Consider the following 64878-nt stretch of genomic DNA (forward strand, 5'->3'; position numbering starts at 1 on the left):
CTAGCACGTGAAAGTTATTAGTTGTTTTATCCTAATCAATCTCCCACATATGCAATCAATCTAAAATATGTAGTTAAAACAAGAATAGAACACAATAGTGACAAAAAAATTTATATTGAATAGTAAAATTCAAAAGGAGTTAAGAATACATTACACTCAAGCCCCCGTAAATAAGGAAGTTAGCTACTTCTTAACATTCTGAATACTATAATAAAAATAAAGATGAATCCAACTTTATAAATATCTCTTCTTGCTTTTGATAATCAAATTTTGTTGATATTTTTCTTAATTTCTTTGATATTTTCACTTATCTGCAAAATATTAAATAAGTAAACTAAATACTTATCTTTTCCAATTTTATTAAATAAAACCTAAAATATCTAAAAAGATAATATAAAATAACAATATAATATAAAAATAAACAAAGAATAAAACATGGTAGTGTCAATTATCAGGATATTGCTCAAGTGATGGTTTGTACCTTAAGCAAGAAAGAGACTAAGAGGTTTCTATTTCTCTGGAAGCACATCATTCAAGCGTTGGGCAAACACTTAAGTGATATGATTTGTGACTCAAGCATTGTTTTGAATGTTTAAATGCGGTGTAAATGCAATGCATATATGTATAACAAGTGACACTATGTGACGCATGTTATGAAAACTCAAGAACTAAATGACGTTAAAGTGTCCTGAGATGGTGAAGGAGTTCATTGGAACTTGTTGAATTTATCCAAACAAAGTGGTGTTGCTCAAGTGTTAGTTGTAATACTCAACTAATGGATGCTTAAGCGATAAGGTAGTCATTGGAGCGAGGGGAACTATAAAGGATGTTGGTCTCAGGTAGCATTTTGCTCACATAACAAGTGTGTCGCTAAAGCACAATGAGTATTACCTTGTTTTTGTTTAAGAAGTTGCTTAAGAGATAAAAGCTCGTTTAAGTGCTTGTGTTGGAAGTGTGATGATGCTTTATTATATTATATACTTTTATACATGATTAGTGTTATATTTATGATGTATAAAAGGCATGATTAATGTTAAGATTCATGACATGATGTATGCATGGTATATGTCCTTTTTGGATGGTCGTTCATGGGTGATGGATCCTAGTTGGGTCAGTTATATATATGTGTTGGTATATGTGTATACAAGGCTTGACCCTAGATGAGTGACTTTAACCGGATGGTTAGCATGATCCTTAAGTGATATAGGGATACTTAAGTAGTATTGCACCTTGAGTGGTGATAATATATTCAATTAAATTTTCATGAATTCTCAATATTTCTAATATATATATATATATATATATATATATATATATATATAATATAATATAATTTAAAAAAATTTAAAATAAAATACATAGTTTATTTTATTTTTAAATAAAATACATAACTAAAAAAATTTCATAAAAAATTAGGGGCCATGCCCCGCATACTCCTATTAAAATCTACCGTTGTTATTAAGTATAAGCACAATAAAAAAAATACTATGAATTTATTAGTATTCATATATGTAATCTTGATATGAGCACAATAATATATGTTTGTGATGGATACTTATATATTAATATGCTTTATTTTATATTGATTCACCTTTACATTCTTGTATGTGTATTCCTCCAATGGTCATATTTAATACAGAAACAAAATTTATTATAAGTGAGAGTGAAAACACACATACTTCAAAATGATAATTCATTATTATTGTTCTTATGTTGTATATTCTTACAAGAACCTTTAAATGTAGAAGATGTTTATAATTCTGATAACTAATATAATAATTTTATTTCATAAAAGCGTTACACTAGTTTAAAAAAACATATATGAAAAAGGTTTGAAAAAAAATCCAACTACAAGATTATATATATATATATATATATATATATATATATATATATATATATATATATATATATATATATATTATTGTAGGTGACATCAATTGTTTCATAGGAGAGACCAAATGGTCTAAGTCACAATTGAATCATGGTAATTGGACGGTTACGCTCATAAATAAAAAAAGTTATGTCCTGACTAATAGCTACAGTTTTTTGCTTAGTGTTAAACGTTCCATCAAACAATTGGTACTCTTAAAGTAAAAAGAGATGTTGCCTGACTAATAATTATAGTTTTTTGTCTGGTGATAAATGTTCAATCCAATCTATATTAATTACCGTGTTTCTTTTACCAAAGATTAGACGAACTCTAAACACTGATACCAATAAATAAGAGTAAGAATGATGAAAATGAAAAATTTATGTACCTAAATATTTTCTATACATAGTAATGTATATTTTTTTCTTAGAAAAAAAAAAGAGAAGAGTTAATTTAAGTAAATTCTTATAGAAATAAGAAGAAAAATTAAAATGTTTTTTTTTATAAGCTAAGGGTGGTTGATATACAAATTAAAAACATAAATTTTGAAAGATTATATAAAAAACTAATTGAAATTCTTTTTTTTTTCTCTCTACCTTATTGAACACTTTGTTAAAACAATATTTTTAAAGTAGGAAGAAGAATACATAAATTCATAACAACAATAATGCTTTTTAGTGATTTTAGTCTCCAAAAATTTAATTACACATTTAATATTTTAGTTATCAAAAGGATAAATAGATCAAAATCTAAATTTTATTGTGGTTTATATTGTTAAAGGAAAAATTACTTAAGTGTTAATCCACTCTTCTAGTAATGTTCCTTTTATATAAGCCATTTCATGAAATTGGTTTAGGGATTCGGTCTACTTGTGTTATTAATAGAGGTGTTGGGGGTTGGAATAGTTGGTTAGATTGTTTGGGACATTACACCTTCTTAGCATTGATATTATTACGGACAAATATCATATAAATCTGAAATTTTTAAAAAATTATACTTTGCCACTAATATTTTCTCTTACTTCCTTTTATTAATAAAGTATTATATTTAACAAAATAAAGACAAATGTAAACAAATTTTCCCATTAAAATAATCATATTTGTCAAAGAGTAGAAATAAATGATAGTGTGTCAAACTATCATGCTCCTTTAATAATATCCAAACCTACCTAACTCAAGTTGCATATAACACAATAATGCTAATGTAAACTTGCTTTTAATAACAATATTTATTAGAGCATCAAAATAAATTTATGTTGATAGACGAGCTTGATAAACTAACCTAATTAATTCGATGAACAAGTTGAGTTGTTAAAGTGTGAATATTTTTATCAAAACTTATTTTGGTTACACTTAATTGGACGCAATTTTATTAGTTTGGAGGGGATTGGTCATGGAAGGTATATTTTATTATTTGTATTTTATATAATTGACAAATCATAAAAAATAAGTTTAATATATATACTGTTAATTTCAATTTTAAGGTTAATATTTTATGGATATTGGTTTCTTTATGAACTTAGCTATTGTTATAACTTATACAAATTATTTTATTTCTATAATTGACACACTTCGTTATATTTACTTTATAACTATCAAAAACATTTTATTAATATGTTATACTATACTAAATTATTTTGTCATTTTTTAATTTTTTAAATATTTAAAAATTGCAGACGACCACTCATAGCTCGATAAAGACGGGCTGGACTAGAAAATTTTGAATTTAGATTGTTTCTTTTTACACCCGCAATTTTCTTAGGATACCTCTCATATTTAAATTCAAGAGAGTCTTATTCAAAGTGTCTGGAGGTGTTAAAAAATCATGGGGTGTAGGAAGTTAGAATCTTGAATAGGTATCAAATTGGCTCGGCACAAAAAGTATTGGCCCATTATAGATTAAATTGAGGCAGCTTCGTTTTGCACCACCACACATTACAACGTGCATCCCATCCGGTAGTGAAATAACGTATTTATCCTCATCTTTTTCATTTCATCTTCATTTTGCTACTTCTGTCGCCCACCCTTCTCTCGTGCTCTTCTTCTTTTATGCTTTTTTGTTTCAGACCCATTGTAATGAATTGTATTTGTTTCCATTCTCACTATTCTGATTACAAATTTTGTATTCTAGATAAGGAATACATCCAGAATCCCAATTCGAAATATAAAATATATTTTAAATTATGCATTTTGGAATATAAAAATTGTACGATTAAGAATGTATTTTTATTTTGTATTTTGGAATGTACTATCCGAAATACAAAAATACAAACATGTGGATTATAAATTGAAATTTTCAAGTGTGTGGGGGTGTAGGTTAAAATTATGTAGGTGCAAGAAGAAGATGCCCTAACCCGAATTCACATGTAAAATGTTTGAAATGAAAAGCAACTAATAATAGAATGAGCCACAGGAATAGGATTGTATGCAGTTTATTAGTTCAAACCAGTATCATTTTCATTTATTTTTCACTTCTTTCTTACAAGTATATATATAAAATGGCGAAACAGTATTCTTTTTGTTGAGATTTTGTGAAGTTGTGAAATCCACAACAATAAACCAACAACATTCTTCATCCAACCCAAGGATATAAAAAAGACACCAACATCATAGTATGCTTATAAATCAACGGATACCACCAGTGGCGTGTCACCTTTGTCAAGAACAAATGTCTTAGAAATTTTCTTTGATGGGGTCACAACTTGCACATTGTACGTTCCATGAAAGCCTCTGAAGTTGTATTGGCCTTGTTCATCAACATGGCCACGGCTGTGAGAGAGCCACTCTTGTTTCAGAGCCAGGAACCTTTTCCCTGCCTCATTGATGTCACCTTCTGCATTTACCAAGTGTGCATTGTCCCTACTCATAAACAGCTCCCAAAAACCCCACAGCATTATGCCTTCTACTGCAGGATGAGCCATGGCTTCACGCAGCATAACTTCAAGATCATCTGCTCTCACATATTCATTGATGGAAGACACATCAAGCTCAGTGAACCATATAGGGAGACCAAGAATACCCAACTTGTCAAGGGAAGAACTCACAATAGGCCCTATTGGACTATCTATGTGACCTTGAATTCCAATTCCTCCAACTGGGGCACCTTGCTCTTGCAAATCAAGAATGTGATGGATGTACTTATCAGGACATGATCTTGTGTCACATCCATCCTCCACATGGTAATCATTCACAAAGAGTGTAGCAGAAGGGTCTAGTTGGTTTGCAGTTTTGAACATGTTAGCCCTTATATCCTTGCCTAGCCTATCTTGAAAGAATGAACCATGCAGCATTTCATTGTTGACATCATAGTGACTGAACTTGCCCTTGTAACGAGTTAGAAGCCCGTTTAGGCGGTTCTGGATCGCCGTCATCAAATCGTTTTGGTTCAGTGATTTGATCCACTGCTGAACCACTCCATCCACTTCCCAGAAGATACAATGGCCACGAGTTTGTATATTGTGCTTCTGACACAGGCTTAACAGATCATCAGCATCCTTGTAATTGAAGTTCCCTTGTTGTGGCTCTGTCCAATACCACTTTAACTCGTTTCCAAACACAGCCCAGTTAAAATGCTTCACCATGAAGTCAACAAAGTCCTCATTGTCAATGTTTGATCTACTGATGCATGTTCCAATTGGGAAATCATTCTGTGTTTGTCTAACTTGCACTGAGGTGTTAGCGTAGCTGCCAGAGTCCAGCCCAGAGAATTTCAGTACAACATCACGTTTGCGTATCTGCAGTGCACCAAGTCAGTATAAATTAAAATGCATACAAAAATAATGCAGAGCATCACTTGTCTTATCAATGAAGAAAGGATAATTGAGGTGATGATAAAGTATTACAGTCTGAAATACATATAACATTTATTTCTAGAATTGAAAATTTTGTTTTGTTTATAATGAAAAATATTAGATATGTTTTTAGTTCCTAAACTTGGATATGAAATTGAAATTTGTCGCTGCCTATAACTTACATACATTTTGGTCTCCAGACTTTAAAAATAAATGAATATAGTACTTTTAACCTAATAATGTTAATCTTTTTGGGCTTGTTAAACGGCGTTTCAGGCCGATATTGGAGCGAGAACATGTAAAACGATGTAAACAACTCAAATGTTAGCTTGAAACGCATTTAACACGTCAAAAAAATTTAACTAAATTGGGTTAAAAATACTATTCCATATGTTTATGAAGTTATTCTCTACGAGACAAATAATGTGAGATGTGGAAGGAAACTTGATCTCACCTTATCTGTTTGGATCTTTAAATATCTAAATCTTGCATGTCTATCCACAGGAAAAATTTGAAGTCCAGCCACCATCAAGTCCACACCAGCAGCAGGACCTTGGACATAAACCATAACCTTTGATGGCTGTTTTTCAATTCTAAAGGACCCTCCAATTTCATGCCACGTGTCATCAGAAACCTCAGTTTGTCCTCCATTGACCCACTGGTTGTCAACACCAAGAGCAACATTCACATTCTGTGGCCCTGATGATCCTGAGCCAATCCGGACCCAAGCAGACACTTGATAAGTCGAAAAGAGTTTCACTTTATCAGTGATGATCTGGGCAGGACCCATCCATGTTTGTGTTCGATTAGTTACTAGGATGTACCTCCCACTCAGGAGTTCATGAGGACCAAGAGAATCTCTTGCCATTGGTGGAATTATATGTGGTGAACCACTTTTAACACTTAAAGTGCAATTGCCAAGGGGAAACCATCCATTGGTGCCATCAGCTAGATTGCTGTTTTGAATTATATTAACCCCAAAAGTAACATTCTGCAAAGCAAAATCAACTTTTAGGTGCTTGGAACATAGAATTGAAAGCACAACCAAATTATATAAGTTGATATCAAAGCAATGCTTGTGCAGAATGTTCAGAAAACACTAGCATTAATGTTATCAAAGTAATTTACAAAATAAGAATGCTGCAAATGTACAACCTTTACATCTGGTGGGGTTGAAGGAGGTGTTTTAGCTGCATGCTTTAAGACCAAATTATTGAGAAGAATGTCAGTGCCTGGAGGGGGTCCCTCTAAATAAAGGACCACTTTTGATGGAGAACCATTTAGAAGGAATTTTCCCTGCAGAGTAACCCAATCTTTATCTGTTGCCTGCAAACTTCAGAACAAACCAAATTTCTTTAGAAAACTTCAGAACAAACCCAATGCTAATGTTATTATATCACTAAAACATACTATAGCAAGTTTCTTTCTGTTTTGTTTATAATTCAAGAATAATAAACAGCCATGTTATGCATCAGATTCTATGTGAAATACAGTGACAGAAAAATAAGACAGATACTAACTTTGCAATGCCTATATACTGTTCTTTAAGATCTGGTGCTTGGACCCACAAAGTTGCACGTACATCAGCAGTAGAGACATTGTTTCCAAAAATTCTTACTAAAGCAGTGACCTCATAGGCCAGCTTGCGCTGCACGCGTCCAGTGATATCTTGCTGAATTCCATTCCAGTTCTGTGTGCGTTCTGTTGCAGATGCAAAGAATTTCCCAGATTTTGGAACAATTTTCCCATCATTCATGGAATCATGCAACACAATCTTGCAGCCTCTTCCAGACCAGTTATTCAGACCATCATCAAATTGCGGGTTGATGATGATGTTGTCATCTCCCGCTGAAACACATGCTGTGGTTGTGATCTATTAAAATAAGAAGAAAAAGGTACACTTAGTAAGTTAAAAACACGCAGATTCCACAAGACTTATTACACTGACATATATTTAGTGCAATTTCAATCTGATCATAGAAGAAGTAATAACCAATGCACAAGCATGAGCTTGATATTTATCAGAGTATTAGACTATGTCAATATGCAGAATTGCACAGAGAAATAACATTTCCATGAATTCATAACTTCATAACCTACATTATTATTCGGAGTGGAACAGTTTATTTCTACTGATCGAATGAGCAGATCAACTCCAGGAGCAGGTCCTTCCAAGTAAAATACAACCCGATCAGGCATAGTTGATAATGAGAATTTCCCTTCCAACTTCTCCCAACTATCCTTATTAACAGAAGTTCTGCAGAAAATCATGGTAACGTAAGGGAGTTTTCCAGAATTTCTTTAATACAAGGAAGAACATACAATGAAATCACAAAAATTCATACCTTCCAATGAACAAGTAACTAGTAGCCGAATCATGATATTCGAGTTTCAAAGTAGCTAGAACATCACTAGGTCCCTGAGAAAGATTGGATACTCCCACACAAGCCAAAACTGTGTAAGTGTAACCAGTGGAAATTCTTTCTGTGATGTCTTGCTCAAGGCCTTGCCAGCATTCCTTTCTGTCAGTGATAACAGCATAATTAGCACCCAACTCCCTCGGAATTCCTCCTTGAGCACCCGATTCAGCTGAAATTACATAGCCAGTGCAGGAATTGAGATGCCAAGAGTTCAGCCCTCTGGAAAAGTCATGATTAAGTAAAATATTTGCACCCTTGCTCCCACTTGGATCAGACATGTTTCCTGCCATGATCTGTCAAAGAAAACAATATCAGAGAAAACAGCCAAGAAAGAACTCTGTGCATGATTTATACAGGTTTTATATGTTTAGCATATTGGAAAGAACTCTCCTAAGTCTCAAATGTGACCTTCCATAACTTTTGAACTGTGTGTATTGTTTTATCTGCTGGCTAATTATGTTTTGTTTTATTTTGCCATAACAAAACTTAAGAATGTTTCATATACTTCCACTTTCTTATACTAGGTTGTATTTAATTGGTTGCAACAATAGTCCTTGTAAGCCTGCAACTTACATGTATCTAACAATTATAGTTTGTATAGTTTTACACATTGATTGAATCCAACACGAGAAGAAGCTAAATTCGGCAATGAAGCTTGTAATGGACATCTGAGAGGCATGATCTCAGACTCCATCCCTTGTGAAGCTACCAAATTAGGCAATGTGGTTAATGCAGGATAACCTTCGTTAATAAAAGGAATAAGCTAACTAATCAATGGGTGCTGAAGCAGAAATACCACAGGCATAAACAATTCATAATTAAAGAAACAAGAATCATTAAGCAAAGACAATGTGAAAGATTTTAAGTTTTGACACAGAAAAAAACTACCCTCAGTTGTAGGATACCTGAGATTGAGATTGGTTATGCTTCCTGTGAGAGTGAAACTTAGAGATTCTGCTTGTGAAGCAGCAGGCAGAGAACCTCTTCATTATATACCCACTTGCTCAGCAAATTTGTGAGTGAAGGCTACGGATAACACTGGACCCAACCAGAAAACTTGATCCTTCATTTGGATATATTATTATCCAACCAAACCCTTTGGGATCAAATGAATTTAACAATCAATCAACATTAACAAACCCTTTCAAATAAATCAAATACCAAAAAGATTAAAAAAATTAAAAGTAGCTTTCTTGAATTTCCTTTTATTCTGCCTCTTCTCTTGCCTCACTAGTGCTTTTTGCTTTATCGTGCAGATTAGTGATGCTTGAATTGGAATGGAAGCCTAAGTAAGGATGAAGGGTAGGAAGTTAAGGATGAGTTCTTTGTTTCCTTAATGGAATATTAAAAATCCGATCCAATTGGATGAGTCTTAGATTACAAGATTTTGCATTGTTAGGTGGAAATGACTTTTCTATCCGTACTTATAGCACAATGGATCCAAATCCAATTTACTACGTATATATATGAACATACAAACTTGAATGGAATTGCAGATATCCAACAACACTACTGCTACTGTAATACAATCTCTATAGCACCTTGCAACATTCAAATTCCAACAAAACCAAAATCCTAAACCCTATGTTTATGTCCTCGTACTAAACCTTTAAGTCACGTTGCTCTTATTCTTACAAGTAAAACCATGTTTACAAGGCTTATTATTTGTATTATAAGTTTACAGTAACAGCTCGCAAGTTTGTGAATATTTGAAATCATGCAATTGAAATAAAATAATAAATGATGGAATATGAATTTTTTTAATAGGAAAATTATGGAATATGATATGACGCAGTGAGTGGGTGTTACCTAAATCAAAATGAAGTAGTTGTTGTTTGTGTCTCCGGTTCGGTCCAACAAGAAAAGGAGCGGTTCGTGCGATTAAGAGGTGGTGCTGCTGTGAGAAACGCTGCGTTTCATGGTTTCGGGAGATTCTGATTTTGGAGGACCAGACAGCCAGAGTGGACCGAAGACAAGTTAACTTACGTGAGAAGTATGTGCCGTCTAACAGTGTTTTTCAAATTTTAAACGAAGACATAATGTTTAAGATTTAAGATTCAAAGTCTTGATTCTTCAATAAGACCGTTAAGTATAAAAAAATCAATTAGCTACTTTTTCTTAAGCAGTTTAGAGACATTGTCATTATATATTTTAATAATGTTTTGTCGAGATATAAAAGTAAAAATGCATTTCTTCATTTGTCATAAATGCATTTTCATTGTTCAATTCCACAAAGTTTATAGGAATATAGAACGAAAGCTTTTAGACGATCTGGTGACCAATAATAAAAATACATTTTCATGAGATAACAGACATTTTTTGTAGTTATTTTGATTGATATTTTTTAAAATGTTGTGAATGTATTTTCGTTCCATATTTTGACATACACAGCATAAACGTATTATCAAAGAGTACTTTTGTCAAAAACAATTACAAAGTTGAGAGCTGATTAGAAATCAAGGGTGTAAGAATAGCAAGGCCAAGGATACTCAAACGCCCAAAACTTTTATAAAAGAACCTCACTATAGGTAATGATTACACGACAATGATTTGAATATTTCTTTCAATACTCTAAGTCTTCTTCATCTACCCCCTTTCATTCTGAAATGGATCGTCTCAAATCAGAAAAAGAAAAAAAAAAACTTTGAAAGAGTATATATGTATGTAACTCTTCTTATTTAATACGAAGTATATAACTCGGCATTCGTTATAAAAGTCTCCAGAATATGAACAAATTAAAACATGAGTACACTGAAGCAGATATATTCAACTCATCAAAAAGAGAACATCGACAAATCAGAGAAGTTTCAGTATGTTACTTCAATGTACTTGGACTCCAACCTATGCCTAAACTATTAAATACTAGTGAACACTATTTATTTTCCCTTAAGTTAATTAACAAAATGCATCATGCAATTAAGTTCAGACTAAATACGAGGACATAAGATTCCAACTAATTCTCATATGGGATGGCATTGTTGCCACAAATCGAAGAACATCAGGCTGCTGGCTAAGTGAACCGTGTAGTTCTTCTGAACTATTGTTCAAAACTTGTAGAAACTTGGCGATGTTGGGGAGCACAAGTTCTCTGCAGTGAAGATGCAATAGAGGAACCTTCGATAAAACACTTCCCTTCTGAACATCAAGGCCTTCTGGCCTACGCAACTTGTATGGTTTTCCAGTTGTTGGCTCGATATCGATTCGCGGCATTTGTTTCCATCGGCTGTGCACAAACCAGCCATACTTGTAGTCACCCACTATTGGTGTGCCAAGTGCTTCAGCGCAATGGACACGCAACTGGAAAATGGGAACAGAAATCACATGAACTCTCTAGCTAAAACGTTACTTGGCAAGACAGAAATATATTAAAACAGGGAATTATTTCAAAAATTAACTGATACCTTAAACGTACCACATTTTTACAATACAGAATCCATCATGCAGTAAACACAGAGACAGAGAGAGAGAGAGTAGAAATTGATACCAATATACCTGATGCTTCCTGTAAGTAAGAGGACGTAGCTCCACCCACGAGCATCCATTTATCTTAGGACCAAGCACCCGATACTCAGTTACAGCCTCTTGGCGTGGTTCTACACTTGAATGGTGAGCTAGTATTATCCTCTCAGTCTTCCCATCATTTAGAAGCACCTGGAATAAGAAGGCATACAATCAACACATTAGAAGGTAGCAGCCACCTAAAACATGTTATCACTGAATGCATTATAGAGAAGAGAATAAAAATGAAAGAGATCATAAACCTTAGAAAGAGGAGCATGGATGACGCCTTCCTTCTCCTTGGGAGTCCCTATGACCAATGCCCAATACCTCTGATACGTAGCTTCACATGCATCATTCCAAGCCTAAAATAGCCAATTAATGTTAAAATTCAAATGAAAATATCAATCAGTTGTTCAAAGTGTTTTCAAAGATTCACCAACTAAACAAGACGTACAGAAAATAGGATTCATTATTTCTTGTATGTAAGGCACCTTACAAGAAGATTTGGCATTGTTGATGTTAGTGAACAACCATTGGAGATGAGATGCACTATCTTTAGTTCTACCCAGTAAAAGGATGCCACTGGTCTCTCTGTCAAGACGGTGAACCTGAAAAGGCCAACAAAATAATTATATTATCTTGTATTTTTAATATGAATCAACCATTTGTAATGAACAACTTCACAATCCAAAACAGATTAATAGAGTAGAAGAGCTGAAAATTGACTACACCATTTGACATATTATGAAGAAAACAATCAGGAATTCAGGTTAGTTAAGAAACATTAAGCAAAAATCTTCAAATTTTAAAAGCTTTACATTGGTGAATGAATAAATGAATAAATATCCATTTGTTAGATGATGAAGTATATGCCAAATCGTTCCACTGTAATGATGAACAAGAGTTAAAGTAGTTTACTAGTTTAGGGCCCTCATCATAATCATAGGACAGTGCAGCAGCTGCCAATGCGTCCATGCTATTATGAACTGGTAAACTCCCCTAACAAAGTATAAGCAGGAAATTAAAATCACATAATAAACTCAAAGTGAATTACTGTAAATGTGAAAGAATAGAAATTTGAACCTTAACCGGCAACTTTGGAGGTTTATTAAGCACAATAATAGCCGAGTCCTGAAAGTAAAACATTTGATTACGCAATAAATAAAATTTATTTTAATGGAATTGAATAATAAGAATAGCAACAAAAAACTGTAAGAAATAAAATAAATTTGATATTGAACGAAAGGGTATACCTTGTAAATCACAAGCCTTTGCAGATACTTAATTTCGTCAGCATTTGGATATAGTGTTCCACAAGGAATAGCATCATATCTTTTGGAAATCCTAGTCTCAGCAATTGAAACAGGAACGTGAACTCTGGCACCATGTTCCATCACTTCATTAGGTCTAATCTGCATTTAAGCTGTACAGTTGTAGTATTATTAAACCTAAAACAAATCTAAAGCAATTGACTAAAATCTGTTGTTGAAAAACTGATACAGAGACAAAGAGGAAATTACCCAGTGGTTTTTTCATAGAAAATAGTGAATTAACAGGATAGATATAGACATGAATACCTTTCGCATGGGTTTCATCAGAGTTTCTTTCTGAGTGTAAGAGTCAGCACCAACTACGCCCTCCATTTGCACCTAGAATATGAAATTAGCAACAAGGCCCGTAAGTACACTTATCTATTATTTTATATCTGACCATTAAACATAAACTAAATAATATTTAATACAGAAATGTAGATGCTAATATCTTGTTAGTTGTTTAAATTTGCAAAGTAAATAGAGTTTTGCAAGAATATCCCTTCAAGTGTAATAGTTGATGTCATCATAAATAGGAAGGAATTACTTTCAAACTATGGATGAAGATTAAAAGAGGGAGGCAAGAGTAAAAGTTCTACTAAGTTAGGAAACTTTTAAAGAAAATAGGCAATAGTTATCATGAAATAAAACCTTTGTTTGGGTATGAAGTTTGCAAGGAAACAAGATAAGACTTCTTAGTAACCTTGCATTTGGTTACATGTATAAGAGAAGGAGTATTTGGCCTCCTTCTCTTCCCTCGTGCCTCCTATGCAAGGAATTCCTTAGACTATTTTGTAAAGACTTGTACTTTGGAAAGAAAAGTCATTTATATGCAAAAGCCTTATGTGCTTGTGAGAAGTGGAGAACTTCTCTCTTTTAGATTCTTATCTTCAGAACTGTCTCAAGTAGACCAACTTGCTTATCTCACCGAGTTTGACTGGCACAAGATTTTTCTAATTTTTAGCTTGTAAGTCATAATCTTGGTTAGCTTATAGAGCACTGGTTATATTATTTATTCCTACTTTTTTGTTTCTTTTATTGAAGGTGAAAGCACCAAGTTCTGTTTGTGGAAGACGGGTGGGTAGGTATCTGCGTAAAGAATTGAACCTACAATGTTATCACATGCTAACCCTTACAGATTTGGCTCTTAATGGTAATTCTTACCGTATGATGTAACTTCAATGTTCCCTCAAGGATATGGAGACTCAACCTCTCACCAATTCTTCCAGAAAAAGGTCCCAACAAAGATTGTACAACCAATTTAAGGCAATGACGACAAGTATATAATAGATTAGGCATCTCATTAATGTTATCAATTTTGGGTTGCAGAAAATAGAGGAAGTCCAATAATAAGCTATATCATATAGCGGAAGTCACATGACAGTTGAAATATATGATATATCAATTCTGTGTGTATATAAAAATAAGCCGTCCGCAAATAAAAATTGGGATTGCATTAACTCAAAAGTTCAATTGGCAGAAGAATTATCAGACATGACAAGACGAAGCAAACCGCATGCTGCAACTATAACAATGATAATCAACGCAAAAGGAGTTGCAATTTGGAGTCAAGAAATTTCACTATGCGATAGCATTATAGCACCTATTTAACAACATTGCAGCAGCTAAAATAAAGTGTAAATACAATAAAGTAGTAGACACTTACAAGACCCTCTCTGAAATGGGATTCAATGACAGAACCCCATGTACCCTTGAAGTAATACTTAATCCAATTGACAGCAGTAACATAATCACGCTGTCCAGGACCACTATTTGAGCTCTTGGCAGGCAAAGGGTGGCCAGGAAAAGGAGGCAATGATAACAACTGTCTGGGTTTTGGACCTTCTTTAGGAGCATCCAGGCGAGCAATATTGTTAGATACCCTGATTACCGGTTCAACAGAAACAGGCCTTGGGGGTTGAATTCTAGAGTAGTGCCTCACTACGAACAACAGCCATGTGCAGCTATTGTTATTATTACTCACATGATTCAACATCTGTAGCCAACAAAGCAAAACACCAGTTCAAGAGTAATCACATTCACAGGTACAAACAGTAAAAAGGTAAAAGTTTAACTAGAAAAATTGCAAAAAAGGCAGGACAAATGTTGTTTAAGGATCGTGTTCCCACTCTCTTTTCATTTATTAGTAGTTACTAAAAATTGGGTTTTCATCGTGCATGTCATGTGACTTTTTTGTCAAGGTACTAAAGATAACTACTAAACAGATTATCCAAACAATCAAAGTTGTGAAGCGTTAGATTGCCTTAACATACTAAAATTTACACGATGCCTGGATAAACCTTCATCCAACACCAACATGAAACCTTAGCTTTGAAAAAAAAAACATGCTTGGTAGTTGGTTAAACTCAGAGGAAATCACTAAATTTGTCCTTCACAGTGTGAGGCATTGATAAGTTAATCTTGAGAGAAAAAATAATTGTAAAGAGATTTCTGAAAACGCATTCTTCGGACAAATTCATTCTTCCATTAGCTTGTTTTGAAGAAAAAAAAATTGTACAAGTCATCTCTATCCTCTGCCTCCTCCTCCTCGTCCCTTCTCTTCTTTAAGTTTGTCCAACTGCCATCATTCGCCAAAAGAAGAGTAATCTGCTTCATCAGAAAACTCACTTATCTCATGTTACTCAGCCTCGATAAACAGCTTATGGCCAAACTGATTCAGATACAGCTGGCCATGAAGAATCCAACCCCTTCTTCCAAACAAAACCACCCCTCCCTCCCAATCACTAGCTCAACTTCAATGGCCCCAAATCCACATTCCAAATCAACTTCAATTTGAGACATTATGTGGTTTGTACAACAATGAAGAAGCATTATTTAGTGGTTAGGAATGGGTTACCTGAATTGAAAGCTTCAGAGCGGCCTTACAATAGTGTTTCATTGGGAGCTTTGTCTGAGCCTTTGTTGGGGACGACAATAGGGCTTCGTCGGCCACAATAGGGTTTCGCCGGCGCCAGGAGATTGGTTTCAATGACAGCGACAAGGGTATCGCCGCCGGCGACGAGAGCTCTGCCGGAAAAAGGGAATTCACGACGGTGTGAGAGAAGGGAACTCGCAGTGTTTTGAGTGAGAGATGAGAGTGTGAGAAGGGAACTCCCTGGCTTCTTTTTTCTGACCGATTTTGAAAGGAAAATAAAGACCTGTTATTCAAATCTTAAAATTTTTTATTTGGTAAAATATGTATTCTTCTACAGTATGTTTAATATGGGATACATTTTTTTATTTCTAGTAATTTGAAGTTGAGAAAATTCTTTAATTTTTTATTAATTTTCTGAAAATGTTGTTTATCGGAAATATTTTTTAATTATATTTCTTACATTTTTTTAGAGTGTGTTGGAAAGGTGTGTAACACTTATTAAATCTTTAATATAGTATACTAAATATTAAAGTCTGTAGAAAAATTCTATTAAAATTAAATTTAAAATTTGATCATGGTCATAGTACATATATATAAAAAATCATGGTTATCACAACTTGAAAAATGAAAACTATTATACATTTATATAAAAAAATTTGCAAATTTTCAAATGAAAATTATATTAAAACATATTTTCCAATGTTGGTTGTCACTATTATACATGTATTTGGTTACTAAAGAAGTTGTAATGACTCTTTAAAGTTCGGCGATTTACTTATAAGATATTTTTATTTATGGAGTGATTATTCATCATTACATTTTAGATACCTCACACCATAATCCTACTGTGTAAGCTCTTTTGAAAGAGTTCGACTAAGAAATATAACTCAGCTAAACTTTTCTCATCATTTCTCTTACACTAAAAAAAATCCCTAACTTTCATACTTATTTACGCATTAAAGAGTTTTTTGCAGGTAAATATTCCCCATTTCAGACTAATCTGCCTCATAAATATACTCCTAAGATCTTATCATGTGTCTTACAGATACCTAGTCTCCAACCTGACAATAACATTTGACTTCCACCATGGGATCCTGGTAAAGTTATCCTCAGCCTCAATCATTCATGCCTACAACTAAATTGAAAAATCTCAGACAACACAAAAGAATGGATCCCAACCCTATGAACACCATCCAAAACCAAATTCAAATGCTACTACCAAAACGAGCAACTTAGGAGGAAACACCAGACATACCTACAAGCTATGTGAGAATAGACTGAGGCTCTGCTAAAAACTCAGACTAAAACTCAAACTCAATAGTTGCGTCAACAACATCATGTTGATCTTCAAGCATTGCACTCCAAATTGGACAATTTGGAAAGGGAAAATTTGTTACGACCAATCCATTCCCGTGAACAAACACCCATAGTTGAGATGTACCACTCCTCGACAAGTGAAAGCAACCCGCTAAGGACAATTAGAGATCAACAGCCAACCCCAAGAAGCAGAAGTCAGCCATCAAGACGACCTAGTAAACATCAAAGTGAATTCGTGGTTTTACTTGTAACATGTCTTTATATGATATAGTTGTTGAGGTCTATCATTTATGGGATTATTATTCGTCATTACACCTCAAAAACATCACACAATGTCTCTATTATGCAAGCCCTTTATAAAGAGCTCAATCAAGAAGTACAACTCACTTAAGCTTTTCTCATACTTTCTTTACATTCAAAAAAAATCCTTATCTCTCATACCTACTTAAGCATCAGAGAGTCTTTTGTAGTTGTATCTTCCTCTATCCAAACCGACCTGTCTCACAATGATACTCCTAGGATCTTACTAAGTGTTTTACAGATACATAGTATCCAACCCAGTAAGAACAATTATTAATTTGAATTTTTGTTTTCATGCATATGTCAACTTAGGATATGGGATTTCTAATTCATCTCATTATGCTGAAACTAGATATTTAATATTAGTACAATAGCAAGTGGTATAATATGTCCAACACACTTTGCTAGAATATTACATTTGGATAAGTGAATTTAAGTTTGAGTCATCCTCTTAAATGTTTGCACAAACCTGACTCGTAAAATAAACATTACTTTAACTTATATACTATTTAGTTATAGGCTTAATTAGTAATTTAGTTAGATTAAGGGTTTATGATTCACTTTGGTTTCTATATTTTTTTTACTCAATTGAGTCATAATATTTTTAAAATAGAGTTAATATGATATTTTTCATTAAATTAATAGTAACTCTTTTTGAAAAGTGGCACGTGCCAAAATATGAAATGTGTTGGAAATTTTTTATTATAATTTAAAAAATAAATAATTAAAATAAAAAAACTTACTGTTACCCATGTTTTTATAGACCTTTAATTTACGGGTTAATGGTTTTTATAGCTAACGGTTATATTTTTATTACTATTTACTCCTTTGTCTCCTTTTGCTACCTATAAATACCACCTAGGTGCATGGGGAAGAATACAACAACAGAGTTCTCTAAAAAGTTTTCTTCTTTTCTTTTTTATATTATCTTTAAGACAGTGGTGTTCATAAGGTTTGGAGATCTTTCACTGCATTGGATCAATCTGACGGCTTGTTGTATCTTGGGAGAGAAACATATATGATTTGAAACACATATGATTGTGTATTTGTTTAGCCCAGGAGAGGCGTGCCTCAACCTAAGATATTTCTACTCCGTACCTTTTATTTTTTATTTGTTATTATTATTATAATTGTTGATTTCTGATTAATATTCATTATTTATATATATGTTTCAATATTATTATCGCTCTAATTATTATTATTATATTATTTTCATATTTTTATTATTAATAGTATTATTTGAGTAATCATTTTCTAACAAAATGTCTCACATGTCAAATAAGAGAAATCCCAAAATAAAGAAAGTTCAAATTTTGATAATAACATCTTTCAAATGACGTTAAAATCAATTATAACAAATATTTTATTTAAAAAACTATATATATATATATATATAAATCAAAAACCTAAATATAAAAACTAAATTACTAATTAAACTTTAATTTCATATACGATGAGACAGTGAACATTTTGCTCTCTTTGTTTATATTTTTGAATTATAAATTATATAACAAAATACAAATTTTAAAAACATCTTAACAGTTATATATTGCTAAGAGAGTAACAGTTAGAACAAGAAAAAGAAAAAAACGTATAAAGAAGAATAGTGGAGAAACACCCATTTTTGAAGCAACACCAAACAGGCCTAGAATTTGAACCCAGATTGGGTTTGTACAAACTTGTAACAGTCTCAAAATATGGTCTCATCTTATCGTATTAATTATTACAACTTAATACAATGTTTTGTCTAGTAGCTGGCTGGGTCCCCCCTGCCTCAGATGACACCAACTTTATAACACCTTCACCAGAAAACAAAGACTCTCAAAGTCTCACAGTTTTGTTCTTTCTGTGATCATTGGAGTTTCTGTGAGACAGTGTTGTGGCCATGGGAAGAGCCCCTTGCTGTGACAAAGCCAATGTCAAAAGAGGACCATGGTCCCCTGAAGAAGATGCAACACTCAAAGCCTATGTGGAGTCTCATGGAACTGGTGGAAATTGGATTGCATTGCCCAAAAAAGCTGGTTTTTCTCTCTTCTCTCCCAACACCATTTTCACATTTTTTTCAAACACTTTCTTGTTCATCCTTTTTGCTCCTTGCTTTTTCTCTCCAATTCAAGAACAAATCAAACTTTTCTCGAGATCTTTTCTGATTATCCATTCACTTTGTTTTGTTTCGACATGGAGTTTTGTGTTATGATGCATTTTTTTAACTTGAATTCCAGTTTCGTTTTGTTTATCAAAAGTTTGTTTTTTTCTTAAGCATCGAATTCGCAAACTGCATGTTTAAAGAACCATAATTGTATAGAAACTCATCTCACTATATGAATTTTGAGTTACAAATACATTGACAAATGCAACTGTTTTCTCAGTTTTCTCAGTGTTTGTTCAATTTCCAAGTCCACTAGTAGACACAGTTTTTCCCCATATAACATTATTTCTTTTGAATCCTTTTGGTCAAAATCATAAATAGCTTCTGCAGTTTACAAGGCATGAAACAAGGAATGGGAGTTTCTACTGTTATATTATACTCTTAATAATTAATCTCTCCATTTGTAACTTTTTTTTTAATTATTTTAATTCATTTTCATTATATTTATAAACTTTATTTTTTCTTTATTATTATAATTATTATTATTTAATATGCAGGCCTTAGACGGTGTGGGAAGAGTTGCCGTCTACGGTGGCTGAATTATCTGAGACCAGACATCAAACATGGAGGCTTCACTGAAGAAGAAGACAACATCATTTGCAATCTCTATGGCCAGATGGGAAGCAGGCAAGTTTTATTATTTTCAAATTATTTCAATTTCACACTATAATATTCACCATCCATTAAAAAAATAATCAACAACAGATATATAATTAAATACATCCATAAGAGATTATTCTAATTGTAATTTAGCCAATGCTTATATGATTATGTTTCTATTCACTATTATTAACTTACAATTATAATAAAATTTTCATTTTACAAAAATATATTAGCTTGGACCACATCATGTGGTACGGACCAATTTTTATATAACATGACATTTTTTTTTATTAATTAATGATGAAAAGTTTCAAGACAGTGTTGTAGATTTAAGCTTTATATTATAACCAAACAAAATTATAAACCGTGAGTTTATTATAATTATGTGTTGGAAAAATTCATGTCACGCGGTTTCGTTTAATTTACATATAACACATACATACACGTTATAGTTTTTTTTTTTTAATAGTTTGAATAATATTTTATATTTAAATTTTAATGACGATAATTAGTATGATATAATTACGAATAAGAAAAATCTTTTTCAGCACAAATTATTGTATAATTTGCGATCCCATCACACGGTTTCGACCAAATTCCATATAATTGTTTCATTTTTATTTAGTGATAAAAAGTTTTGAAACAACATTTTAAATTTAAATTTCATAACTTTTTAGTATCGGAGAAACCCATTTTAGAATAATTTTTTCTATAGACAGGGACCACACAGTTTCGATCAATTTTTATACAATATGTTTGCTTTGTAAAGATGAAATATTAAAAAAAAAAAAGATTTAAATTCAAATGTTATTAGTCATTGTATACATTCATAATTTTTCTAATGAAATCTTTAACAAATCAAAACAATATATTTTAAAGTCAATAGTGGCCTAATTAATTGTTAGACCTATATGAAAAGGAAACACATGTTTACACCACACATAATATATATATATATATATATATATATATATATATATATATATATATATATATATATATATATATATATATATATATATATATATACTGATAAAACTTGTATTCTTGCTTGTTCAGATGGTCTGCCATAGCCTCTAAGCTTCCTGGCAGAACCGACAATGATGTGAAAAACTACTGGAACACGAAACTGAAGAAGAAGATAATGGTGGCAGGAAAAGTTAGTCTCAAAACATTGACTGAAAATGACACTCTTCTTTCAACTTCAACCCCATTACCAACCAACCAAAAAAATTCACCTTTCAATGCTTCACTAAATCAGCTACCCTTGGTGCTACCGATCTTAGAAACAAATGATAGCAATGCATTCACCATTAATCAAAAAAACATCATTAGTTTTGACCAAACAAAGCATCATGGGTTGATGCATGGTATCTCACAAATTGGTGCAAGTTCAAGGTTCAAAAACAACACCAATGAAAGTAACAGTAACAGTCACATGGTTTCACTGTCTCAAGAAGGTTCAAGCAGCATTTCGGATTCATCTTCAATTGCAGTGAATTACAACAAGTGTGTTGTGTCACAGCCTCAACAACAAGAACAACATCAACAACAACATGTTATTGATGAATCTATGGAAATGTTGATGGATTTTGGCTTTGGATTTCCCTATGATTTTTCTAACTGCCATTATGAGAGAGTTGGTGAAACTTTTGCTCCAGAGTGGGTTGATTTTAGCTATGCTGACATTAAGCCACATTGACCAAATCAAAGTGTGTGTTAGCTAACTAGTTATTTTATTCATACAATGTATAACCAATGGGATATTTGTGTAAGAAAAAAAAAATGCAACAACTTATGTGAAGTGTGAAGTGAAGACTTAATTAGGTGACATTTAGTTTTCTAGTTTGTTGATGATAAAGTTTAGTATATTAATGTGTAGTTCATAGATAAGAACTATACATAGTTTAATTAGGTCAAAGTTTGAATTAAGCAAATAAAAATGCTAAAGATTATTGACTAGATGCTCTTTGTGTTATATTTGTTATTAAATTATGAGGTTCATGCATTGCATTGGGTGTGGGGCCAATGAATATGGTTATTTATTTGCTTTTTGTTTGATATAAGGATTTCTTTTTTTATGTACATGTGTGTTGATGACACAAGCATGTTGGTCACGAAAGTTGCATGGAGGGGTGACTAGTTCAAACCCTAGAATTGAATAATTTGTCTTTCTTCTTGCATTGTTCATCAACCATAAAAGATTCTCTGTCTTTTTCTCTCTCTCTCTGCTCGCACCTCTCGTGATGCACTTTCATCAACAGTCATATTGTAAATAAATGATCATTCTGAACCCTGAAATATTAATTGGAAAAAGTTAAACCTACTTGTCAATTTTGAGATGCATGAGATGGGATAAAAGATGTGAGAGAGAAAAATTAATAGATGTGATAAATGATGCAATAAATATTTCATTATGAAAAAATGAAATGAAAATTGAATAAAGAACAGTAAATGGAAATGGATGTAAAAAATATAAAAATTATATTAGTATATGGCAGAAATTTTCAAATGCTTACTTATTATAAATTTTATTTTAGTTTAGTTACTAACTTGTTAGGTTCTTGATTTTCTTTGTCTTTATATGTGTTTTTTTTACTCAATATTGTAATTTTAATATTTTGAAAAAGACTCAATTGAGTTCTCGATTTTTGAAAAAATATTTAATGTGATCTCTTTTATTAAATTGATAGTAATGCAGTTTGAAAGTATTACCCGTCAAAAGTTTGGATTATCTTTTATTTTTAAGATGTCATGTGTCAAAATAAATAAAAAAAGAAAACAAGATTTCTAAGAAAAAAAAATGTGTTAGATTTTGACACATAACAAACATAAATTTTAACACTTTTAAATGATTTTAAATGATGTTAATAGAATAAGTCATATTGATATTTTAGAAAATAGAAACTTGATTGAGTAAAAAACAAATATAACGATTAAAACGAATCAAAGACCTAAATATAAAAACTTAGTTATACTAATTAAAATTTTAATTTTATTTCAATAAATTGAAATTTAATGTTTATAATATAAGTATATTATTTATTTTATTTTAAATGAATTTATTTATTTTATTTATAACAATAATTTACATAAATATTATATGAATATCTTTCCTTTATATTATTAATTATATAATAAGTAAAGTGTGAGCGTATATATCTTAAGTTGTTTTTTTTTAAAGATGTGTTATAAAATAAAGGTAATAAGAGAGACAAAGGAGAGGAAGAATAGAGAATTAGAGAGTAGGGAGCAACTTCTGTTTTTATGTGTGTATCATTACTGATAGGACGAGTCCTATTTATAGGTACAATATGGTAACCCAGAAAGGATATAAAATCAAATAGTAAATACAAAATATTACATCATAAAGAGTAATGAATAATATGATTATCAATCATATGAGTAATTGTATAAATCAATGGACGACCATTAATTCATAACACTCCCCCTTGGGTGTCCATTGATAAAAGAATGTGCCTCGTTAAAACCTTACTAGGAAAAACCCTTTGGGATAAAAACCTAGTGAAGGAAAAAGAGTACATCATTCTATATAATATTGTTCTTTGCATCTTCTAATTTCTCCCCCTCATGTAAACTTACATCATTAAGATGGCGGAGTCCAATCCTATGAACCAATTGCTCAAAAGTTCTCCTTGGCAAAGACTTTGTAAATAAATCTGCTAGATTTTCACATGAGCGAATCTTTTGGATCTCTACATCACCATTTCTTTGAAGATCATGAGTGAAAAAGAATTTTGGAAGAATATGTTTTGTTCTGTCTCCTTTAATATATCCTTCTTTCAATTGAGCAATGCATGCACTATTGTCTTCATATATCGTTGTTGGTTTCATTTTTCCCAAGGATAAACCACAAGTTTGTCGCACATGTTGAATTATAGACCTTAACCAAACACATTCACGACTTGCCTCATGTAATGCTAAAATTTCTGCATGATTTGACGATGTTGCTGTTATTGTTTGTTTCACAGATCGCCATGAAATCGCTGTGCCACCACATGTGAACAAATATCCTGTTTGTGATCGACCATTATGAGGATCTGATAAATAACCTGCATCTGCATAACCCATTAGATCTAATTTTGAATCATTTGGGTAAAACAAGCCCATATTCATAGTGCCTTTAAGGTAACGGAGTATTTGTTTTACTCCATTCCAATGTCTTCTTGTAGGTGAAGAACTATATCTTGCTAACAAATTTACAGCAAATGCTATATCGGGTCGAGTATAATTAGCAAGATACATTAGTGCTCCTATAGCACTAAGATATGGTACTTCAGGACCAAGTAGTTCTTCATCTTTTTCTTGAGGTCTAAAAGGGTCTTTATCAACATCTAATGACCTCACCACCATTGGAGTGCATAGTGAATGTGATTTGTCCATATAGAACTTTTTAAGCACTTTCGTTATATAAGCTTCTTGATGTACAAGAACACCTTTGTTTAAATACTCAATTTGTAATCCCAAACAAAACTTTGTCCTTCCAAGATCCTTCATCTCAAATTCTTTCTTTAAACAATCAATTGCCTTTGTGAGCTCATTAGGAGTTCCAACTATGTTTATGTCATCTACATAAACAGCAATTATGGCAAATTCATTCTCGGATCTTTTCATATAAATACAAGGACAAATAGGGTCATTTTTATACCCTTCCTTTAATAAGTACTCACTTAGACGGTTATACCACATACGTCCTGATTGTTTCAATCCATAAAGGGACTTATTCAATTTTATTGAATAATCCTTTTTAGAATTTGCTTTGTTGGGCACATTAAATCCTTCAGGGAGTTTCATATAAATATCATTTTCCAAAGAGCCATACAAATAGGCTGTAACAACATCCATGAGGTGCAAATTCAAACCTTCTTGTGCAACAAGGCTAATTAAATATCTAAATGTTGTTGCATCCAATACTGGAGAATATGTCTCCTCAAAATCAATACCAGGTCTTTGTGAAAAACCTTGAGCAACTAACCGTGCTTTGTATCTAACAATTTCACCATTCTCATTTCGTTTTTGTACAAAAACCCATCTGTACCCAATAGGTTTTACACCCTCAGGTGTGCGAACTACAGGTCCAAAAACCTTTCGTTTAGCAAGCGAATCTAATTCTGCTTGGATTGCATCTTTCCATTTTGGCCAATCATTTCTTTGCCGACAATCTTCAATTGTCATTGGTTCTTGATCATCATTGTCACTTATGACATCCTTTGCTACATTATATGCAAAAACCTCGTCAATATTGACTTTATTTCGATTCCATATTTTATGATTCATGACATAATTTATTGAGATCTCATCATTTTCAACAATTTCAGGTACCTGAGGTTCTTCTGGAACCGAATCATTGATTATGTCAAAAGAATCTTTTGGGACTTTTACCCCCTCGATTAGGCCATCTTGCCTTTTTTCCCTTTTTCTCACACGAGGATTTTTATCTTTGGAACCCAAAGGCCTACCACGCTTTAGGCGTGTTTGAGATTCATTTGCTATATTAGATTGTCCAACAGGAATATCAATTCTGATTGGAGTATTAGCAGCGGGTATATGCGACTTAGTTACCCTTTTTGTGTCAGTAAAAGCATCTGGTAATTGGTTGGCCAATTTTTGTAAATGAATTATCCGTTGAACTTCTAGTTCACACTCTTTTGTACGAGGATCAAGATGAGATAATGATAATTCATTCCAACCAATATCTTTTTCCAGTTTCTTTCTTTCTCCCCCTAACGTTGGAAAAATTGATTCATCAAAATGACTATCAGCAAATCGAGCTGTAAATAAGTCACCTGTTGATGGTTCAAGATATTTTATTATCGATGGAGAATCATATCCAACATATATTCCCAAACGTCTTTGAGGACCCATCATAGTCCTTTTTGGTGGGGAAATTGGGACATATACAGCACACCCAAAAATTCTTAAATGAGAAATATTTGGTTGTTGACCAAAAACCAACTGTAAAGGAGAGTATTTGTGATAACTTGTTGGTCTGATGCGAATCAATACTGCAGCATGCAGAATTGCATATCCCCAAGTAGTCATTGGAAGATTAGCTTTCATAAGTAAAGGTCGTGCAATCAATTTTAGACGTTTTATCAATGATTCTGCAAGTCCATTTTGAGTATGAACATGTGCTACTGGATGTTCAACTTCAATTCCAATTGACATACAATACTCATTAAAAGCATGAGATGTAAATTCACCAGCATTATCAAGACGAATTTTCTTAATTGGATAATCTGGGAAGTGGGCTCTTAACTTGATCAATTGTGCTAATAACTTAGCAAATGCTTGATTTCGAGTTGATAGTAAACAAATATGTGACCATCTAGTGGACGCATCAATTAATACCATGAAATATCTAAATGATCCACATGGTGGGTGTATTGGACCACAAATATCACCTTGTATTCGTTCTAAAAATGAGATTGACTCATTTCTAATTTTTTCTGGTGATGGTCTTATTATCAATTTTCCCTGCGAACATGCAGTACATGAGAAATCATTGGACTGAAGAAGCTTTTGACTTTTAAGTGGATGTCCACATGAGTTTTCAGCTATTTTTCGCATCATGATATATCCAGGATGACCCAACCGATCATGCCAAACAAGAAATTCATTCTTATTTGTAAGCTTCTGGCTTACAATAACATGCGTCTCAATCGCATTAATATATGTGTAGTACAAGCCATAAGAGAAGGCTGATAATTTCTCCAATACACATTTTTTATTTGACTCAATTTGAGTGATATAAAGATATTCAACATCTCCTTCATTATTTGTCTCAATATGATATCCATTTAGACGAATATCCTTGAAACTTAATAAGTTTCTATTGGACTTAGGAGAATAAAATGCATTTTTAATATGCAATCTTGTACCTCTTGGCAGAAGTACTGTAGCTCTTCCAGAGCCTTCAATTATATTTGTAGTACCAGAAATAGTACTAACATTGACTTCTCGCATTACCAAAGTAGAGAAAAATTTATTACTCTTGAGAATTGTATGAGTTGTTGCACTATCAGCAAGGCACAGATCCTCATCATTGGTGTTAATGCCAATATTCATTCTTCATATAAACATAAATATCAATATTAGAGATTACTTTGTAAGAGGAGAGAAAGAAAAAAAAAATAAAATAGAGGATTTTATTCATAAAAACATAAAAACTTGTACATATAAAAGCAACATGAATTAAATATAAAACATTGTCTTAAAAATTAATCATAAAATAAAACTATTTTCTAACACTCCCATCACCAATAAGGTGATCAATGCTTCCATCGGGTTTAGAAAAGAAATCACCAATATCAAGATGAGTAGTATCCATATGACCATAATCAGAATCACCATCTTCATAAGCAAAGTGTGTTTCTACATTCTTCTTTTTAAGTGATTCTTGGTAGAGTTCAACAAGATGCTTTGGTGTATAACAGGCACGGGTCCAATGACCTTTACTACCACAACGGTAACATATATTTTCAGCCTTTTTGCCATTATTTTCACCCCTTTCTTTTTCCTTTTTCGCATTCTTGTTCCACTTCTGTTGATGAAGTTTCTCTTTGAAAATTTCCTTTATAACCATGTCCACGACCATGATTAATAGCATGACCACGACCACGACCATGGCTACGACCACGGCCAAAATTACGACCACGATTATTATTATGGTCTTGACCTCGTCCATGATTATATGGATCAGATGTTGCTGCATTCACTTCTGGGAATGGAGCAGAACCAGTTGGTCGGGCCTCATGATTTTTCATCAAGAGCTCATTATTTTGTTCAGCCACAAGAAGGCATGAAATCAATTCATAATATTGATTGCTCCATTCACTTCTGGGAATGGAGCAGATTAGGCGGATCTCATGATTTTTCATCAAAAGCTTTATTGCTTTGTCCAGCCAGCCATGCATAGGCATGAAATAAATTCACAATATTTGTGAAGTCTCTTTTCACAATATTTTTGTTATGAGCAAATTAGTTGCTTTATTTCTTTATTTAATGGTATCCCAATATCCATTGCATCTAAATATATTTCAACATTTAAAATCCAATATAAGGAATTCTTCCTTACAATATCAAGGGTCACAAATCCAAATTTTGCAACGTTTCGCGTGTTTAAAACTAACACATAAAATAATAATATTAATAATAATCATCATCATCAAAATAATAATATTAATAATAATCATCGTCATAATAAAAATATTATGACAGAGAATTTTGCAACGTTTCGCGTGTTTAAAACTAGCACATAAAATATTAATATAATCAAATTTCATGTATGAAATTATTAAAATCAAATAATAATAATAATAATAATATGACAGAGAAAAATAAATCAAACAATTATCATTACACAAAAAAAAAGAAAATGAGATAAAGTTTGTGAATGAGAAAAAGATTAGAAAGAACCTCGGTTAAGGAATATAGAGCGTTGTTCTTAGGGAGAAAAAAAAAAATATGCCTTCACGCTCAGTTGGATAACCCTCGTGCTGATAACGTGTTATAAAATAAAGGTAATAAGAGAGACAAAGGAGAGGAAGAATAGAGAATTAGAGAGTAGGGAGCAACTTCTGTTTTTATGTGTGTATCATTACTGATAGGACGAGTCCTATTTATAGGTACAATATGGTAACCCAGAAAGGATATAAAATCAAATAGTAAATACAAAATATTACATCATAAAGAGTAATGAATAATATGATTATCAATCATATGAGTAATTGTATAAATCAATGGACGACCATTAATTCATAACAAGATGATATTTTTTTTTTGTTTTTCAATTATTGTTACCTTTATCATTATTTTCTATATTTATATACAAAGGAATTTTCTCCTTTTTCTTTTTTTAATGTTCATATTTATTTTTCAATTTTATCTTTTTATTAAAAGTTTTTAAAATAAAAATAGTTATTTTATTAATTTTACTCTTTAAGTAACTATATTATTTTTATATTATTTTTAAAATTTAACTGTTTTTTTTATTTGACTTTTTTTTTTAAATTTAACCATTCTTTTTAATTATAAAACTACCTACAAAATAAATAAAAATTATTTACAATAAAATTATAAAATTATTTATATTTAATTTTATAATTATAATAATAACAATTTTTTTATTTTTTTATTATCATAAAAAAATAAAGTACATTTCCCATTTATTTTGATAGTAAGTTTTGTAAATTATTAAAACAAAATAGGAAAATGAACTGTATTATATAATTATAAACAATAATGTGATTGTAACCTGATGCATGATTTTCTTACACTATACAGGTTTAATAGAGAATGTCAAATAAAAATATTATACTATAATATTAAATATTTAAAATGTGATTTTTTTAACTAATTATATTCAATTAGATAATATTATCAAGAAATTATAAACCCATATTAAATTTGGGGCAAATTTCATGTTTGTAAGGACTAAAAAAATTATGAAACATGTTAATTAATTTTTTTAAATTTTATGAGAATTTACTGGCTTGATTATCTAACTATAATTAGTCATATTCCAATAGGACTTTAAAATTTTTCGAAGACATAAAAAGTTATATATGTCTCAATCTCTTTCCCTTAAAATAATTTCCATAGCTAATGATTATAATTCATGTAGATTGCAAACAACATTTGAATAATTAGGTCAATGTCTGCAATATTGCCTCACACTGGAGTTGTTACTTGTTTTCTGAGTCAAAACCAGAGTTTTTGTGACTTTGATTACTACTTTAAAAACTACAAAGTTCAGGAATCTTATCCTTAAAAATAGAATAAGACTACTAATGTCATTGTTCATGTGCCAACCATAAAGCTTACGAGACTATTATGTTTGCTCATTGCTTTTAATATTTTTTGCAGAACATCAATGCACTCTATTTAAATAAGTTGTTTATTTTAAAAATTTAAGTTCTATAATAATGATTATAGATTTACAATTTTGAAAGGGAAATTAATATTTTGAAATAAATTTTAGAAGACTGTTAATTTTCTTAACCAATAATATGAAATTCATATTTCCAAATTTCAATTTTTTTTATGCCACTTTTAAATTAAAATTTCAACACGTAAAGAAAATTGATAACACATTCCAAAACTAAAATTTTGAGATTAAAATAAAGAGTGGCACCTTTTGGAAAAAACATGCAAAAAGTAATTCCCATACAAATTTGGAATGCCTTGAAAAAGCTGGCCAAAACAACTTGTTTATTCTCATGTTTGCATATATATCAGTTTTAACACATGTTTGTATGATGTTCTACATCTGCTTCTTCATGGCATTACATATAAGGATGAATATTCCTTGACAAATAGCTTTAGTATAAAAAAAAGACAAACACTAGGATAAACACTAAACACCAAAACTTTATATTCTTTTTTTCTAAACATGATTTAACTTTTCCATTTGGAGTAGAATGAAACATGCTTGTATTTTCATATAAAAAAAGGATACACCACCTTTGAAATTGTTCTTCATTTGTACCCTTTCATCGTTCACAAGTCTCACAATGTTAGATTTCAGCTTTAACATATGTTGAGTTAGAGATGTTTAGTGGTTTATTGAGGTAATTTTTTCTGTTAAAGTGGTCATATAACACTTCAAATTTGTTTAAGAAAAATTGTAATTGTATTTAATCTTGTTATATATAATAATGACTTAAATATGTATAGGTGGTCCCTTAACTTTTTAGTGAAAATTAGAATTAGTCGCTCTTGAAAACTTTTGATCAATGTAGTCCTTTTAACTAAATTTTGTTGAGTTTATTTAATGTTTCAAACACGTTTCATGATAATATTTGAGTTTGTTTACAACATTTGACACATTTCCGCTTCAACATTAGGTGAGAAACGTGTTTAAAACGTGAAATAAACTTAAAAAAATTTGGTTTAAATGACTAAATCCACATATTTATAAAGATAAGAGACTAGATTGATTTAAGGTTTTCAAGAGGGACTAATTCCAATTTTCATAAGTTTAAGGACCAAAAACATATTTAACCCTATAATAATTACGAGTGTTACATATGATTCCACATCAACTAGAGATAAAACTAGGGATAAGGTCAATTTAGAGTACATATGATTTTATGAAATTAAATTAGGCTTAAAGTTCATTTCTTAACATAGTATCATAACCATTATTAAAGCTTATCTTAGTGATGTTTGAACATATTCTTCTATCTGCTATCCGGACCTCCTATCAAACAATCCATTAATGTCAAGTCTCTCGTTCGATATGTATATAGGTGTGAACGGATGTGTTAAAAGTCTCACATCAATCACAGATAAAACTCATTTAGAACATCACCTTGCAACTCAGTTTTCTACTATTTCACTTCTTATGTCTTCCATTAAAATAAAATTAATGACAAGTTACTTAATATAATGATATGAAACAATAGAGATCGTAAATTATTTGTTTTAATATGTAAAGCAACTCATATTGTGAGTTATTGTGAGTTTTATTTGTACGTTCTTAGCTGATTTCTTTTTTAATTAATCAATTAAATAAATTTCTTACTGTTAGAGTTGTATTAAAAATTATGAAAAAATATAATACTTTTACATTTTCTAATAAAAAATAATTTTCTTAAATTTTCAATACTCTCGTTAGCATATTACGAAAATGGAATCGAATAGTAGCTTAAATCGAAAAACTAATTAGTTCACCCATTTAAATAAATCACGATTCGAACAGAGAAAAACTAAAATCTTTTAGGATGATAAAATTTTTAGTTACTTTTCTCTAAAACAATGAAAATCAACCAATACATGTTTTTCATTATTTTAAAAATATAAAATTATTAGTATTATTATTATTATTATTATTGAACATATATTGATATATATTATTAAATTTTAACTTAAGTATTATAATATATTTTATTTTAAAAATATTTATTTAAATGCTAAGATTATATTTCGAAAACATCGATCTTTGATATATTAGTATTTTTATGATTAAAAAATTATCTTATTATACTTTTCAGTCTCGATGATCTATTAATAATAAAGAAAAAAAAATTATTTGTACAGATAAAGATGTTTTAAGAAATTACAAATATCTATTAAAATTAAGATAATCATTAAAAAATAAATTAAACTACACATGTAGTCCTTTATTTTTTAAATATTCAATTTAGTTTTGCATGTTTTTTTATAGCAATTTTGAACAAATGTTACTAATGATAAATAATTTAAATATAATGATCGTTATAAATCATTTAAAAACAATACCTTTTGATATACACTTGTTTATTTACATCTATATAACTTTTAATCATCGCTCTGTTATTTAAGGATTAAGAAATTTCATAAGCCACTTTTCTCTTAAATTACATTGTTATATATAAAAAAAGTAAAGCAAAATTATAAGGATGAAAAACAAAGAAGGTTGATCAGTTTCCAAGCAAAATCGATCAAGGAGTCTATATACGATGGTATCGTTTGACTTAGATAAAATATATGCTACGCTAGAACGATACGTGATCAATGATGTTATATGATTTTAGTGATAATTTATTTGGTTATACGGGGATGATAGTACTTTAATGTCACTATCAAAATTACTGACAAAAAAAAAAACACAATTTTCAGAATAATTTATGCTAAGCAAATGTTAATGTTTTATTACGAGAAACTCATATATTTACTAGATTTTAGTAATATAAAAGAAAAAAAGAAAAAAAGTAATTATTAAATAAATAAATACTTGATTTTGTATTATGTAAGGTCTAATACATCTTGATCAAGGTAACTTAGTGAATATGGGATGTAGGATCTGGATTTGATATATCTCGACCAAACCAATTTGGTGATAGGGTCTGATAGATCTAGGTCATATCAATTTGATAAATGTAAAATAAAGTTGGATACATCATAACTACCTCAGACATGTGAGGACCTGCTAGTTTCGACAAGACAATTAGTTGTCCCCTTTAACATTACAACAACTACAATAAAGTATTTATTAACATTTATGAAGGGTCTTAAATGTCCCTAAAAGTAATTAATGTGGATTAGGTATATAAAGGTGTCTCAGTTATCATATATTTCTCACTAGTGACTTAAGTGTCAAAGTACTTGCAAATATTCGCTCTCCCGTGGTTCATTGTATCAGACTTGGCAATGACATCCAAATCTTGAAGACGAAGTATATCCCGTCAAGCAACAGAATAATAATACCATACCTTGCAGGACAAATTGGTTCCATACAAGAACATTGGCACCCACCGTGAGACTGAGATATATTATGTGAAGAAAAAACAATATGGTGTCTACAAGGAGTAAGAGGATAAGTACAAGAATAAGTTGGAAATCCATTTATTGAAATGGTCACGCTAACGGCAGTGCAAAAGGACTTTGTTGCCATCTCAACCTTAAAGTTCTCATCTTTGTCATCTCAGCCTTGAGTTATCATCCTGGGCATCTCGGTCTCGAAGTTCTCATTATTCGCATCTCGGTCTCAAAGTTTTCATCCTTGGCATCTCAACCTTGAAGTTTTAATCATGTCATCTCGATCTTGAGTTATCATCCTGGCAATCTCGGCCTTGAGTTCTCATTCCTGGCATCTCGACCTTGAAGTTCCCATCCTTGCCATCTCGGCATTGAAGTTCTCATTATTGTCATCTCGACCTTGAGTTATCATATTGACGATCTCGGCCTTGAGTTCTCATTCTTGACATCTCAACCTTGAAGTTCTTATCATTGCCATCTCTGGCATTAAAGTTCTCATTCTTGCTATCTCGACCTTTAGTTATCATACGTGCTATTTCGACCTTGAGTTCTCATTCTTGGCATCTCAACCTTGAAGTTCCCATCCTTGCCATCTCGACATTGAAGTTATCATTTTTGCCATCTCAGCTTTGAGTTATCATCCTTGTCGTCTCGACCTTGAGTTCTCATTCTTGTCATCTCAGTCAATGTTGGCATGATACATCTCAACCTATTTTGGCCAAGTACATCTCAGCCTATGTTGGCTCGACACACATCTCAATCTATGTCAGTTTGGTGCATCTCAGGCTATGTTGGCCTGACACACATCTCAGCCTATGATGGAAGGGTACATCTCGCTAATGCATGTACTGATAAGCATTGTCATTAATGATACATCATTATAATAAAAGTCAATTTTATCCATATTTTTTAATATCATTGTATTTATATTCACTGGACATATGTTCGAGATGATCCCTCCCAACCTACAAATCTTTTAATTTATCTTTAGGTAAGGAAACTTCATTGTCTGAGATGATCCCTCCCACTTATATTTATGATGATTGGGTAAGGAATCTTCATCATCCAAAATGATCTCTCCCACTTACTTTTGATGATTGGGTAAAGAAGTTTCATCGACCGAGATGATCCCTCCCATAAGTTCATTTCTTATCTAGGTTTGGATAAGGAAGCTTCATCGATTAAGATAATCCCTCTTATAACTTAATTTCTTATCTATGTTTGGGTAAGGAAACTTCATCGACTAAGATGGTCCCTCCCATAACTTCATTTGTTATCTAAGTTTAGGTAAGGAAGCTTCATCAATCGAGATGATCTCTGTCATAACTTCATTTCTTATTTAAGTTTGGGTAAGGAAGTTTCATCGACCGAGATGATCCCTCCCATAATTTCATGTATTATATAAGTTTGGGTAAAGACGATTCATCGACCGAGATGATCCCTCTCATAACTTCATTTCTTATTCAAGTTTGAGTAAGGAAGCTTAATCGATCGAAATTAAGGATGTCAACGGGGCGGGTAGGGTACGAGTAGTAGCTTTCCCGTACCCTACCCGCTGGATAAATATTCACCTCGTACCCGTATCCATATTCATCGGGTATCCGTTATGCGGATACCCGTCTATTTTTTTCATATTCGTGGGTATCAACGGGTACCCGTTGCCACGGATATCCGTGGGTATTTACAAAATTATTTAAAAAATAAATATTTAATTATAAATTCAAATAAAATAAAATAAAATACATCATTATTATAAATTTTAAATAAATTTCAAACAAACTCAAGTCCATACAAGTCCAAATAATTATAAAAATAAATATAAAATAATGTTCATTTAACAACAAGCATACCATAAATGTCACTGTCTATATAAGATTTGATGTGTATGCCCAATTTCAAAGAAGGAAAAGAGAAGAATGTCAAGAGATGTACTTGGAAGAAGACAACGTACCAATAGTTGAAGTTGGAAGAATGAAGACAAAAGAAGATAAGATATGCAACATCAAAATGTTTTTTACTAATATATATATATATATATATATATATATATATATATATATATATATATATATATATATACACACACACACAAACATATATATAAGGGTACTTTTGTGAATTAAAGTTTAGCGGTTACGGGTATCCACGGGTACGGATACTATGATATTTGTACCCGCCCCATTAACATGCGGGTATCAAAAATACCCGTACCCGCGGGTAGCGGGTATCCATTTTTAATATCCATTTCCTACCCATTATGGGTTTTATTTGCGGATACCCACGGTACATATATTTTTGACATCCCTAATCGAGATGATCTCTCTCATAACTTCATTTCTTATTTAAGTTTGGAAGCTTCATCATTCGAGATTATCCATCCCACTTATGTCGCTCTCTTGGGCAAGGAAGCTTCATCATCCAACATGATCCCCTCATTAAGTCTGGGATGGTCCCTCTTATAACTTTATATTAATTGGGTTGGAAAGTTTTATAGTTCAAGATGATCCCTCCCATAACTTTATATATACATACAAAATCTTCGAGATTTCAAAAAATTGTTCTCATAAAAGTTGGGATCTTTCTTTATTCATAGCATTAAGTTGATTCATAACATCTTTTATTCTCATTATTGCAGCGCTAAGAGCTTTCTCCATACTTTTTGTTCTTATAGGACTAAGTTGTACTCCACAAGTCTGCTGAATTGTTCTAGTGCTTGATTGTTGGCTGGATGTCTTCCTACTCCGATGAAGCTCCGATGACGGCGCATGGGTGCCTACAAAAGACACTCTGATGCTTAAGTTAGCACTGAAGATGTCAGGGATTCAAAGTATATTTTAATGCGTCCTCAATGCATAGAACAATGTGATATTTATACATTTTTTACCTGTGGGTCCTACCTGGAGTGGGCTTTTGGGCCCAAAATACTTCTTTTAATTGTTTATGAATCCAATGACAATGGGTGAAATTACAAGAAGAGCCCTCGATAGTTGTTGGTAGGCAGCTTGAGTCAATATGGACAAATACTGCATATTTTATGAGGGATCCTAAGTATACAGTATCCAATAAGCGGATATGTGGGATCTGAGTGTTGGATACTCTTGGGTCGCCTAGTTAGTTGAGTGGATAGGGTTATTACCTCTTACTCGAGCAACTTCATAGTGTATTGCTCATGGAGGTTTCCTTATTGCCTGTCAGTTGGATGCTTGAGGCCGCCTACTGCGTACTGGTGTATTCCTCAATGTAGGGTGAATAATATAGGTGTTGATGGTTGCTTACTATGTACTAAGAAATTCTTAATATAGAGTAAGCGACCTTGGAGGTTACTGATGGCTGCTGGTGGCTGCTTATTGTGTACTAAGGGGTTCCTTAGTATAGAGTAAGCCTTGGAGACTACTGGTGACTACTTGTTGTGTACTAAGGGATTTCTTAGTATAGAGTAAGCAGCCTTGGAGGCTGTTGGTGGCTGCTTGCGGCTGCTTGCTGTGTACTAAGGAATTCCTTAGTACAGAGTAAGCGACCTTGAAGGTTGTTGATGGCTGCTTACTGTGTACTAAGGGATTCCTTAGTACAGAGTAAGTGACCTTGAAGGTTACTGATGGCTACTTCCTGTGTACTAAGGGATTCCTTAGTACAGAGTAAGCAGCCATGGAAGTTACTGATGGCTGCTTACTATGTATTGATTCCTTAGTACAATAAGCGACCTTAGAGGTTACTGATAGTTGCTTACTGTGTATTGATTCCTTAGTACAAAGTAAATGGCCTTGGAGGTTATTGATGGTTGTAGGTGGCTGCTTATTGTGTACTAAGGGGTTCCTTAGTACAGAGTAAGCGACCTTGAAGGTTGCTTGTGGTTGTTTACTGTGTACTACAGAGTAAGCAGCCTTGAAGGTTGTTGGTGGCTGCTTACTGTGTACTAAGGGGTTTCTTAGTATACTTGTACATTGTTCACGAAATAGTTGGGACATCAGCCTCCCAATCTTGAGGATCGTAGTAACTTATAGATTCATTGTGAGTTTAGGCTGCTATGTTTGTGTTTTTGCAATTTTCATTTATGGCCTTTGACCGTGTACCATATAGGTATACTTTTCACGTTGATAGTCAACTTGCTTGTATCTAGCATGTCTCTTAACACATTTTCCAATTGATAACCCATCACCATGGCAGGTAATCAAAATCCATTAAAGACAAACCATTTAATCTTGAATACAAACACACATCATCTTGACATAAAACACATGTTGCATTATGTGCAATAGCCAATATGGGAGGCTAGTGCACTTGTTTAGAACCAATATCATCTCGGTCAACACTAATGACAAGTGTATAGTTTTAGTAAAATTGTATATCATTTAGATAATTATCTTACATAAATTCAATGTAAAAATCACTAAAACAACCTTTTTTGCATTAAAATACATAGTGAGGAGTGAAGAAATTATAAAAAATGGAATTTAATGTATTTATATTGTACATTTTGTCGTTATTAATTTAAACGATGTCAACAAAAATAATAAAATTAAACATAATTTAGTAAAAAAAGGAATAAAATTGAATGTTAAGAAGAAGTATCAAATTGAACAAACTGTACAAAAACAATATTTAAATCTTATTTTTTTATTGGCTAAAATGTTATTTATTTTAATTGTTCTTTATTCTTATAGTTAAAAAACTTGTCTTTGTAGTTATCATTTTTCACCTTTTTCTGTTGAATAATTCCGTTTTTTTTTTTTCTGTTGAATAATTCCGTTTTTTTTTTTCTGTTGAATAATTCTATTTATTTGAATTTGACGTTTCGATTTATCATGGCTTTAAACAATTTTAGACAAGAAAGATAAGCAAAATTATCTGTATTGGTTATAAAATCAAAATCTTTTTTGACACCAATAAAATCAAACTTCTTAAACTATATAGTAGATATTACAACAAACTGCAGTAACTATGAGAACAAAATGATAATTAAGCAAAAAATTAAAAACTAAAATAAAACTTATTATATTTACGTGAATAAAAAACGTATTTATTCTGAAGAGTGAAAAGAAGCAGCATGGTTATGGAGGAATTTCGGAAAACAAATTAACAAAAATTCTCTCTGAATGTATTAGATCTGAAATCGTTGCTACTGGAAACCAATCGAAATTGCTGCAATTAATTTAACCATTTTCCACTATTTCTCCAGATAAGATCAGATCAGATCCACAGCGTCTCGTTTCGCGGATCCACCGCCATGGATTTCATGAAGGTCTTCGATCAAACCGTTCGAGAAATGTGAGCGAGCTTCTCGATCCTTCCTTCATCTTTTTGCATTGCGATTTTCATATTTTTTCTTTTTTTAATAAAAACTTGAAACCTATTTCAATCTTCTAATCGAGAATGATAGTTCGCCCTGCTCTTACGATTACGATGTTTGTTTATGCGAAAACAGAAAGAGAGAGGTGAATCTGAAGGTGCTTAAGGTTCCGGAAATCGAACAGAAGGTAAAACTGTGATTGTTGTGTTTTTTGTTTTATTTGTGCGGAGTTCATTGAAAAAATGTTACAACTCCTGCTATTTCGATTTGAAACACCGTTGTTAGAGTACGGGAAGTACAATATTTTGGATTTCTGTGTTTCTCTAAAATTGATAATGGAATGCGTGTTTGGAATTGAATTAGGCATAGCACTTCTTTTTCTATTATCTATTATCAAGTGATTTTTGGATACTTTGTTGATGCAATGGTGTTGGATGACTGCCAGATTTTATATATTTGCAAACTATAAAGCCACTAGATTGGCCAGTGGTATTATATTATTGACTGTTATACCATTTTTCACATATTAGGTGCTCGATGCAACTGATAATGAACCTTGGGGTCCTCATGGTACTGCACTGGCAGAGATTGCACAGGCTACCAAAAAATTGTAAAAAACTATCTATCTTTTCTTTTTCCGGTTATGTTGCTTTGTTTTTTTTTGTTTTCATATTTTGAGAAATATTCTGATACTTGTTCTACTAAATCATTACTTCTTCTATACTAGTACTGAATGTCAAATGGTCATGAATGTCCTTTGGACAAGACTGGGCGAAACTGGAAAAGACTGGAGATATGTATACAAGGTAATGCTTTACAAATAATCATGTCATTTCCTAAGATTTTAAGATACAAAGAGAAGGCTTTTTGGATGTATTTTCTGTGTTGATACATACAATTTGCTTTTCTTTCAATAACTTGAATTACGTTTTGTCAGGCGTTGGCGGTTATTGAGTATTTGGTAGGAAATGGATCTGAACGTGCAGTTGATGACATTATAGAACATACTTTTCAGATTTCAGTAAGGAATTTTCTTGTATTTAGCTAATTTATGGTTGCAATTAACAACTGTGCTGACAAGTACATTAAGAGTATTTTCTGTCGTAATTTTAATTTCCTTTGGATTGGTAAAGGCACTTGCTAGTTTTGAATATGTTGAGCCAAGTGGGAAGGACGTGGGACTCAATGTAAGGAAGAAGGCTGAAACCATTGTGTCCCTTTTGAATGATAGGGATAAGATACATGATGTCAGAAATAAAGCTTCTGCAAACCGTGACAAGTAGGTCCAATTTGTCAATCTTTTCATTCCAGAATTATCAGGTCAACAAAACTACTACTGTAGAATGTGTTGTCAGAAAAAAACATTTCTTATTTGTCTTTTGGGTGGTCAATGTAGGTATATTGGAGTTTCTTCTAGTGGTATTACATACAAGTCTGGTGGGTCAGCCTCTTATAGTAGTGGTGGCTTCTCTCAGAGCAGTGGTAAGTATGGAGGCTTTGGATCTAGAGATGGTGACAGGTTTAGTGATAGCAATAGAGACAAGGGGGGATCTTATGATGACCATGGAAAATCAAACCATACTGTTGCAAGTGACAATCAAGACAACTCCTTCAAGAAGGGTTCATCACGATCTGTCAGGTAGGACAAATCTAACTGCTGTTATGGTTGGCAAATAACTGTAAATGTATTTTTATGACCGTTCCATTCTATTAGCGGAGAATATTGTCATAGCCTTGGGTGTGTTTTTTGACAGCAACTGATGATTATTTTGCTACTTAGTGCATAAATTTAGTTATTTCTTCGAATTTAATTATTGATGGATGGCATTGTGGCTTATTCTGGAAAGCAATGTGACGGTAATAGAATGAAATGGCATTTGTACATATGTTAAAAGGGATAAAAAGGGTGAGTCCTGGCTTATTAGTAAGGTTTTGTCTTGATACTGATTGGTCAAGTGTTTGAATCCCAAAATAGCATTTTTGCATACGCAAGGGTAAGGTTGTGAACAATGACCCTCCCTAATACCTTATAGTGAGGAGCCTTTTGGCCTCAGAAGAACCTTTTGGCGTCAGAACAGAGTATGTTAGTTTTATTTGTTGTATATACAAAAGGTATGAGGAAATTTTTGGAGGTCAATTAATTCATTATAAGCATACCATCGTGCAAATGTATATCTGCACATAAGTTAAACTCGGTTACATCCAATATTAAATAATATATATTAATGTGCTAAAAAAATATTTTAATTTATATCTTCCTTTACCTTGAGACAGCCTTGGTGCAAAATGAAACCTCCAATTTTGATACTATTGCTCATAGGAACAACATATTAGATGAAAAGTGAATAATAATTAGAAAAGCACCACTTTAGATATTGATGCCATAAGATTAGGATTAGCACAAACTGTAATTTGCTCGTTTACTTTCCAAAAGGTTTTATTAATTTGTCATCTTTAGCATAAATTTTATCTTGTGGATCAATTAAAGTGATAGAGAGGTGTGCATAAACAGAAGATTATGGAAGCAGAAAGGAAGTTAAATATTGTCAGGGTTGGAGACATGTTACCTGTGAATGATACATGTTAGTTTTAAATGGGGAATTTGTTGAGTTGATTAGAAGCTTATCTCAATTTTAAACTTTAACTTGGCTATGGTTATTATTTAGGCAAATTTTTTCCCTCTTCATACTGCAATGATTTTATTGCCCTATCCTTATTCCAGAATGTCTGTCTTGCAGCAAAAGTCCAGAGAACAAGTCATCTAGAGTATCAAAGTCATCAACTAATGCAAATAATTATGGTTCAGTTCCTTCTCAGAGTTCAAGTGTACCTGGAAATAGTACTGAGGATGACATGGATGATTTTAATCCAAGAGGAACTTCTACCAGTAAGTATTTTCAAAAAAAAAAAACATCTCCAATAATGTAATTGCTCATTCTATTGATACATTCATTTTAGAGGAATTGTTTTACCCATATAAGCTCACAAGTGAGTGATGTCATTGTCCTATACCGAGTTTCAATTGTTGATCGTGCAACAACATTTTGTTTCTTTTCTTCCAAGAGATAATATTTCTTGCAAAGAAAAAAAAAATCTTCTAGTAGAGCGTCTCTCCATGGGAGAACCACCCCAATCAAAATCACAACATCTAGGGACATGGGTATTTCCTTTATCTTCATTAAATAATCCTTGTCCTAGAGCCTTTTTTATACATCTTAAAATATGGATGACAACATTCTAATGATCAATACAAGGATTTTGCACAAACTAATTCACAACTCCCACTACAAAAGACAAATTTGGTTTAGTAATGGTAAGATAAATAAGTTTTCTAACCAGTCTTCTAAATCTTTTTGTATTAGACAAAACTTCTCCTTGTTCAGCCATTAATTTTTTATTTGGATCTATAGGACAATCGACTGGTTTACTGTCAATCATACTCGTCTCTTTCAGTATGTCAAGAGCATAAAACCCAAAGGATGTGACTTGACTTGGACCCCAAATGTTAAAATGAATTACAGAAAAGATAGAGTTGCATTTTGTTTCAGTTATTTTTGGGAAAGATTGAACATGTTTTCCTAATTTACATAACTCAAAATCTAAGGCTAGAAGTTTGCTAAGTTAGAAAATCATCCTTTTTAATTTTGATAGATTTGGATGACCTAAGCGATTATGCAAAAGCTTAGGAGATGGGGATTTTAAAGAAGACATTGACAGTCTAGTACCAAGATAGTAGATTTCTCTAAAATTCATGTCCTTCACCAATCAATTGACATGTACCACAAAAAAAGAAAATTGACATCAAAGGTTATGGTGCACTTTAAACTCCCTGAGACGTAACTTTGGGTCTATTGGCTAAAGTAATAATATGAAGAATTTTAGGATGAGAAATAGAAGAAAATAATGAAGCATTATCAAAAATGGGATCAAAAGCACCTGAATTGATTATCCATTAACTTTAACACAAGGGTTTGAGAAATTTGAGTTTTTGAAAAAATAGAATGAGTGAAAGACAGTGCTTGACTGCCAAACTTTATCCTGAGATATTCCTGATACCATTTGATTAGAGAACTTTGGTTTAGAAACTTTAGATTTGGAAATATGGGCTATCTTATCAGGCAAGCCATGTAAAAGGTAATAACTCTTTTGGGTGTGACCCATTCTTTTACGCTATGTGCATTGAGGATGCCCTTTACCACGAGGGCTCGCTCCTCACAACTTCCCTTTCCAAGAGTAGAACTTATGTCAGAGGAGATTGTCTTTCAATACATGTTGAACAAGGTTGAGGCAGGGAGACTATCCAATAATGGATTAGAGAATATAGAAGGCAACCTAGGTTTTCAAGTGAGAGAAACCGTGATCAACATTAGAAGACTTTACCAAATGGTTTCGGAACGAAGAACAAAGGGTAGAAATGGGCTCAGAGTGCTTCGACAAGTTAGTCTGTGGTGGTTTGGAAAGATTTCGACAATTGGAAGACGACGCGTGAGACACTTGTGATAAAACATTATGACGATGACAATGTGTAGGCCGGAATTATGATGTGCAACCAAGGCTTGGATCTTGGTAATCAAGGCTCATAGGACCCCAACGTGGAAAGACGAAACTTGGGCGGCAAATAGTGGCATACGACACAAACAATGACCAATTGACAATTCTTTTGTTAGACAAAGGCCGATAAGGGTAGGATCGACCTTCTGTGATATCAGCTTGAGAAAATATAAAAGAATAGATAATGACTCTTTGAGAGAGCTTGATCACTCCTCTCATGTTCTCACATTTATTTTGAAAGAATTCTGATACAGTGTATAGAGAAGAGCAAAGATCAAACTAGAGTCCTAAGTACAAAGATAGGTATAGCTCACATAGCAATTTTGCAATACAACGACTTCCTACCTATATTTAATACCTATTCTAATACCTTCCAAGTCCAGCATACTGGTGGTAGAATCAATAATCGTTCTCACTATAAAGCTGACTACAAACTCTAGGAAATCCCCTTTCTCGCAATTCTTTGACTGTGCTGTGACTTGTGACTTGATTTTTTCTGTTCAATAAAAAGAAATATTAATCTATTCATCGAAGTTGAGTATAAAGTACTACTGTTAAATGTGTGATTCTCATGCAGCTTGTACATGTCTTCAAAATTCAACCTTAAAGGCTAGTTGTCTGGGTAAACAAGTTACTTCATTAAGCATCCTACACTACTCAATGTCAAATATCCATAATACCCAAGTCCCTATCATAGACACTTAAACACTAGTTGAACCCTCCCTTAGAAGTTGTTAGTTCTCAAAGAGCCAGGCCACTTTTAAGTGAGTACTCCATTGAGCATTCCATAGTACTTGATGTTCATCTTTGGCATCCCTTTTCTTTTCTTTCTTTGTTTTGGCCTGCTTTCTTTATTCTTATAATGAAAGACTAAGGCCATTTGCTTCTGAAACAACCAATGAACAATGTTTCTGTAAGTTTTACACCCTCTATCAAACTAGCCACTGGCCCAAAAAGAAGAAAAACCAAATTAAGTATGTGGTGATAAATAACATTTTGCTATTGTCTCAAGTAGTAAAAGATGAGTAGGGTATTGTTTTCTCAGGAATTGTTTCTCAATAACAAAAGTCAATGTGAAAATTATTTGAACTTGATTGAGGTGAGAATTTCATTTGATTTCTCTAATTTACCTTTTAAAATGTATTTTTCAGTTGCGGGATTATTTTACCTTTTAAATGATATGGAAAAATTTCATTCTTTCATCAGAAACTTCGCCAGGAAACTCTAACCAAGTTGATCTCTTTGGACAAGATTTAATTGGTGACTTCATGGATGCTCCCACATCTGTTCCTGTAGAGAAGCCAGCAACTGGTAATTTGCCAGAGGTTGATCTTTTTGCAGATGCATCATTTGTATCTGCAACACCTCAAATGGACAAAGGAGCCAGTTCTCAACCACAGGTTAGATTTAGATTTACCATTTGACTTGACCGTACACCATTGAAGTAAATATATTGGCCTATTTTTTATGTTGAAATAATTTTATTTCATTTCTAAAATAATGTTTGATAATATTATGTGGTCTTGGAGGGGAATCAAGACCAGAAGGCACGTAGTGTTAATGTTGTGCAATATTTTCACATGGTTCCAAGTGTATTAATTGCATGTGACAAAATTGTTTCTTAATTTTAAATTGTGATTGTGAATCTAACAAACTTACAGGCTTACCTTCTTTCTCAACATTTTATCTGTCACAGTGCTAAAATATTCCATTTGTGTCTGCTGATCATGTGTGTATAGGCTGAGGTGGATCTATTTGCTTCACAACCCGCAATTTCTACAGTTACACCAACAGCTGACTTGTTTTCCATTGCTGAACCAGTAGTGCAGCCAGACAGCAAGCCAGAGAAATCTGGTCCTGTGGATAACAGCTCGTTTGATCCGTTTGCTGCTGTTCCACTTAATAATTTTGATGGATCTGATATTTTTGGTGATTTTACTTCTCAATCTGATTCTGTGTCTTCCCAGCCCTCCAATAATGTTGTCAGGGATGACAAACATGATAACATCACTGGTAAAACTTTAGCAGACACTAAAGTTCCTTCTAAAAAGGATACTTTCCAGGTGAAGTCTGGTGTCTGGGCTGATTCACTAAGCCGCGGACTGATCGATCTCAATATAACTGCCCGTAAGTTAATTATCATGACTATTAGTTTTACATTATCTGTTGTTTTCCTCCTAGAGTATATTCAAGCACCTATGGGACATAACACGGTGCCTCTAACAATTAATGCGTTGCATTCTTTTATATGATATATGCAATAGTCTTGCTAAAAGATAAGTACATTATTAATTGGGTTGGATGATCTTAATAACCTAGTGTGTTCATCCACTACCCCTTTGCTTGAGCAATATGATTGAATGTTTTCATGTAGTAAATTCAGTAGTGCAACTTGTTCTGTTTCTTTGTTTATTATTATTAATAGTAGGTTCTGGTATTTGTTTTTGCAGCTAAAAAAGTATCCCTTGCGGATGTTGGGATTGTGGGTGACTTGAGCGATGGATCGGAGGGAAAGGAGAAAGGGCCTCCACCTTCATTTTATATGGGGAGAGCTATGGGTTCAGGTTTAGGTTCAGGTTCAGGAAGTATTGGACTTGGTAGGTCTGGATTCACTCCTTCACAACCAGCACCTGCAGACGACATATTCTCAAGCCTTGGCTCCCAACAATATCAATTCGGTGCGTTCCAGAAGTAAAAATCTCAATCACATTTTCACTCATTCTTTGTGTGTCGGCATTACAAAGCTTGTTAAGCTTTTTGGCATGGTTTTGTTGGTATATATTTCTCAATATTTTGTGATTATATTATTTTAAACCTTAAGCTACTGTTGCGTCTAAAATGCTGCTCATGTCTGATCGATTGCCATCCAGCGGACTAAAGTGCCGAAACATATGGTGGCACTACTTTGAGTTGTAAAATATCCGTGTCAGCTATAAGAGTGTTGATGTTGTTACAGATCAACATGCCTTGTATTTCCCTTGTGTCTTGAGACATCTTCAAAGTGACGAATTAATAAGACACCAGAGGATATTTGTTTTCTAAATTGACCTGTTTTTACATCAAAACAAAAGTTATATTTTTGTTATAACCTTAAAATGAATCAAACGGAAATGAGAGTTTATCGTGAGTGATGAGCCAACATGTCTACAGTGGTGTGTTCTTTTTTCATTAACTCGATCCATTGGAGGAGCAATCTTAATCTCTGCTCATCCGAACGTTTGAAATGGGTTTTCTGCTTGTTAGTCGATGAATGCAATCGTAGATTTTCGTGTTCATTTTATCATAAAATTTGATTGTGTAATAGTTCTATCATCTGCTTATCCTCAAAATAAATCAAAGCTTTAATGAAACTGCCTTAATTTCTTTTGTTTATTTTTATCTTACTTTGAATGAGGTTGTATTAGTAAGAATTTCAAATTTTCAAAAATTAAAACCACTAATCTGGAATCGTCATATTCATGTTTTTAAACATCTTGTTTCAATTTTTTTCATATTCTCAAATTTAAGTTGATTTAACTTTTTTACAACCATTTTAAAAAATATAAGAGGATAAAGAAAAGACACGGAGAATGAAGAAATCGGTAACATTAAAAAGTTAAAAACAAGCTCCGAGTTAAGCAATCGTCCATTAAAACGCACTACTTTATTGGTAAATTAATTACAAACTTAAAAATCATCCATTGTTGAGTTGGCATGTCATTACGTTGAGTGGTTCCGTATTTATGACTAGTGGCAGAGGATTTTAACTCGACCTTAAATTTATCATCATCAACAACTATAATAATAATAATAAAAATATTAATATTGGACGCGCCTAAACTAAAGAAGAGTTGGAATACTTCATTCATTTTCAACTTTTGTTAAATTTTTTTTTTCACTTTTCCACTAGATACAGGATGGGAAAAGGAAGCTCAAGTATTAGAAATGTCACATCTCTGCCCCCACAACTCAAGTCCAACTATCAGAGGCAATAAGGATAAGAAAAAAGATTTATTGCAAAAGTTTAGTTGAAAGAGAAGTAAGGCACAGGGCATTTCCTTACTACATGTCCAAGATTCTACCCCGAAACATGGCCTCGGCTTTCCTCACTTCCCTCACGGGTCCGATGATAAAGACCTACATAAAGGAAAAGAGGATCGTGGCGTTAATGAACTTCGGAATAACCAACTTATAAAGGTATAATAATTTATCAATAGTTTATTTCTATTTATCGGAAAACATAGAAATAGAAAAGGTATAATAATTTATCAATGCCAGACCATCAAGCATCTAAAGAAGATGAAGCTTATGAATCATAGAACATGATGCTGATATACCAACCTTGTCAGGTGGGCCCTTGGGACCTCCGGTGTGAATTTCCGCACTGAACCAATGAACACATATGAAACATTAATACAAACAATCCACAATTGATCAATGCATAATCGTCAGTTTGGTATCTATGACTATCACGATTTCAAGTGAGTCTCCGAAAGTTAATTAACTAAAACACAAGTCCCTAAAAAGTATTTCTTTTACGCCCGTCCTTTATATGTCCTGTATTTAGTTATTAAAAAGCAATTTATCGTTCTGAATTAAATTATATTTTAATGATATAATACAAGGTCAGGTTTACATTTTGATAATAACATACAGAGACTTGTCTGAAACAAAAGACAAATGTGATGACATATAGAGACTTATCCGAAACAAAAGACAAATGTGAAAGACGAAAACTGTTTTCAGGAATTTCTTAATTTATTTGAATTCAATAACTAATTTAAATTGACAAACACTTTTGAAGACCAAGTTGGCCATTAGCATTCACTAATAAACCAAAAAAGGCATGTATTTACTAAACCAAGAGAATAGTAAGGAGAGGCAAACTATTACTTGCAAGAAGCCTTAATTGACAAAATTGTCGCCCCTCTTTTCCCAATAACACGTCCCATCTTTCCTGGGGGAACATCAAGAACTGAAAGAATTTCCTCCTCGGGACCATTACCATCAGCATTCAAGCTATCTACAAAGTAAGTAGAAGCACATTCTTTAAACAATCAAATACGCATTCCTGGCACAAACATAACATAAACCTACAAATGAAATACTTGTCAATTATAAAATAATCTAACAAACAAAGTGGACCAAAGTTTCAAATAATTCATTTTTGCACGATCCTGTGCGAGGAGTAACATTAAACCAGGGAAGAACCCCGACTTTCACCTAAAAGTTATTGTTCATGTTAAAAAATGAGCCTTCCTAGAAGCTGCACAAGTTCAGTATTTTAGGCTAAATTTTAACCACCAAATTATGCCATAACCTTTAAGTTAAACATACGAATGGCAACATGAATCTTTCGGTTCTAATTTTACATCAAACTCTAATGGAAGAAAGCATAGATAGGAAAACTCAGGCAACTGGCAATATAATGAATAAGGAAATATGTTTTGCACAAGATTCTTGTCAGGAATTTATATAGACCTGGTATCGAAGGTAGAGATGGCCAATCAGCAAAGTCGTTACTGTTCACACAGAAACAACGGCAATACAAGGCACCACGAACTGCAAGATACCATAAAGACCGCTCATTTAATTTCTCCATCATTTGGTGATAAATGTAGAGAAGAAAACGAACATCATCAGCAGCAGCACGGACCATTAGTTCAGATAATGGTCGGTGTGTCCAGAACTGAGGGTCCTGACAAAACATTTACAAATAACATTACTCTTCTCGCTGACCTTGACCTCAACTAGAAAATCAATATAAACAGGTGGACATATAAATTTATGCAAAAAAGAAAATGATATGACACAGATTAATGGTACTTTATTGTTTCGCTCATATAGAAACTTTTTCAATCATCAATCGGATGCTTTGTATTGTTTGGTATCAATCAAACCTTAAACATAACATCACTAGTAGACAGCAAATGATATGCCTATTCTGAAAAGTAGATTATTCTATCAAACAAGACTATTCTGAAACCAACCTGTCGAAGGAGGTCACGAACTTCTTCCTTCTCAACATATGATATGCCTACATGTAAACCCCTCAAAGTGAATCAAATGACTCGGGAACTTATTCAGGATTCTTATCATTACGTCTAATTGAGGTCATTATAAAGAATCACGACTACCAAAACCATTTCAATGGATACAATGACAAATAGTACCACACTACCACAATAACGTGGATCAGCAAGGAGGCCAACAAATGAAATGTAGTCATCTCGCAATCTCGTTCGTCCTTCTTGATCCTCTATTAGTGAGTAAGCAATCTGAACCAAATAAGAAACATGATTAAGCAATATACAAGGAGACGAGGATAAGACATATGAACATACAACAAACAAGTGTAAGAATTTTATGGAGTTGCTAGTATTTTGTAACACTAATAGAAGTGCAAAATTTGCTAAAGAAACTTATTTGTATTATAATTTCCACCTATTTCCAAACTTTGACATTTCCTAATTTCACATGATCAATTATACGAGAGAGAGACAAGCAAAGAAGTCCAACTTCAAGAATGACACCTTTGAAGAGGGAAAAATACACATCACCTATTAAAGTTTAAGTCGTATGCATAAAAGTCCTCGATGCTTAAAAAATCATACCTTAATGTCTAATATAAACGGTGCAAAAAAAAACATCTATATTATTTCCAAAGAAAAAATGACAAACAATATGCTTTGCATTCAGGTCAAATAGCCGAAATCCCTAACCAAGCATTGAAACAATCTCTGACCTTCCTCGTTCAACATGCTCATTTCATGTAGGAGTGTGTATTGGAATAGTTACAACAGTTAGACCAAAAGCATTTCAAAACCTTAACATCCAATAAAAAGCTAGCACCTTCTATATTATATTCTTTCTATTTTCTATGATCCAGATAATATGAACGAACAAACTTTTCCATTGCATTTGTCCAACCAAACGTTCTACCCAAAAGCAACAAAAAAAAGAAATCTATCCGAACAAAATCACTAATGCGAATTTTTCTGAGCTTTATTTTCACAAGGGGCATTTTTTTTGACAATAGCACAGGAATTGCTTTTAAAACCTAAACATTTCCTAGTTAAGAGTACAAATCAAGTTTCACTTAGCAAGAACTCCTTGGTGGCATCATACACCTTTTTCACTACACCCTCTTTGCTTCTGTCTCTTCTTTTCCCATATAAGAAGTTATGTAATAATTAAACTATATAAAATATAAATGCAGAGACTCTAATTCCATTTCACAAAGTCCAACTTAAAACATTTCTAGGCATTTTCATTTGTGGGGGTTAGTGTTTCTCCAACTTTGGGATACAGCACAGAAGGATGGAGGGTCCATTTCTCCAGCAGCAACATCCTATATCTGAATCTCTCCTCAGGAATCTTGATACACTAAATATCTACAAATTGAGGTTTCTCAGCTGACTTTGTTTGAATCAAAGTGTCCACCAAGTCACAAGGGCATTTATTGTCAGCAGCTTTATCATATGATACAGCTATCAAAAGAAACAACCACGCTTGAAAAAAAACAAAATTCTTCGGCCACCAATAATATTTTTTTCTTACAGCATAAAATTAATAATAAAATATTTTAAACAAGACATCAATCCATGTTTAATTCGAATCTATATTGAAATTTGATTTCAATTTTTTAATTTTATTTCTTAAAATAGTAGTTCTAGCAGTTGACCCAAAAAATGTATCATATACATAAGTTCCTTCAATAGTCTGCTCAATAAATCATTCAGCAACTAAATTTGAAGAATCGTAATCGTATAACTATATGTAGAAAGGTTCTTAGTTTGCCTTAAGTTTTCCTTAAGGCTTAGGAACAGGCATATGATTTGACACTGATATAGTTGAACTTGGATTGCTAGTAGTAGGTCAAGCAGATCAAGCACCAACAGAACTCAGTGTCTCACGTTGCTAAGGGGAGGGAAAGGTTCTGAGAGCTAGAGTTGAATGGCCTATAGGAGTAGCAAGTGAAGAGAACGGCTGGAGAGAAACTCATACACAGGGAAAGCTGAACATTGGAAAATTCTGGCTGGGCATAGGCTATACAGGAGGAGAGCAGGACAATCTAGACTGATGGCTAGCAAATGTGGTGTTTGAAATGCTGGTGTGATGCTAGAAGGATAGATGGGTCACATGGAGTTTCATGGCTATGCGTGTGGGTCTTCACATATGAGCATTCCTCAAACACCAGTTGTGGGGTCGATTTGGCAATAAAGACTAGGAAATCACATCAGGATGAATAAATACACATGTCAGCTGGAAAGGTGCATTCTAGCAGACAAAGATAGAAAGAAAAATGTATAGTTAAGGAGATCATAATAGGTGCTTAAGCACACTCACAGGTCAGAAACACTATGGGTTAGCAGTCCCAATTTTTCTAGGGAAGTAACAGAACAATAATTACATGATTAGGTCGCAAAGATGGTAGCAAGTTGTAAGCGCTGATAACAAGTTGAAAAAAAGTCTGAGAAACAGAACACATATATGCTAGAACAAAGCGCACCAATCTCTTAGTATGGACACAATCAATTAAGGAGATAAGCAATACAGATCAAGGATACAAGCTAATTTGCAGCAATCAAATAAATACAGTTGACTAAATACTAATATTCTATGCATAATTGCTGATATTATTATAAAAGAAAATGCACATTAGATGCTACACAAAAGGATAGGGATGTAATCATGTAACAAATAAATGAGTAGTCTGTAACAAAATTAGTAAGTAAACTAATGCAAGGTCGAGCACGTCCAGTATATTGAAGATGGACTGATAAAGCACAAATCTCATAAATTTTGGCAAGACAATAATCATATTACTGTTAAAAGAATCAAATATCAATCAAGTCTAAGTATCTGAATTTAGATTTAAGAGCAGAATGAACTGAATAAAAAAATTATAAAAGAAAAACATCTTGGCAGCAAAAATAACAGAAACCAAGAACATTAATCCATACTTTTACTACATAAGCTGATATACCATGTTGCATTCCAACGTCAACAACCATTGCTCATGGGAAAATTGTATCGGGTTAAGAAATATGTGATCTTTTTTAGAAGCGAATCAAGTTCATTCTGCCACCTTAACGAGACACATAAAATAGGAAAGAAGAACGGGAAAAGATGTGGTTCAGTAACAAGAAAGCTCACCTGAGTATCCACCACATTGTTCAACTTGATGCCAAACTGAAAGAAGAGTGCCTGGAAAAAAAAGAGAGTCTGTAAGTGCTTTATATGGCCAGACAAGAAAGCTAAATGCTAAGACCACAAGTCCGGCCTCTTAAACATTTTTTTCCATTGATTAAGCACACTGCGCAAATTTCAACATATACAAAAGAGGGGTAAGAGAAAGGGCAAGGAAGCAAGCAATCAAATAAATCAGACCTCACTGTCCCGTTTGCAATCATGAATCACTTTTGTGATGTAATTAGATTCAAGTGCATGCTTACACGCTTTGATAAGCTCTTCTCCCCCTTCAATCGCATCGACTAAGTACACAGCGTCAGGAAACGCAAGCTGCAGAAACAAGAACCTAAGATGAAATTTCATGCCAACAATGTAAAATACAAGTATATCATCACACGCTCATCTCACAAAATAACTAAAAATAATAATAAGTCCTAAAAGAACACAACCACCAGCAAAAAATCACAACACAACTAAAATCACAACACAACATAGGGAAAATGGAGGTTTACTTACCTATCTATCTACTTATATCTTAGCTCCTATTTATTTATTTACTTAGATACTTGTTATACCAAAGAGTTTCTCACATTATCATCTAACATTCCAACTTCAGCATATAACATATATTCACCTAAATATCTTAGCTCCTATTTATTTATTTACTTAGATACTTGTTATACCAAAGAGTTTCTCACATTATCATCTAACATTCCAACTTCAGCATATAACATATATTGACCTAAATTATCATTAACATATATTACTCGTGCCATAAGAGTTTCTACAATGTACATTATACAAATTCATCATTACAGTTGCCAAAACCAAAATCTAAAACCACAAACGAGAGCATCGACCTGCATTATGCATAGAGTGCCTTTGCGACACAAGTCAACACCCTCGCAGTCAAAGCCAATGACGAGCTTCGATTGAGGCGAGGGTTCCAGGAACTCGACGGGAAGTTGCGACGCCGCCGTCACGATGTGAATCGGAACGCGCGATTCATCCTCCTCCACACGCTTCTCACCTAATTAATCGTGAATCGAATTCGTTATTAAAATCCTTTCCACCGTAACCGATAACACACGCATGCGAACATGAACAGAAACTCAAACGATAACGATATTCTTGCACAAAAACAAAACGATCCAAGTGTTGAACAGTTGGAAATTAAAATTTAGAGAGTAATCGAAATTTGTTTTTCTTGGCATGTTCGTGTTCCACAGAGAGAGAGTGAGACGAATAAAACGAAGCCCTAAAAACGTATGAAAATGAATATTGACCTTGGTCAGATGAAGAAGGAGGATGAAGAGGAAGGTGTGTGAGAAAAGAGGGAGAAGAAGGAGGAGAAGAAGGAGGAGGAGAAGAAGAAGCCATGTGATTGGGAGTGAATGTTCAACCACATCACACACTTCGCTCTTCTAAGCTTGCTCTGCACTCTTCTCCGCTCCCTCTCTTTTTATTACCCAAGAAATGGTTAGTTATTGTTTTTCCATCCAATATTCAACACTTTTAGTCTTTTCACTATTAAGATCACAGTAAACAAAATTACCAATTTAAGAAAAATAAAATGGAAAAGAATGTTATTCCGATTAAAGAAAAATAACATCAATTTTATAAATAATTTTATTAATAGAATAGAATAAAAATAATTGAAGCGAAATTTTATAGAATATTAAAATATTTATCACTTGTGTTGCGTTAAAGTGTCCTTTTATTAAAGGTACTAACATTCTGATTAGGAGGGATAAAGGTAAAAAAAAAATGTGTTGAGTGAAAAAAAAAAAGCAACACTCAAATTTCAGTTGTTCTTCCACACCTATGGACAAGGGGTGAAAAAATGAACGAAAGCAAGAAAATAAAGTGAAAACTAGGATTATGATGTAATTTTAAGTGATGGTTGTATTCTCATAATGACTTATAATATTTCAAATTATAATATTTCAAATATGAAAGTAAATAAATTTTGTTTTAATGAGCTCTCAAATACCATGGTGAATTTTATATTTAAGCCATATTTTTTCTGAAATATTGTGATTGTTTTGAAACAAAAGACAATATTATTAGTGTAGGGGCTGATATTCATAGAGAGTGGAATATGTTTATCCTCAAATTTTAAAAAATTTATATTTATATACAAGGAGTACTCCATTTTAGTGACTATATTTTTATTTTTAATATTATCTTTTAATAAATAACTATCTTTTAAATTAAAATAATTATTTACCTTTTAAGTGTTTCATTATTTAATTTTTTCTAAGTATCTTTAATAAAAAAGAATAACTACAAAATAAATAAAAACTATTTATAATAAAATTTATAAAATTAATTATATTTATTTTCAAAATTAAAAAAACAGTGAACTGCGTATGTGTTTCACAAGTATGTATGATGAGAATCAGTAAGAATTAAATTAGATAGGTTTTTAATCTTGGTCATTTAATTTTATAAAATATGTCATTTAATGGTAAATAATAGTAAAATATAGAATTAAATATATTAAAAAGTAAAAAAAAAATATTAGATATCTTTTTATTTTCTCTCTTTTGTCTAAACACAAATTTTTTTTTCAATTTTTTTACATGATATTTTGTACAATAATATATTATAAACATAAAAGAAACAAAATTAATTATTATGTGTTTTTTTATAATAAATTTAACTGTAATTTGATTATTATAATTTTTTTTAATAATTATGTCTCTCGATATTTAATTATATTTTGAAAGTTTATTTTTTAATTTTGAATTTTTGAAAAATAATAAAAGAGAAGCTATGTATGAATATATATAAACAACACAAATTCAAATTTTTCCATTTATAGAAAAGCATGATATAAATATTATACCTATAATGTGTGAGTAAATATTTATACATAATAGAATATATGATATATGTAACAAACTTTGTTTAATTGAGCTTTTCAATAAAATCATGAATTTTAAACTTAAGTCATGCCTTACTAACAACTTGTGATTGCTCTAAAACTAAATATAGTGGTTTTAATGTATTGTTGCACTGGTTGATTATTTGGACAAAAGTATGTCTTCTTAGTTGATTTAACAACAGATAATAGAAAATCTTATATAGAGAACAAACTTTGTTTTAATAAGCTATTTAATACCATCACGAATTTTAATCTTAAGTCATATCTTGTTAACTTGTGATTTGTTTTGAAACTAAATACAATATTGCTAATGTATCCTTGCACAAGTTGATTATTTGGACAAAACCATGTTGATTACAAAATTCATGGATTACATGTAATTGTTTAATGAATTGAGTAGATTGTTATGTAAATAGATGATAAAATTCTCAAAATACTTTTGGAAGTGTGTGAGTTGACTTGTTTCAACTCCATTGGTGTCTTCACAGGGATCTTTAGGTCTTTCACATACACACACTCTTTGACAGTGTTATTTTTAATATTCTAGAAACCATGTTCTTCTCACTGAATTGTTGTAGACTCTTGAAACTTAAGTGGTCATATATCTTAAGTGTCATAACTAGATATATTGTTGGGTTTTTAATAAACTTAAATATATTAGTCATTATGGATAATTAGCCGTTATAAGAAACTAGTTGTTATGAGTAGTTAATGCACTAGTCGTTGGAGTCTAAACAGTTAATAAGTTAGCTGTTGAGAGTACAGTCAAAAAATATAGATTTATAAATTATATTATGTATTGTATGAATGAATAACAACACAAGAGATTAATAAAGTTTTTTCACGGGATTATAAAGTTTTTGTCTACAATCATTACTCTTTATAGTAGACAAGCGTTGTACATCAACAACTCTTATGTTAACTTGGAATGTTTTGTTCTTTCAGAGGTTACTCCTCAAGATCAGATTGTTGTTGACATCAAACAACTCAATTCTGTCATAATTTTCGATGATTGTTGTAAATCCTTTCTGTATCAATTGACCTATTTTCGATGATTGTTGTAAATCCTTTCTGTATCAATTGACCTATGCTCAAAAGGTTGCATTTCATTTTCGGAACCAAAAACACATCGGGGATCACTGCCTTCAAACCATTACTGTTTAAGATAACTACATCTCCAACCCATTCAACTTTCAATCTACTATTGAAATTTATATTTTTTAATTGAGTTTCTTTCTTTTTATTTTTGTGTGATTTTGTTTTCAGCAGTTAATAGATGTGATGTCACTAATATAAAATGATGTTATAATTTACAGATGTGATTTTTTAATTGATGTCACCAAACGTTTGCAAATTGATATCAAATGCAATTTAAATACTTTTTCCTTTTGAGGTTTTACAAAATTTACAATTTCAATTAAATCTTTTACAAATATTTCGTTTTATCAAAATATTGTTTTCAACATTTTATTTTAAATTAATTTCATCGATTAAAAGTAATTTTTATTTTAATTAATCACTCACATTTAATTTTTAATACATTTTAACCAACTACATCTTAATTTTAATTCCAAAAATAAAATTATAACCTTATAATTTTATCAATTAAAATATTTGATATTTATTATATTTATCAAATTCCTTACAAACTTTTAAAAACTTTTTATTCTTGTCCACTTTCTTTTTCTTTAATCCAATCAACCCATGTTTCACTAATTTTTTCCCTCATTTCCATTTTTTTAACTAAAATCCATTCTATAACAAATATTCGTTATCCACGAGACTCTTAGTGAAAATTTTATAACAACACGTCGGTTCTTAGAATTTAGTTAAGCCTATTTATAATAATAAAATATTTTATATCATTTGGAAAAATACTGATACAAAATAAGAAAATTGTGGTGATTTTCTCAAACAATTAATATCCAAACATGCAGTAACTCTGCAATTGCATGGTGATGCAATGACACTGACAACAACGAAGAAGGATCGCGTCGAATCTTGCTTTATTTAGTGCTCTTTCCACACCTCGCAACGATGAAGCTTTCAATAAGAATGAAAAACCACGTCACGCAACAATCACTGTTCCAAAACGCGATTGGATAAGCAAATGCATTATTCTATCCTTTTCTAAGCTTCTGTATATTCATCAAATTAGCATATTTTATTATTATTATTATTATTTTATGTTGTTGTCAAACTCAATTAAATTAAAGGACAACTTATCCGTCTGAAAACTTTTTTTTTTATGAGTGGCCCTTTGATTAATCGATGACCGATTATGATTGATGACGACTTCATCCTTGAGAGTGAGAAACCATAATCCTAAATTTTGCGTTACATAGTTGATGAGAATAAAAGCGATTTTTAAACTAACTATAGTCATCAAGAAACATATACATTAAGCATGTTTCCCCTTTTTTTAAAATGTAAATAATTAATTTAGTTATAAAATATAATTAAATTTAATAAGCAATCATTAGAAGAATAAAATGATAAAATAATTATTTTAATTTAAAAATAAGTTAAATTTAAATTAATGGTTATTTAAAGAATACAAGTACAGAAATAATTATTTTACTTTAAAAAACAGTTATTTAAACAGTAAAATAAAAAATATTAAGTAGTGAAAATGTATGTATCACGGAAATGTGTTTATTTTTTTATGATAATAACAAATAATAAAATTATTATTATTATTATTAGAAACATTAGTGTCATCACATTTGTATGTTTGTATTTTGCAAGTTTAAAAATAAAAAGAATTAAAAATAACAATAAAAAATAGTTAAATATTAACGTAGAAACTACAAATATGATGAAGAAACAAAACAGATGAAAAAATGTGAAATTCATGTTTAAAAAGCAATCAATTAATAATATCATAAAGGATAAAATTAAAATTATGATATATGTACACAGGAAATCTCTTTATATATATATATATATATAGGTATAGACTATTATTAATAGGGTAAATATAGGTGTTATTGTACCTGTGTCTGTCATTTTTTAAGATTAAAAACAAAAAAAAATATTGAAAATAATGGTAAGAAGTACTTGAATATTTGTATAGAAACTACAAATATGACAAAGAGAAAAAAAAAACCTCATGACAGTTTAAAAAAAAATCATAAATCTAATGAGATGTGTATACAATAGAAGAAATTTATTTCTATATATAGGTATAAATAATTATTAAATTAAATATAAATAATTATTATAATTTTGTAATAAATAATTTTTATTTATTTTGTAGATAATTTTATAATGAAAAGATAATTAAATATATAAAATAGTCAAGTTTCAGTTTTTTTGTTTGCATAAGTTAATTTTCAACCCTTTTTCTTTATCCTTTTGTGTTGCATGTGAGTCTTCTTTTAGTTGTATGCAACTTTTTTGTTATCAACACGAGTCTCTACTGATCAATAATCATAACAGTAGGTCATGATCGTTCTTATGATGCTTCTATGTGTAGATAAAGTTAGTTGTTTATAGTGTGCGTCAGTTTAATAAATTTGATGTTTTTCATGTTGATGAAATCTTAACTGTTTAATGAACTTGAATTTATGTGTATGATTTGATATAAATTGGTGTGATACTTTATACTTGTTTTAGTCTGGTGGGATTTTATGTTGATGTGGAAACTTAGAATATGATCAATTAAGCGAATTAGTACTCATTTTCATGTGCTAAAAGTGTTTTAAAACCAAGTACCGAGGGAGGAATACCAAATTCAGTAATTAATAAAGTGTAAGTTCACTCAAATGCATAAAATTCATCCGGTGTGAACTGATATGTCACTGAGCGGCAACCTCCACTGCTGGCACGATGAGTGCATGTTTAGGAGTATTTTAGCTCCATGGCGCTAAGCAGCATTTTAGCTCCATGTTTAAAGAGTTTTAAGGAAACTTATTTGTGATGGTATTGTTAATGTATGCCTTGATATAAGAGATGTCAGAAATGAGGTATCTTGAACTCTAGTAATCATTCACATTCAAATACAAATAGAGTATAATGAGTTATGTGGTGTAGGAGATGTTAAAAATAGATCTGTCTAATACTCTTAACCACAAAGGGATCCGAATTGATTAATGAGTTTTTCACTTACTTAATGTGAATCTTGAAGGAGTCTTTAAGGTTTAAAACTCAATTAATCAATTTCGCAGTTCTGGGTTAATGGACTGTTTAAATCAATCAAGAAAGATTAAGAGAGAGAAGAAAGAATCAAGACACACAATTTATACTGGTTCGATCCAATGCGAATCTACATCCAGTTTTCTCCTAAGTAACACACTTAGAAGGATTCCACTAAACAGAAAGGTTCCAAGAATTACAAGCACACCTATGTAATTCTAACCCCCAAAACCCAAGAACTTGATTCAACAATCAAGAACTCCCCCTATGAGCAATGCATCCACACAATTGCACCTAGGTCCACACTTCAAACACTGAAGCAACTGTAATCAGAAATACAGAAAACAAAACAAGAAACGAAAACACCTAAGTTGTGCAGATTTGACTTGATGCTCCTTGAATCAAGCAAGATCCATCATGGTAGAATCAACCATCAACTCTTCTTGGATCTGTACTTGAGTTATTGCAGAATCTTCTGAAGCTTTTATGTCTCTCAGATGGCTCTATCTCAGATGAAGACTGCGTGATCTTTCTAAAATTCTCCAAGCCAAAACAGATTCCAAAACAACTTTTATACAAAGGTTTTTGCTGTCACTAATTCGATTAGCAATTTACCTAATCGATTATCGTGAGTATATTTTCACTTACTTTGTACCATACTCACAGCTAATCCATTAGTTAAAAAACTAATCATATGCAGAATTACACAGCAGGCCTGAAATACATTTGATAAAGAGAAGCTATTTGCCTAATGCATGTCCTAACTGGACCAAGCTATGTTTTATCCTAGATCAGTAGACATCATCAAAATTGTTCTTCATTTATGGATGAAAGGCTCCCCCTTTCAACAATCTCCCCCTTTTTTATGATGTCCAAAACATGGACTATGATAAGCCTGCCTGCAGCACATTAAGCAAACACAACAACAGTACAAGCACACAAGGCAAACAACAACATAGGCATATAACAGATATCACTTTCATTTTATGCTCCCCCTATCAATATAGCTTATCAATGCAGTGGCAAAATAATTCTCCCCCTTTTTGGACAGTAGCAAAAAGACATATTCAAGATGGGACAGAAAAAAAACAACTAAATAGCGCAACAAAGTAAAAGATGCAGCAGTAGATAATGCATAACAACCAGGATAACAACCAGAATGCATAACAATTTCGCATAATGGATTAGCGGGCTCCTTTTGAGAAATTAAGTAGCAACTATGTGATGCAGAACTTAACACAGACTAAGCTTTAGACAGAACACGATAATGGATTAAGGCCAAGGTTAGGCAAGCAGCTACACAGTTTGAACACAGTAGGCATACAATGTATGACAATACTAACAATGCAGCAGGTGAAATCAGTAGCGCAGGTTAACATCAGAGTGCAGACAGCCATAAATCAAATCAGCAATTAAGTATTGCAATATCAGTTTAAATCAGTTGCAATATCACAATAGAAGAGGAACTTTTCACCTTGGCAATGCCTAAAATTTGACCTTTGTTATTAACACCTCTTGTAACATGACCAATAATTGGCTTTGTAAGATATCCTGCAGAACTTCTTCACATCTCCTTTCATGTGTCTTGAGCATCCATTATATAAAAGCTACATTGTTTTCCTTGCATCAAGACACACCTGAAACAAAGATTAAAGAGAAGATGCAGGTACCCAATTGAACTTGGGTCCTTTCATGTTAGTGGTTTGAGGTGTTCCTTTAGGTACCCATTTGTACTCTCCTTTAGGAACCCCACAATTTTTAAAGTAGCAGGAATTTGAAAAATGGCCAGGTTCAGAACAGTAAGTGCAGATAATAGAGGATGGTTTGCTGATGTTGAGGAAATTTCTACACGATAATCGATTAGAGTTGCCACTGTAACCAATTCCCTCTTTATTCAGCACACTCCTTTGAGATCCTAGTACAGCATCTAGGTTGGATCTTCCTAGGGTAAATTTTGAGAGAGTTTTCATCAAATACTCTATCTTTTCTAGCTGTCCTGGGCAGTGCTCACATCTGGACCTAGGATGCTTTTCAGATTTTTCTAATTTCTCCAAGCAAGTTATTAGATTCTCATTTTCCTCTTCTAACTGTTTTATCCTACCCTCAAGCCATTTAATCTCTCCTTTACGCTTGCTATTTGACTTTTGCAGTTTTGTAGCTTCCTTATGCAGTTCATTAAATGCATCAAGCAGTTCATAGTAATTATTTTCCTCATGTTCAGATGTGAAACTACTCACACTGCTTTTGGATGATTCTGCTTTAGCCATCAGACACAGATTATTTTCCTCTTCAGTGCTGTCATCAAATTCACTGGATGTGCTGGAATCATTTTCTTCCCAAGCAATGTAGGCTTTCTTTTTCTTCAGGTGCTTCTCTGCCTCATTTTTCTCTTCTAGTTTCTGCTTCATCTTCAGCACAGGGCAATCTGCCTTGATGTGTCCTGTCTTGCCACACTCATAACAGGTTTGAGTTCCAGATTTGGACTGCTTCTTGTTTCCTGCATGACTGTTCTTAGTTTTATTCTTATACTTCAGAAATTTTGAGAACTTTTTCACCATTAGTCTCAAGGCTTCACTGTCAGAGTTGTGATCATCATTAGAGTCATCTACAGTTTCTGCTTTCTTCAGTTTTACTGCAGATTTCACTGCACTCTTCAAGGCTATAGTGTGCCTCTTTTCTCCATCCTCTTCTTCCTTGAGTCTTCCAAGCTCTAATTCATGTTCCCTCAATTTTCCAAAGAGAGTGGCTATGCTCATGCTAGTGAGATCTCTAGATTCAGAAATTGCTGTCACTTTGGGCTGCCATGTCCTATTTAAGCTCTTCAAAATTTTGATATTGAGTTCCTCTTTGTCAAAGGTCTTGCCAAGAGCTAGGAGGTGATTTACTATATGTGTAAATCTTTTTTGCACATCACAAATGCTTTCTCCAGCTTTCATTCTGAACATCTCATACTCTTGAATGAGAGTATTCTTCCTTGCCCTTTTGACTTCATTCGTGCCCTCATGGGTGACCTCCAAAACATCCTACATCTCTTTGGCGGATTCACACACAGATACCCTATAAAATTCATCCAAAGTTAGTGCAGAGGATATAATATTTTTGGCTCTAACATCATAGTGTGCCCTTTTATTTTCATCAAGAGTCCATTGTGAGAATTCTTTAAGAACAGTTTTGCCTTCCACAACTTTAATGGGTTGAAAAGGTCCATTAACTACAGCATCCCAGACCCCTTTGTCCACTGATTCAAGAAAAATTTTCATTCTAATTTTCCAAAAAGGGTAGTTTTCACCAGCAAACAGAGGTGGCCTGTTGATGGATGCCCCTTCAGCAAAGGTTTGAGATGTATTAGACATATCAGGATCTTTCTAATCGATTATCGTGCGATTAGCCAGCTCTGATACCAATTGTTAAAATCAGATCTGTCTAATACTCTTAACCACAAAGGGATCCGAATTGATTAATGAGTTTTTCACTTACTTAATGTGAATCTTGAAGGAGTCTTTAAGGTTTAAAGCTCAATTAATCAATTTCACAGTTCTGGGTTAATGGACTGTTTAAAACAATCAAGAAACATTAAGAGAGAGAAGAAAGAATCAAGACACACAATTTATACTGGTTCGATCCAATGCGAATCTACATCTAGTTTTCTCCTAAGTAACACACTTAGAAGGATTCCACTAAACAGAAAGGTTCCAAGAATTACAAGCACACCTATGTAATTCTAACCCCCAAAACCCAAGAACTTGATTCAACAATCAAGAACTCCCCCTAGGAGCAATGCAGCCACACAATTGCACCTAGGTCCACACTTCAAACACTAAAGCAACTGTAATCAGAAATACAGAAAACAAAACAAGAAACGAAAACACCTAAGTTGTGCAGATTTGACTTGATGCTCCTTGAATCAAGCAAGATCCATCATGGTAGAATCAACCATCAACTCTTCTTGGATCTGTACTTGAGTTATTGCAGAATCTTCTGAAGCTTTTGTGTCTCTCAGATGGCTCTATCTCAGATGAAGACTGCGTGATCTTTCTAAAATTCTCCAAGCCAAAACAGATTCCAAAACAACTTTTATACAAAGGTTTTTGCTGTCACTAATTCGATTAGCAATTTACCTAATCGATTATCGTGAGTATATTTTCACTTACTTTGTACCATACTCACAGCTAATCCATTAGTTAAAAAACTAATCATATGCAGAATTACACAGCAGGCCTGAAATACATTTGATAAAGAGAAGCTATTTGCCTAATGCATGTCCTAACTGGACCAAGCTCTGTTTTATCCTAGATCAGTAGACATCATCAAAATTGTTCTTCATTTATGAATGAAAGGCTCCCCCTTTCAACAGGAGATCCTAGTCTTTAAACTTGTTTTAGGCCTTGTGTGTGGTTGGGTTATAACCCCTTGAGGCTCGACTCTGTAAAGTCTATGAACCGTCAATTATGTTAGTTTTAAAATAACAAGATTTACTTAATTTTAGAATAACTTTTTTTTGTACACTGGCTTACCTTTTTTGTGTGTTTTGTATTTTTCTTATGTTGTTTGTCTTTTTCTTTTACGATGATCACCTATCCGGTAGGAGATGAAGTTCTAGGTTTAATGGCACATTTAGAGGATAAAGAACCATCAATTAGAGTGGTGGAAGATCTCATTAGTTTTGTATAAAGTTATTTAGTTTGGTTTGAGTGTATAAATATTATATTTTCATAATCATATATTTTGTAAAATTGTATTAATATACTTTACTACATTGAATTATCTATTTTGAATATTATGATGAAGTATTTTATTTTATCAATCTTAAACTACTAAAATGGAACGTTACAAATTTATTGTCATCTTATGAATTTTGTAAAGTTCCACAAACTTTTTGTTTTTTAAAAAAATATCACAAAATAAATAAATAAATTTGATATTTTGTAATTTACCTTTTCAACACTTTATCTTTATTTTGAATTAAAAACAACAAAATACTTGTGAACAATTTAGTTATATTATTTTGTCATCATATCAATTGTTGAAACTAAGAAAATCTGAAGTAAATTTCGGAAATTATTTAGTATTTCTTTTAGGTTTCCAAACTAGAGATCAAGATAAATAAAATTTCTAAAAGAAATAGCATAAATTTTAAGATTTTGTTTGTCTAGTGTGTAGACATAACAATGTTCTAATTAGGAGGTGCATTTTGCCGACTAAAGTTTTGACCTAATTTAATTTGGTACAACAGCCAAGCCTAATTATCTTTCTGGGACATCTTTTGTTCATAACCACAAGTGTTCATCCCTGATTTGCATGTTCAATGGACACAAGAAAAAAACACTAAGCAAATCAATTTTAATCAAATTAAATTAAGCAAAATGGAGAGAGAACGACGAAGTAGAAAATTTTGATACGAAATGTTTATCTGTTTAACTTTTATATAGTGACGGGAT

General features: G+C 32.3%; 5 protein-coding genes across 8 annotated transcripts; 2 read left to right on the forward strand and 3 right to left on the reverse strand.

Annotated features, from left to right (window-relative positions):
• Nucleotides 1–4288: 4288 nt before the first annotated feature.
• LOC114194443 (endo-1,4-beta-xylanase 1-like) lies at nucleotides 4289–10093 on the reverse strand. 3 transcript variants are annotated; one of them, XM_028084656.1, is made up of 8 exons: nucleotides 9893–10093; nucleotides 8989–9179; nucleotides 8009–8376; nucleotides 7764–7920; nucleotides 7184–7536; nucleotides 6819–6996; nucleotides 6118–6654; nucleotides 4289–5606 (listed from the first exon to the last, which is right to left on the reverse strand). In XM_028084656.1, the coding sequence occupies exons 2-8, from the start codon at nucleotides 9070–9072 to the stop codon at nucleotides 4491–4493; spliced, it is 2793 nt and encodes a 930-aa protein (XP_027940457.1). In that variant the 5' UTR covers nucleotides 9073–9179; nucleotides 9893–10093; the 3' UTR covers nucleotides 4289–4490. The 3 variants fall into 3 exon arrangements, with proteins under 3 accessions (XP_027940457.1, XP_027940458.1, XP_027940459.1); XM_028084657.1 differs by having other exon boundaries at nucleotides 8989–9368; nucleotides 9893–10083; XM_028084658.1 differs by lacking the exon at nucleotides 8989–9179 and having other exon boundaries at nucleotides 9893–10084.
• A 727-nt stretch (nucleotides 10094–10820) lies between these two features.
• LOC114193486 (RNA pseudouridine synthase 3, mitochondrial) lies at nucleotides 10821–16049 on the reverse strand. Its single transcript, XM_028083312.1, has 10 exons — nucleotides 15752–16049; nucleotides 14561–14890; nucleotides 13162–13233; nucleotides 12838–12996; nucleotides 12668–12715; nucleotides 12503–12583; nucleotides 12076–12192; nucleotides 11845–11946; nucleotides 11576–11734; nucleotides 10821–11380 (listed from the first exon to the last, which is right to left on the reverse strand). The coding sequence occupies exons 1-10, from the start codon at nucleotides 15791–15793 to the stop codon at nucleotides 11006–11008; spliced, it is 1485 nt and encodes a 494-aa protein (XP_027939113.1). The 5' UTR covers nucleotides 15794–16049; the 3' UTR covers nucleotides 10821–11005.
• Nucleotides 16050–19189: 3140 nt separating this feature from the next.
• On the forward strand, nucleotides 19190–22100 carry LOC114193705 (transcription factor RAX2-like). The gene is made up of 3 exons (XM_028083601.1): nucleotides 19190–19407; nucleotides 20033–20162; nucleotides 21198–22100. The coding sequence occupies exons 1-3, from the start codon at nucleotides 19272–19274 to the stop codon at nucleotides 21838–21840; spliced, it is 909 nt and encodes a 302-aa protein (XP_027939402.1). The 5' UTR covers nucleotides 19190–19271; the 3' UTR covers nucleotides 21841–22100.
• A 16316-nt stretch (nucleotides 22101–38416) lies between these two features.
• On the forward strand, nucleotides 38417–46282 carry LOC114194379 (clathrin interactor EPSIN 1). Of its 2 annotated transcripts, none has more exons than XM_028084561.1 (11): nucleotides 38417–38666; nucleotides 38824–38875; nucleotides 39219–39298; nucleotides 39416–39494; nucleotides 39626–39709; nucleotides 39822–39967; nucleotides 40085–40327; nucleotides 41427–41575; nucleotides 44491–44639; nucleotides 44979–45366; nucleotides 45690–46282. In XM_028084561.1, the coding sequence occupies exons 1-11, from the start codon at nucleotides 38626–38628 to the stop codon at nucleotides 45932–45934; spliced, it is 1656 nt and encodes a 551-aa protein (XP_027940362.1). In that variant the 5' UTR covers nucleotides 38417–38625; the 3' UTR covers nucleotides 45935–46282. The 2 variants fall into 2 exon arrangements, with proteins under 2 accessions (XP_027940362.1, XP_027940361.1); XM_028084560.1 differs by having other exon boundaries at nucleotides 38418–38666; nucleotides 44446–44639.
• A 772-nt stretch (nucleotides 46283–47054) lies between these two features.
• Nucleotides 47055–53896, reverse strand: LOC114195694 (piRNA biogenesis protein EXD1). The gene is made up of 10 exons (XM_028086244.1): nucleotides 53700–53896; nucleotides 53274–53443; nucleotides 52612–52743; nucleotides 52378–52428; nucleotides 49400–49496; nucleotides 49209–49255; nucleotides 48700–48916; nucleotides 48112–48241; nucleotides 47560–47602; nucleotides 47055–47355 (listed from the first exon to the last, which is right to left on the reverse strand). The coding sequence occupies exons 1-10, from the start codon at nucleotides 53791–53793 to the stop codon at nucleotides 47281–47283; spliced, it is 1056 nt and encodes a 351-aa protein (XP_027942045.1). The 5' UTR covers nucleotides 53794–53896; the 3' UTR covers nucleotides 47055–47280.
• Nucleotides 53897–64878: the final 10982 nt, after the last annotated feature.

This window comes from Vigna unguiculata, chromosome 8 (genome assembly GCF_004118075.2).
Source record: "Vigna unguiculata cultivar IT97K-499-35 chromosome 8, ASM411807v1, whole genome shotgun sequence".
NCBI classification, from domain to species: Eukaryota; Viridiplantae; Streptophyta; class Magnoliopsida; order Fabales; family Fabaceae; genus Vigna; species Vigna unguiculata.

Coding starts and splice junctions, on each gene's coding strand:
- LOC114193705 (XM_028083601.1), top strand. CDS start 19,272: ATGGGAAGAGCCCCTTGCTGTGACAAAGCCAATGTCAAAAGAGGACCA. Junction 19,408..20,032: donor TGCATTGCCCAAAAAAGCTG/GTTTTTCTCTCT, acceptor TTTAATATGCAG/GCCTTAGACGGTGTGGGAAG. Junction 20,163..21,197: donor TATGGCCAGATGGGAAGCAG/GCAAGTTTTATT, acceptor TTGCTTGTTCAG/ATGGTCTGCCATAGCCTCTA.
- LOC114194379 (XM_028084560.1), top strand. CDS start 38,626: ATGGATTTCATGAAGGTCTTCGATCAAACCGTTCGAGAAAT. Junction 39,495..39,625: donor ACTGGAGATATGTATACAAG/GTAATGCTTTAC, acceptor ACGTTTTGTCAG/GCGTTGGCGGTTATTGAGTA. Junction 45,367..45,689: donor CGATCTCAATATAACTGCCC/GTAAGTTAATTA, acceptor TTGTTTTTGCAG/CTAAAAAAGTATCCCTTGCG.
- LOC114194443 (XM_028084656.1), bottom strand. CDS start 9,072: ATGAAGAGGTTCTCTGCCTGCTGCTTCACAAGCAGAATCTCTAAGTTT. Junction 7,921..8,008: donor AGTTACTTGTTCATTGGAAG/GTATGAATTTTT, acceptor GATTTTCTGCAG/AACTTCTGTTAATAAGGATA. Junction 7,537..7,763: donor GTTCCACTCCGAATAATAAT/GTAGGTTATGAA, acceptor TTATTTTAATAG/ATCACAACCACAGCATGTGT.
- LOC114193486 (XM_028083312.1), bottom strand. CDS start 15,793: ATGAAACACTATTGTAAGGCCGCTCTGAAGCTTTCAATTCAG. Junction 12,997..13,161: donor TGATGAAACCCATGCGAAAG/GTATTCATGTCT, acceptor GCTTAAATGCAG/ATTAGACCTAATGAAGTGAT. Junction 12,716..12,837: donor AAAGGCTTGTGATTTACAAG/GTATACCCTTTC, acceptor TTTTACTTTCAG/GACTCGGCTATTATTGTGCT.
- LOC114195694 (XM_028086244.1), bottom strand. CDS start 53,793: ATGGCTTCTTCTTCTCCTCCTCCTTCTTCTCCTCCTTCTTCTCCCTCT. Junction 52,744..53,273: donor GCACTCTATGCATAATGCAG/GTCGATGCTCTC, acceptor TTGTTTCTGCAG/CTTGCGTTTCCTGACGCTGT. Junction 49,256..49,399: donor TGCTGATCCACGTTATTGTG/GTAGTGTGGTAC, acceptor GTTTACATGTAG/GCATATCATATGTTGAGAAG.